Source organism: Anolis sagrei, chromosome 5 (assembly GCF_037176765.1).
Source record: "Anolis sagrei isolate rAnoSag1 chromosome 5, rAnoSag1.mat, whole genome shotgun sequence".
NCBI classification, from domain to species: domain Eukaryota; kingdom Metazoa; phylum Chordata; class Lepidosauria; order Squamata; family Dactyloidae; genus Anolis; species Anolis sagrei.
In genome coordinates this window covers 176931315-177003403 of record NC_090025.1, presented here as the reverse complement: position 1 = coordinate 177003403, position 72089 = coordinate 176931315, and the positions used below count along the sequence as shown (strand labels likewise).

Here is a 72089-nt window from a genome sequence, read left to right as displayed (position 1 = left end):
AGAAAGGAATATCCTTAAAGCCAGCAAAACTTTTTGGCCAGAATAGGGCTTTTATAATAGTGTCTGTATACACTCAATAATTTTGTTCCCCATGTTATAAACTGGCAGTTTACCATAATTTTGTGGTTGATGCTTTCTGCTTCTAATAAAGCAATCAGCATTTTGTAAAAACAAAACAACCATATATTATTTAACTGCTTTCCATTTCAGAACAGCAATATCCCAAGAATGAGCCTGGGAAACTGCTTCCACATGGACTCTTCTTTCCATGGCATCCCTGCACATTGGACAAAGTTAAGTTGGAGAAAAAACAAAAAAAAGGGCAACCATGGACACTGAGGTGAACTCATTGGGGAGAAGGGAGGATTTAAATATTACAAACTAGCCTGGGTACCCAGCAGTGCCTGGGTTATTTGAAAAGGGTGTTGTTTGTTTTGAGGTGTTAGGTCATATCATGTAGTTAATTAGTAACACTATTTATTAGAAAAAAATCCAGTTTTTGAAATTTTTTTATAAATGCTCACATTAGAAAATGCATAAGGATGTGGGCGAAATACAGTTCCCAGATTTGTGGGCCAATCCTCCCCAAACCAGACCTGTATGCACAGTTGGTCATGTTGGGGGTGTGTGCCAAGTTTGGTCCAGATTTGTCGTCGGTTGGGTTCAGTGCTCTCTGGATAAGGGTGAACTACATCTCGCATATGCCAGTGCAGGTCCATTATCGAAGGGGGTCACAGTTCTCTACCTTGATACAGGATGAACTACAACTTCCATCCTGTTGAGTCAGTCCCACAAGCCCCTCCAGTCTGTTCCGTTGCTGATCAACTCCTCTATGTTTGCTGTGTGCCATAGGAAAGAGCTAACAGAGAGAGTGGGTGGGGTCATGCAAATTCCACACAAGGAACCCTGGGATGCCTGCCTGTGGTGGGGAAAACACGTCAACTCTAGGATGAAATTCTCCTCGAAAGCATTCTTTGGGTGGTGGACCATAGTGTTTGGGGAGGACATTGGCAGAGTTTGAGCTACATACCCATGGCACTCACTATAACCTGCAATGTCAGTTGAGGGAGTGCCTTTGAAGGCTTCTCAGCACTTGAAACTATAACCTGTTTGTGGAGGTAGAAGGCTGACTGTGTAAGTGAACGTCTCTGCCACAAATACACATACATACACAGAGATAGATAAAACCAGAATAACCACTCATAAAGTATTTTTATTCTATGTTAATAATATTTTATACACTGTTTTAAAATTTGCTTCAGTACTAGTCCTCTGAAATTATAAATTCTCATTCTTCTGATGATATAGAGAAGCTGCAAATAAAGACAGTGGAAGTCCTGGGAGTCTGAACAGAGTTCCACTCACAGCCTTGAAAGAAATGCCAAGGACAACTGCTCTGAGCTCCAGGACTCATCACTTGAAACAATTCACAGTCTGCTTATGTAACAGCACTTTTTTGTTGGGGATTCTGGGACTATTGACAGTAAACAAAGGCACAGCTCTATTAAAATAGACTGGAATGGGCAAAGTGCCTCCCATGGGACATGTGGCCCCCAAGGCTACCCATTTTTAAATATCTCCAAATGCCCTCTAAGTGGCACAGAGTAATCTAAAGTTTTTTGGGGGGTGGCCTAAGCCATTTGAAAAGCAGAATGTAATTTCTAATTCAGATATATAAACCCAATTTTCCTAGTTCCAACAAACCTCACAACCTCTGAGCATGCTTGCCATAAATGCAGGCGAAACGTCAGGAGAGAATGCCTCTAGAACATAGCCATATAGCTCGAAAAACCTACAACAACCCAGTGATTCCCGCCATGAAAGCCTTCGACAATACAATTTCTAAGTCACTTTGTAAAAAGTATACTTCCCCTAAGCCTAAAATAGTCACCTAAAATAGTCAATGAAGGGACAAAACCATGACAAAAGTGCCCCCACCAACCTAAAAAGTAATTGATGGCATTTGAGACAAAAGTGGGGTTGTGGGTATTTTGGGGTGGTTTTATTTATTTATTTTGGATGGATGCATCTTTCTGGGTTCTCTTGTTGGTTGCAATATGGCCTTGTAGCCTTTTAATCTAATAGTCTGTTCACATACATTCCTATGAGAAACCCACCAGCAGGATATGAAGGCAGCTGCAGCTTCCATCTTGCTTTCTCCATCACCTGATATACAAAGCCTTCCAGAACAGAGGTGACAAATAGGCTTGTGCACGGATTCAGTTTGGTCAGTTCCCTTTGGGCAATCCCGCTTGTTTGATTGGCCATAACAGTAAGGGCTCAGTCACCATGTTTTTCCGTCCAGAATGTGCCACATAACAGCCAATCATGGCTCCTCCTCCTCTATTTGGCACCACGTGACACGCAGAGATGCTGCCATGTGCTGCTTGCATAGGGTTTTCCTGTGAGCCCTGCCTGTTGGGCCAAACAGAATAGAAGAAGCCGTGACGTGTCTTACAAAAGCTGTGTCAGTGAGTGCCTTCATTGCTCTCAGTTGGAGAGGTGCTTCAGTCTGATTGCCTTGTCGCATGCTCTCAGCTTGATTTTTTGACTTGGCTTGGCCTCTCTCTAGCATTGAATCTTTTTGATTTTCCTTTATTTTCTTGATTCTTTTTATTTAGTGGGACTGGGAGTTGAGAAAGTGCAGGACAGGTGTGTGGGGTGTGTGCGTGCATATTTGGGGAATTGCTCTGAACCAGTATGACTTAAATTAATATCCTACAAAAACATGTTTTTTCTCCAAACATGGCTAGATTTCCCACAATACATTTTGACACCCCCCCCCCCCCCAATGGATCATACAGAGGTGTTCTTTTTAATAAGGGGACAATGCTTGCTTGCTTGCTGCTGGCCTCTTCCAGTATGTTTCGTGAGAATAAGACATGCAAAAGCTTTGGAAGAAGTTGCTTGCTGTTTTTTTTTTTATTAGTAAAGGAGAAAGTGGGGCACTGGGCTGTGTGATGTGGAAGTACATCTTTGACATGTGGCAGGAAGGAATGGCCCCCTGCTGATGTTCCTGGAAAAGCTAACGGGTGGTACCAGTGGGGGGGGGGGGGATACATTTGGGGATTTTTAAAGGAAATTTTATTTCTAGAAAGAAAAGAAATTCCTTAAAATCAGGAGTGACTCAAACATTATGAAACTTGGTGGCCTATCAGTGGTTGATGTGTCTTCCAAGTGTGGTCATTTTCATTCCAATAGCCCCAAAAATGATGGAAATGGTGTCAGAATAGCGTTAGTAGCCTGCAAAAAGTGTCAGCCCCTTTTGCTCTCAGTGTGATAAAAACTCAAAAAATACACAAGTCTGTTGCTTTAAGTACTGTAGAAACAAAAATATAGTTCTATTCACTGTAGATCAAAAACACAAAGCAAAACAGGAGAAATGTTCTCAGCAATGCACAACAAACAATATCTCCAGAGAGTCTTCTTCTTTACACGATGATATGCAAACAGATAGCAAAATAATACAATCTCTCTACTTAGTTATCAATAGAATGTCCTTATCTTGAAATAAACAAGCAGTTTCCTTGGCACTCCAAATGGTTCAGCTTCAGGACGCTGCGTAACCACTCCAAACAACAGCCAAAGATTTCTTCAGCTCAAACGAGCCATCAAGTTAAGCCAAATGCAAAGCTCAAAAACTTGCAAACCTAGTGCCTTGTTATATGCTGAATTAGATAACACAACCAACTAACTTGTGGCAGCTGTAACAGAAAAAGTTCTGATCCTCCCCGTTTCTTAGATAAATCCTGTTGTAAACCTCTAGTAGCAACAAAGGGGAGCCTGGGGAGCCCCCCCCCCCCCAATTGCCACCAATTGACCAGATGCCGCATTTTTCAACTGTGGACCAAAAATGGCTATTTGGCTATCCGCCAGTTTTTGGGAGGCACATGAAACAGATCCGGGGGTCTCCCAAAATTCGGCCAACAGAAGCAGATTGAGGTTCAGTTGAAATGCATAAGCCTAGTGATAAACAATGTTCCCAACCATTAGCCATTGACCCATTAACCTCCACAAATTTTCCTAACCCTCTTGTAAAGCCATTCAAGTCGGTAGCAGTTCACCACATCTTGTGGCTGCGGATTTCAGTCTCAGTGTATGTGTAACCTGAGACACTGTTACAATGGATTAGATCGCACTTTTAGTATAACTGCTTAACAGCAACAGTATAACAGCCTAAATCTCATGGTTTATAGTATGCTGTTACTAAATTATCCCCAGAAAACAGGATTTCAGGGGCCTCAAGTCAGTTGCAAAGCACATGTTATGCATACAGAATGGCTGGAGTTCAGCTCCTGGCATACTCAAATAGGGCTAGGAAAAGCTCCAGAGAAACCCTGGAAAACCACAGGCCGTCAATGTGGAAACAATACTAAGGTACTTGGACCAACTGTCTGATTTAACAGAAGGCTGTTTTCTGTAATGCATATTGAATGGCTAAGGATGTGCCACTGTGTGTTTTAAGATGCCCAAGTTGCAAACGTGTGCTTTCATAATCATTCCAGGTTAATTTTTTGAAAAGCAACATCCTGTACTTTTAAAGCATTTAATATTTCACAATAACCAAATGAGAAGTCTGGTTCTGAGTGAGGAAAAGCGCACATACGTTTAAGAAATATATATAATCTGTAACATAGAAAGTTGTGTCTTTAAAAATACTTTCATTTTCTAGTGGTCAGAATTTGTTTCCCATTATCAAAGGTTGCAGGGATGTCATAGTTTCAAAATACCTGTGTTATGTCTTGTTTTGAGTTACTCAAGGCTCTCCAGAGAGTCTTGCTCATTAACAAGAGAATTATGGCACTTCATGTCATTTCTGATGGAAACTCAATTGGGTGCCAGGATATTACAACGTTCAGACCATTAGATATTTGGTTTAGTTAATTGGTTCAATCTGTGGTATAGTTAGTCTTAAATAAGCTTTACTTTCTATTAGGTAAAGGTTTCCCCTGACATTAAGTCTAATCGTGTCTGACATGGGAGGGGTGGTGCTCATCTCCATTTCTAAGCCAAATAGCTGGCATTGTCCGTAGACACCTCCTAAGTCATGTGGCTTGCATAACTGCACGGAGAGCCGTTTTCTTCCTGCAGAAGTGGTATCTATGATCTACTTTGCTTTTACGAACCTTTTACCTTTTGTTTTTAATAAACTATAAAGACTTATGGCTGTGTGTGGTTTGGTGTCTTCAGCAAGGTGAATCTACTCTGAGGTGCAACACTACTCACATTTGCATGTTTTCGAACTGGCGGGGTGATGCTCTTCTCAATTTCTAAGCCGAAGAGCTGATGTTGTTAATAGACGCCTCCAAGGTCATATGGCCAGCACGACTGCATGGAGTGCCGCAAAATTGGTACCTACTGATCTACTCACATTTGCATGTTTTCAAACTGCTAGGTTGGCAGAAGCTGCAGCTAACAGCAGGAGCTCACCGCACTCCCTGGATTCAAACTGCCAACCTTTTGGTTAGCAAGTTCAGTAGTTCAGCAGTTTACCCCACTGCACACCGGGGGTTCTCTCTCTCACTGTGTGTGTGTGTGTGTGTGTGTGTGTGTGTGTGTATATATATGAATGGCATAGGGGAGGTTTTGCACCGAAGCAAAAAAAACCCTCCCCTTCTGTCCCTGTGATAATTTCATTTGAAAAATTTGCCTTGTTGTGGATGTCAAAGCTTTGGTGAAGACACCTTATTTCCATGATAACTCTTTCAAGGGTGAAATTTTCCTTCTGAGGGGCAGATTTCTCTCCCTTCCTGTTGTTTTTCCCATTCTTAACTATGGGTCTTTTGTAAGTCAGATGTTTGTAACTCGGGAACTGCTTGTACTCAAATCAACTAGGATTAGAAAATATTCAAGGCAGAGCAGAGCTAATCAGGATTACAATCCAATACAAACAACAAAACAGCAGCTTTACTAAATGACACTTAGGCCATTGGCCCATATTAGCATCTAGATAGCTATCTCTTTACCTAGTGTGGTGGGTAGGTTGCAAACCATAAACAAAAGTCCAAAAGTTGCTCAGGAGGAAAAATGACTCAGATGTCTGTAAGAATATCCAAGAATGCTGGAAAGTACCTCTTATTTTCCAATTCATTTGGGGCATTACTGGCTCAAAAGAAGGTCGCCTATTCCCTGAGTTTGCTTTGGCTTGCTTTCCCTCTTAATTTGTTTCACTTGTCCTCAGATGCCTCATTACCTTGCTCAGTCTGATGGATTAGGCAGTCTCGCTGAGAGCATGCCATTCACTGCATGTTTCTTGATAGGGTGGTATCATCCATATGACTTAGTAAAACAGAAAGGAGAAAGTTGAGAATCAAGAGACCTGCTGGCATGAAAGCTGAGGACCTGGAGTATATTTGAATAAATGTCTCTTGAACAAAAGGAGCAAGATATCAAATGCAGATATATTGCAGAGTTCATGTACTTCATGTATCATGTATGTGTGTGCGTGCACATGCATGTGCCTTTTAGTTGCCTGTCTACTCAATTAATTTCACAGGGTTTGGCAAGAACTTGAGGACAGGCAGTCCTCAAGTTATGAACAAGATAGGTTCTGTAGGTTTGTTCTTAAGTTGAATTTGTATGTAAGTCAGAAGAGGTAGTACATCTTTAAGTGTAACTCCAGCCATAGTCTGGGTACCCGGTGGTGCCAGCCTGGATTATTTGAAAAAGGCATTGTTTGTTTTGGGGTGTTAGGTAATATCAAGGTCAATTCCCCCCAAACCTCTTGTTCAGTTGCTGATCAATTCCTGTTTGCTGTGTGCCATAGGAAAGGGTAGTAAAGGGTTATGGGAGAGGCAGTGGGCAGGGTCATGAGAATTCCACAGCAACTGAAAGAGTAAAGAACCCTGGGATGTCCATTCTGAAGGCAAAATAGGACATCTAAGATGAAATCATCCCCGAAGGAAAGCATTCCTTGGGTGGTGAGCAGTATGGTGTTTAGGGACATCCGTAGGGATACCAAGGTGCTTGTTTATAAAGCTATTGTCCTCCCAACCCTGCTCTATGCCTGTGAGACGTGGACTGTCTACAGACGTCACATGCAACTCCTGGAATGATTCCATCAGCACTGCCTCCGGAAAATCCTGCAAATCTCTTGGGAAGACAAGCGGACAAACGTCAGCCTGCTGGAAGAAGCAAAGACCACCAGCATTGAAGCGATGGTTCTCTGCCACCAACTCCGCTGGACCGGCCATGTTGTCCGGATGCCCGACCACCGTCTCCCAAAGCAGCTGCTCTACTCCGAACTCAAGAATGGAAAACGGAATGTTGGTGGGCAGGAAAAGAGATTTAAAGATGGGCTCAAAGCCAACCTTAAAACCTCTGGCATAGACACTGAGAACTGGGAAGCCCTGGCCCTTGACCGCTCCAGCTGGAGGTCAGCTGTGACCAGCAGTGCTGCAGAATTTGAGGAGGCACGAGTGGAGGGTGAAAAAGAGAAACGTGCCAAGAGGAAGGCGCGTCAAGCCAACCCCGACCGGGACCGCCTTCCACCTGGAAACAAATGCCCTCGCTGCGGAAGAAGATGCAGAGCAATAATAGGGCTCCACAGCCACATACGGACCCACAAGAATATTGGAAGACAATCATCCTCAGAAAGCGAGGGATCGCCTAAGTAAAAAGTACGTTTAGGGAGGACACTGGCAGGGTTTGGACTACATGTTCATGGCGCCTGCTGTAACCTACAATGTCCTTGGAGGGAGGGCGATGGGTGTCTACTGCATAATGGGAACTATAGCCTGTTTGTGGAGGCTGGAGTGAGTCTGTGTAAGTGGACACCTCCGTCACACACAAACATACACATTTTCACTTGTATTATGTGGAGATAGATAGATAGATAGATAGATAGATAGATAGATAGATGTGTATAGAATATAGAAGATATATATTTGGAAAGGACTGGGTGTTGTGTGTTGTTTGTTTTGCTGTCTGTGCTTCTGTTCAGAAGATTTCACCTCACTTTCTGTCCCTGTGCTAATTGGAGTTTGGAAAATGTGGTTTGTTTTGGAAACAAGGTTTTGTGATAAAGTTTTACTTGAGACACCTTTTCTCCATGCTATCGCTTTGAGGAGTGAATTTCCCTTTGTATGGGTAGATTTCTTTAACTTCCTGTTGTCTCACCCCCATTCTTAACCATGAATCATTTCTAGTCGGAGGTTTGTAACTCAGGAACTGCCTGTACACAGAATAAGTTCTACCAATTCCCTCCTCTGAAATATAACTAACAACACAAGGTGTAAAGGACCGGGCTGTGGCACAACTAGTTAGTAGCCAGCTGCATTAAATCACTCACAAGAGGTCATGAGTTCGAAGTCAACCCGGATCGGAGTGACCTTTGCAGCTCGAAAGATAGTTGCATCAGTCAAATAGGAAATTTAGGGACCGCTTTATGCAGGGAGGCTAATTAATTTATGACACTATAAAACCTTCCAGCAGTGTGTGTAAGAATTAGGAAGTACTCTATCAAGGACTCGGTGTTACAAGAGGACAGTGAAGCAGCAGCTCCCCCTGTGGCCAGAACCAAGCATATCCTCATGAAACCAGAAAAGCTGGAATGTTAAATTGCCTCTGTGTCTGTCTATATATGTTGTATGTCTAATTGGCATTGAAAGTTTGCCATGTATGTGCATTGTAATACACCCTGAGTCCCCTGTGGGGTGAGAAGGGTGGAATATAAATACTGTAATATATATATATACACACACACACACACTCACACATACATAAGCCCTCTTTGCCTATTGTGTGTTCCAACAATAACCACAATAGAAAGATTCTGGCCAATCCTAGTATACTGTTAAGTGTTTAACAACAGCAATAGCAGAGGATATACTCTTGGCATAGCAGTGGGAAATGGGGTTACCCTCAGTAGGAAATGCCACATCAGGAAGAGAGGATACATGAAACTGAGAGAGTGTTTTCTATTGTAATTTAATGGCTGGGGAAACACGTATCTCTGGCCCTAGAAATTCTCGCTAGCAGGGCTAATTGTTTCTTGATTGAAGGATCTGCCTTGCTGGCTGTCCAAGGAGTGAAGCATAAGCAGCTGTTGCCTTATGTGATGCAAAAATACAATGGTGTCAGGGAACATATGGCCCTCTAGAACTGCAACTCCCAACAGTCCCAGTGAGGGGCAATGATAAGGGGTCATGAAAGTTTTAACTCAACACCTGGAATGCTATAGAATTGGAATAGGCTTCATAGGCTATTGAGAAAAACAGCAGCAAAGAAACAAGTAAAATAACAGAAGTAAGAAATACTTATCAACATATCATTATTATTTTTTTGAATTCCCAGGCAGGAAAATGACAGAAGGAATGTCAGAGTGCCTAACCCTGAGGCAGTGGTGGTGCTTTGCCATCCGCAGAGAATGATATGCAGGTTATATCAAAATCCACAATTCTGACCCCAAACCTGCCTGTGACATAGCATATACATAAGGTTGACATATATGTGAGTATAAATAGTAATTGGTTCTGCTGTTTAATCATTTTGCAGTTTAGATGTTCCTTCTAATGTTTTATAAAAATCTCATTTCTTGTAACATAAACCCTTACCCCTGGGCCTGCACTTTGAGACAGGAAGGAACAAACCTGCACCCTCTTCCCTAGGACTGCCCTTGAGGTATTTAAAGAGGGCTATCATGTCACTTCCCAGTCATCTCTTCACCAGACTGAACCTGCCCAGTTCCCTCAAGCTTATCTCATATGTTTGGTTCTCTCTTGTCTTCATTGCCCTTCTCTGAACCTGCTACAGCTTGCCCATATCCTTCCTAAAATGAGGTGCAATACTCCAGGTGAGACTTAACTAGTGCAGAATATAGTGTGTCTGTTACTTCCTTTGTCTTGGAAGTAATGTAAAGTACAATATTATTTTGCAACTTTGCTGCAGCATCACATTGCTGGATCATATTCAGCCAAGTATTCCCTATCTGATACCTGTCCCAGCAATGCCAAGAGTATCCTTCTGGACAGCTAAACCAAGAAATCCCAGTTGGATGCTCCCTTCACCCACCAAGGGTCTTCCTAAGGGGCAAACCAAGAATGGGCAACTTGGAAGTCCCTGAGTAGACTCAGATGCCAAGTGGGCAGATCAAAAAACAACCTGGCAAAATGGCACTTCCTATAAGAATCTCCCACTTTGTTCGACTATGGAGCAGAACAGACAACTCCGCATCTGTATGCTTGTCCACTATGCCCTGCCTCATGTACAGAGGAAGAATTGTTGGAGGCTACAGACAATGCCGTTGCTGTTGCCCGTTTTTGGTTAAAAGATATTTAGCTGCTTGTGCTCCTTCTATCTTTATCAGTTTTATACCAATTTATGTAATGCTTTTGATACGGAATGAATAAGTAAATAAACCTGTCCATTTGGATTTTATGGCTTAAATCAGTGGTTCCCAACTTTTTTTTTACCAGCGACCACTTGACCAGGCACCACTCTCCAATATTAGTACCAAAGGGGTTACAAATCAGTTTTTAGTCAACTTTAGATTTGGCTTGGTTATTTGCGGGTGCTGATTAAGAAAATTGCATTGGATAGACCACATCAGCTCTAGTTTCTGATACAGAACATATGCCACCAAATAGTCGCCATCCGCTCATCCACAGAAAACCATACTTAATAATCTATAGCTGATGTGGTAGTAGTAATCTTTCATGGATAGTCAGTCTCCCCCTCCTGACATCTCCATTACCTCAGCACTATAGGAGAATTTGATGATACAAGTTGCTCGTTGTCACGTGGTTTCGAGGCAAAGGTATAATAATGGTGAGGCCGCGGACCATATTCTCATTTTTTGCGGACCACTGGTGATCCATGGACCACAGGTTGGGAACCACTGGCCTAAATGGAGAACTTCCCATCTGTCTTTGCTGAATATATTAATTTCTGTCCCACTGGCAAATTGAAGTGGCTAGAAAATATACTATACATAACTTATATCTGAATCTGCCACTGGAGATAATCTGGGCTGCAGGGCTCTGGACTTCAGCTCAACCACAGCTGGATTACTGAGTGGCACTCTGTGAACAACATGGAGACAATGCCACCAAAGAGCTGGGCTACATATAACTCCTTCTGTAGGAAGCTTTCCAAAGCAGCAACTTGGGCTTATTCAGTGATTAAGAAATATCAAATAACTGCTTTTTAAAAATCTCATAGCCAAAGCACATGTGCATGTCACAAATCTTCAGGAGTGTAGAAAAAGTGGTGTACAGCATTACATAAGGCTATCCGAGCATGAGTTTTCACCTCATTTAAGGCCCCTGAGACTGTAAGGATGGCTGCCTTTACACAAAATGGTGCAAAGTTTGAGTTTTCCTGATGAAGAATTTGCATAGCCTAACATGCACATACCACATTACATAACTCCAATGTGGCACTGAACAAACATTGCAACCTGAAAAATTCCATACCTTGGTGCATCTTGCCTTCCAGTGCCATCATGTTTTCTTTTCCCTTGTTTGCTGTTCTATCACGTAACACCTTACAGCAAAAAAGTATTTTGAGATTCTTCTGCTGTGATCATGTATTATAGAAAAATGCATATTGCTTTATATTGATTGGGTGGTTACACGAATGTATTGACTGTACTTCACTCTTACTTTTAACCGTTTTTCATCTTATTGTAAAGAGGTATCAATTTGTGCATGTATATTCACTTGTCTGTGGGATTTATTTGCAAGATCTGTCTAGTGCATATTTAAAAGGTATGCCTTTAAAGGGGGGGGGGGGTACATCTCCACCCTTAGAAAACCATCTTCCCATTTGTGAACTTCCAGAAATATCTGGTAAGCCATCACTGGAAAAGGAAGCCAAGATCCAATTGTGCATTTCCATATCCAATGGGACTTGCTATTCTCCCCCAGATGACTTACAATAATAGAGTAACAGCTTCTGACTCTCTATTCTTTTACCGACGACAACCGAAAAGCCTTTTCCTCACTTTTAATTAGGCTGCAAGAATTCTAGACAAGAAGCAGCTCATATGTAGAACTGCATTTATCCTTGTGCATTCGGGCCATGCAAGGATATGGCTCATAGGATGCAGTAATTGACTTCGCTCTCTGACCATCATTTTGCAAGTGGTCCTTCTGACATAGTATTATGGAACTGAGTCTGGATGGCAAACTTCTGTTTCTTCTTAAATCTTTGTTTTCTAAATCTCCAACTCTAAAATCTTTGCACTTGATGTCTATCCGTAACAGGATTACTGCCATCAGTGAAGTCCTATTCTGGTATCTCCAAACTAGGGATAATAAAATACAAAGAGAATAGTCTCAACCCTGTCCATCATGCTTCTGTTGTCCTGACTGACTAGAAATTGGGATTCACATCACGCATTTTAGAATAATGGGAAAAGCAGATCCTGCCACTCTTAAGTTCATTCAGTAGAGACCCATCTTTGGTAAATAAGCTCACTCGTGCTCGTCAACCCTATATGAACTTTATAGTTATCAGGACTGAAGAAGCCTTTGTATGCCCAAGTTCATCAATTTTGGTGAGCCCCCAGTCACACAATGAGTTAAACCCTTGTGAAGACCGACAGGTCGAAGGTTTAAATCTGGGGACAGCACAGATGAGCTCCCTCTGTCAGCTCCAGCTCCCCTATGCGGGGACATGAGAAAAGCCTCCCACAAGGATGCTAAAACATCAAAATATCCAGACATCCTCTGGGCAATGTCCTTGCAGATGGCCAATTATCTCACACCAGAGATAATTCTCAAGTCGCTCCTGACATGAAAAAAAAAATCAATGTTGGCAATACAGGGCACAGCCATAACATGGAGCTAGCTAATGAAATTCACTGGGGTATGGGCTCATCTTGCCTAGCTCTACCATAAGCATTTTCCTAATATATGCTTTTATTTTAAAAATACCATTTAATTTTTAACACTACTTGGAAGCATTCATAAAACAAAGCTCTCTTAACAAGTATGCCTCTTTTACAGTCTCATGTTGTGCTGCCTCATTGACAAGTAACAGACAAATTAGCAAGGAGTCAAATGATGTTTGGTATTCTGCACACTGCTATGGCTTTTTGACTTCTGAGCAGACCTTGAAATGTGATTTATTGGAGAAAGAAAGCAAAGGTCAGAGTTCCACACAGAAAAGGAAACTAACATATATAGGAGACCTCAAAGCAGAGACTTTTATTTGTTATGGAGATGTCTAGAATTTTATTTTGTGGTCTGGATCCAATGAACTGCCATACAAGTACAGCCACAGATTCAGAATGGAGACTAAAAGCGGCACCCAGAAGTAAAGAAAACAAAATCAAGGCAATCCAATACACTCTTGGAAGTGCAAGGCAAACAGAGGGCAACAATGTTAGAAGACATCCTGTTAAGCAAGCACACACAGGACAGATGGTCCTCAGGCTCATAAAGAGTGGTGTTTCCAATACAAACATGTTGTTTCCATAGAACAACTCCTACAGAAATGTCTATAACTGACATACATGTGAAAATACAGCATGAAAATAGGTCTAATATACAACTCACTTAGGGACTAATTGGAAAATCACAGAAGAACCTGGTGAATGATGAGCCACAAGACAATCTTAGAACCAATTATATGGATGATCCAATGAGCATTCACTTGCGTGAGGGCAGTGACCACTCAGAAACATCATTTCTGGAATACAGTAATCAAATGTCAGAATTCGCTCAAACTAGTATGACATCATACTTGCATCAAACACTCAAGAGGTGTATTGCTAAGCATTTGATGGAATAATCCCAATCTCAGCAGAGTGTCTGGATGGCACAGCAGTCTGTTTTGAATGCTGGATCCAGACTTAGGAAGACTCAAGTCTTAAAGCCCTGACACAGCCCAGGTTATGTACAGGTGGTCCTGAAAAAACACCTCTGAATCATTTTCTTCAGTTGGGGGGGGGGGGGGGTTAAAAGGGAGAGAGCAAGAGAGGGATACATATGCCATAACCTGAGTTTTTGTGAGAGAAGTCTTAAAATAAAAACAACCTTTAACAACTCTGAATTATAGAGCAGCAAATCTCATAGGTCTCTTTCACATTACCTACTGAAGAGGCCCTTTCTTCTGTGTAGACAAGTGAAACCAGAAGCCCAGGGCAAACAGGTGAAAATGAACTGAGTTAGAAGAGAATGAGCCACCACTTGAGTCACAACAGTGGCCTTGCCCAATCCGGGAGGGAGACTTGCCAGAGATGCAGAGCACACATGATAATGATAAGCAGAGGGGCTCTCAGGTGTTGCTAGGCTGTGCTAATGCCTCTTCTTTGGTTGCACAGGCTAGGGTTGATGGGATTTGCATTCCAACATTTCAAAGTCACACATTACCCAACTCTGATCGAGTTCTTTCTAAAACGTTGAACTGCATAGAACACACAGAGAACTCAGAGAACATTAAAGATTTTCCCCCAGATGCAAGGAAGGCAATCTAGTACGTAGAGTGTAATACAAAGCTTTTGCTACTTGGCATCTGTGGGGAGTAGTGCTCACTCTCACTCTCTCTGAATTAGAACACATCTCTTAGTAATCCTAGAAAACATTTCACAGTGGAGACTTTTTAAGAGAGTCCAGTGTAAAGTAATAATAAAAAAAATAAGAGGAGGCACATGAAAAACACACAAATGAGACTGTGCTCTAGTTCAACAGGAGTCAACGGTGGGTTTCTTTTCAGTTTTATGGTCACCCCTCTCACAATTGTTCCAAGATCTCTCCTGGTGCCAACGGTCAATCAGAAAAGGCTCCAGCATCCAGGAAACTCCTTCATAATTCCTGTGTGTGGAGTTGTCATAAAACTGAAAGTGGTTTTCTTCTCCTGCAACGTGAATCCAGAAGCCACCCCTACAGTACAGTTTCATGTGTAGTTGGACACAATTTTAAACTAATCTCCATGAAAGCAGATCAAGACTCATCCACAACTGAGGAGAAACAGTTCTCTCTTGCATTCTCCTTGTAGGAGGCTACTATTTCAAATGAAGGTTTGTGTTGTTACAGTAACTATGGTGATTCCTTCAACTTGAGTCAAAGGCAGAACAAATAAAAGATGAAGACTCTGCCACCTGGCATCTATTTTCTTTTGAGAGCAAGGGTTTGAAATTTATCAAGAGGTAACAATTAGGTTTGCCTACATGTTTACAGTTCTGGTAGATTAAACAACTCCATATTTAAGAACCCAGAATGCCTGCAATCATCATGACAGTGGCAGAATTTGGCACCGGTTGTTTAAAGACAGATGGAATACTCCTACGGGTTGCATGCCCATGACTTAGATATCTGTCACTCTATTCCTTAGTAATAAGGAAGGTTCATTCAGTGAATTGATGTTGAAAAACATTGTGTTTGAGGCGAAGGGAGACAACACGAAAACGCTACCCCATACTGTCATAAACATGATGGTCTCATTTATACATGCCAGTCACTACCTGTTGGGTGCAGTCATCAAACACCGAACAGACAAAAGTGAAGCAATCACTCCTACTTGGGCTTCCAAGGAAATCTGTCTCAAGACAGCCCTGTCATATCTCATCTCAACATCAAAAAAAACAATAAGATAAGATACCGGGGGATGCAAAATCGTGAGGCAACATGTGAGACCAGTGAGATCCTCAAGAATTCCTCAGTACAAATGCATATTAGGGGGCAGGCACTTCACTTAACAACTATCTATATAGGTAGCAGAATCTCAGCATGTATTACTCTCTAGACAGCATCCATTATCCAATTAAGCAAGTGAGAGGTCTTGTCCTAATCTTCCTTGCACACCATAAGCTAGGGTAAAGGAGAGAAGATTTCCTTCTGTTGTGGTAGTTTTAAAAACATAGGAAGAGTTGTGGAAGGAAACATTAAGACACACTCCCCTTTTTCTCATTGGTAGCCTAATGTAGTGCATTCTAGGAGCGGTACTACATGAGGTGAATCAGCTGGGTCTGTTAAACCATGACATGATTTGGATGTAGCAACAATGCTATAACATTTGTATCTATTGAAATAAATTTAATAAAAAAAACACTATGCAGTGATTTAGATGTAACAAAAGAAGTGATGTTCAAAATTACTGAAATCGCCGGTATTCATTAGTGGACAATCAATACATATTTTTGTTCCTCTCCGATTGAGCTATTGACAGAATACTGAAAGTCACTTCCAATTCTCTAGAAAAGGACTAGAAATTGTTGGTGCAGGATGCTAGTGGTTATACTTTTCACATAGTTCCAAGACAGTAGTATGAGAAAGCCAGCCAACCTCATGGCTCTGAGCAGCTTGTTTCCCCAATGCCTCATATTCTGTATGATTACTGCACTTATGTCCTTCTTCCTCCTGTCATGACTTGCCTACACTTGAACACTTATTCCAGCCTAGCACATCACCAGGATTGCTGCTGAGATAATCAATTCTAAAAGGAATTATTAAAGGAAGAAAAGTGAGAAGATAAAAGCAAAATGGGCTTAAATGCTAACAAATTTTCAAAGTATTTTTAAGAAAACGATACTGCTTCTAGCATTTCTGCCCCAACATCAACAGTTATTGACTCCCATTTTAAGAACTCTTATTTCCACACCCCCTCTCTCTCTTTTTTCCATCCACATACCAATTGCATAGTGATAGTTTCCAGAAAGGCAAAGGAAATGGATTATAAAAGACTAAAACATTTACACTACATGAAATGTCTTTGGGGCACAAAGGAGAGGATCAGCAAGGAACCAAAACAAATTTAAAAGGTGGTGGGAGCTCATCACTCCACATAAAAGCCTAAATAGAATATAAACGATAATTTGACAAGAGTCTAAGTTAGTGGTTCTCAACCTGTGAATCCCCAGATGTTTTGGCCTTCAACTCCCAGAAATCCTAACAGCTGGTAAATTGGCTGGGATTTCTGGGAGTTGTAGGCCAAAACACCTGAGGATCCACAGGTTGAGAACCACTGGTCTAAGTTAACTGAATTTTTTTGGAAGGAGCGCACCTCTTTTAAAAGGAACATCAGAACGTAATACATGAATGAGATTGAGTGGTGCTTGCCAATACATCCATTTCACAGGTACACCAATCAAAAAGTCAGGATTGATGGCAGTTCCTTGATGAAAGCACACCTTACTCTTTGCTTTAGTGTACTGGGAATCTTAGCCCAAGATCAAAGTACAACATATACCTGCAACCAAATAAATTATGAAGGCTGCACTCATGTTCCAAACATAGTTTTTTCCTTTCCAAATCCACTGAGGGAAGTGTCTGATCTCAACCCTCATGTAACTTCTGTATATTTTAAAGCAGGGGAGTCATATTTAAGGTACGTTTACATCCTTCAGCTTGGTGTATCTGTTTTGTATGAGCACAGAAACAAATAATATCTCAGAAGAAGCAGTCGTCAAGTGTGGCTAGAAACCAGAGCAGCTTGCACACCACACTCACAAAAGGAATACCAAATATTACTAAGTTAAGGAGAGGGTAATTAAAGAAAGAAGTAGAAGACATTTGAGTATGGGGAAGGTCACTTGATAATCAAGGACTCAGTCCAGCCCACATCATACAGACAGTGATCAGTAGTGCTAAACACCCCCAACCCCTCCCACGTTTTAAGCTAAGCAGCCTCACCATTTTGCACCAATCTATTCTGATTGATTATTCCACTCAATCAGAATAGATTGAGTGGAATGGAAGGCATTCAAGACAGACACCATCCAAAAGCTGGCACCTACTTACAAAGCCCACCATCTGATTACTGATACACAAATAAAATCCACAACAGCACTCTCCTCTTTAAAGGTGTGGAAACCCTCTTGATCTGAAGGGGCAAAACCGGCAGCTTCATTGCATAGTCAACAGACTTTTATCCTGAAAGATTTGCAATGTCTTTCGGTTTCATTGAAGCAGTGGCTTTCAGATGATTCTCATGAACTCTAAGGTATCTCAGATCATCCAGTATACTTGGAAGTTAATTTTTACAGCCTCCAAATAGGCAAATTCCCACCTACCCATGGCGGATGCCGATTCTGGAAGTGATAAGCCAGGAAAGTAACATTCCTAGATTCTTCAGTACACACATTTTCCAGAAAGAGCAATTTACCACCGCTGGATCTTACCTTAAGGCAGGCATGGGCAAACTTTGGCCCTCCAGCTGTTTTGGACTTCCAACTCCTACAATTCCTGAGGTCCAAACACCTAGAGGGCCAAAGTTTGCCCATGATGCCTGCCTCAAGCAGTGTAAGTTGCCAGGGTGGTTTGGACAAGTCCTGAGCTATACATGACAACAGAAAGACCCAGTTGCTGCGGGCCAAGAATGGGATGGGGCCAATGCAGGATAGAAGGGTGCTCCCACCACCCAGGGCAGAATGCATGAATTGAGTCCTCTTGAGGGGTGGAGGGTTGTTGTTTTGTTTTTTTAAGTGGAAGATCTGCCTTCTGCAAAAACATACTTTCTCTAACTCTAGTGAACATTACCTGAATGTATACAAATGCAGAAAAGTGGAAAGATTTGTGTAGCAATGATGGGATGTCCTCGACTGACAAAATGCAGCCAAAATTAAACTAGAGTAAGGTAACAGAAAAGCACGGAAAGCAAAATCTGAAGTGTGACTATAAATGTCCTTCCTTTTAAAAAAGGAAAAAAATACAATGCACTCCAAAATTCTTGTGTTCAGGCAATCCATATGCAACAGAAGGCACTGTTCTCCATGGGACCCCTTCGGTTTCAATGGCAAAGACCTGAGAGGTGCAACTCCATCCAATTCCACGCGTCTGCTGCTCTGCTTCCTTAGCAGAAGGAAAAGGGACAGAGACTTTCTTTTCAGTTCAACAACTTATAAAAATACCACAAGACTTTATACATTACAGTAGCTGGTTAGAAAGAGTGTCTGCGTAAGAGGGTGGGAAGAGGGTTAGCCGCTGCCTTTCCCAAAAGGGAATCTTCCAGAGCCCTCCCTTGTCCGTTCACGAGTCACAAATGATGCTGTCGTTTTAATAAAATGCAATAATGAAATATTCTGCAGTCTCTTTAAAGCATTTCCCCTTCAGTTGGTTCCCGGAGCACTGCCAAAGTTAAATCCTGAGACCATTTCTTTATTATTGAACGTGAAGCCCATTTGCTCTTCTATCCTCTTTCTTTCTGGAATTAAGAGAAATTAGAAGTATATTAAGACAGATAGCATGCATGCCTTTTTAGGACCAGTGACCCTTATCTTAAAAGAAGCAGCAGGACCAATTGGAATTTCTAGAGAATTGCTAGTCCACCGATTCATCCATTTATGAATCAATGGAATTTACATAAGTATCTGCTTACCACTCGGTTGGAAGTAGCAATTGGATTTTGACCATATGAAAGTTAAAATGAGATTAATGCAATGTATGCAAATCCCTCACTGTCCAATCATTTTAACTTGAGGCACCACAGAAGGAATCCAGCACATCCTGTATAGATTACTGCAACGCACTCCATGTGGGGTTGCCCTTGAAGACTGTTTGGGAGCTTCAACTGGTCCAATGGGCAGCAGCCAGGTTGCTCACCAGAGCAGCATACAGAGAGAGGACATTTCTTCTGTTGTGCCAGCTCCACTGGCTGCCAGTCTGCTACTGAGCACAATTCAAGGTGCTGGCTTTAGCCTATAATGCCCTAAACAGTTCCAGCCCAGCTTATGAATCACCTCGGAGATTAAGATTGTCTGGAAAGGCCCTGCTCTCGATGCCACCTTCCTCACAAGCGCAACTGGTGGGGACGAGGGACAGGGCCTTCTTGGTGGTGGCCTCTCTGCTATGGAACTCCTTCCTCAGCTACATCAGATCAGCCCCTTCCCTCCTAGTTTTCAGAAGGAAAGTAAAAGCTTGGCTTTGGGATCAGGCTTTCGGAGAATAGTGCCGTGCAATAACAGTGCAATAACAGATTTGGAATATGTGCAATGACTACAGAACGTCTTTGTATTATGATTATGTATGGCGCGATTTATATTAACTGTAATGTTTTGAATGTTTTAAATGCTTAATATGTATTAATTTTAATTTAATTTTAATGTTAATGTTACTGGAAATGTGTATGTTTTAAGGCATTGAATTGCGTATATGTAAGTTGCCTTGAGTCCCCTTTGGGATAGAGAAAGGAAGAGTAAATAATAACAAAATAAATAAATAATAAATAACTTTTTATCTACTTTTTTTTCTTTTTCGTGTCAGGAGTGACTTGAGAAACTGCAAGTCGCTTCTGGTGTGAGAGAATTGGCCATTACCCAGGGGACGCCCGGATGTTTTGATGTTTTATCATCCTGTGGAAGGCTTCTCTCATGTCTCCACATGGGGAGCTGAGAGAGAGCTCATCCGCACTCTCCCCAAATTCGAACCTCTGACCTGTCGGTCTTCAGTCATTGTGCCACAGTTATATATACGGCCTGGATTATGCTCGTGGATTACGTGTTTAACTCTTAATGTATTGTTTTAAAATGTTTTAATCTTTTAAATGTATTTTAAAATTCTATTTTAATATTTATTTAAGTGTACATTGTGTTTTTGGGCATCAAATTGTTGCCTGTATGTAAAGTCACATTGAGTTTCCTCCGGGGTGAGAAAGGTGGGGTAGAAATGTCATAAATAAATATAATGCAGAAGATCCATTGCTATGCTATAGATCCAAGAAAAAATAACTTAGACAGTGGTGATAAGTTAGTCACAAATATGACCATTATTATTTGTTAAATGTATATCCTGCTTTTCCTTCCATGGGTTCAAGACTTATCTCTTGCCCACTTTATGCTCACAACAATCCTCTGAAGTAGGTCAGGGTAAGAAAGAGTAACTGATCCAAGGTCACCCACAGAATTTCATGGATCAGTGGGAAATGCATGCCGGATCTCTTAAGACCCAGTTCCTCATTCTAATGACAAACTCATTTTTTTAAAAATTTCATCGCATCATGAATATCTATTATACATGTATAGAACTTTAATATGTATAGAATATATTGTCTCCCCTCTGCTGATGCTCCTTTGCCCTTTTTGATTGAAATGGTGCCAGCAAACTGGTGATGGAGGAGAGGAATACAAGTGCCTGGATTCCTTTTATGTTGAGCTTCTTCATTCTGTATATGTTCTTGTTGTCTGCAGTGTGGAATTACACACTTATTGCCTGCAATGGCTTATACATCACATTTTTCTTAGACTACACCTATCACTACCATTTGACATTTTCAGAGGAAAGGGAGAAATAAACAAAGAGTAAAAAGAAGCATTTAAAACCGGTTCTCCCCTTCCTCTCCCTGACTTATTCTAAAGCTCGGCCTCTCCTCTTTAAAGGTGTGGAAATCCTTATGAAATACTTCCCTTCTGCTCCACCCTAGAGAGGTTCCAATATACAGAAGCTACTTTCAACAGACAAAAGCAAAGAAAATTAAAATCTTCGCCACCTGCTCCTCTCTTTGTGCACTCAGAACAAAAGCATCTCTCCTTTAAAATGTTCTCTTTTGTGTTATTTTAAACCCGGAACAGCTTGAATTACATGACACGGTTACAATGACGAAGGATGCCTATTTACACAATTACTGTCTCTCTACAAATATCTCGACAACAAGCATTAACGGCTTCAGAGAACAGGCAAACCTGCAGAACTCCGCCGGTGTTCAGCTAATGCACAGATTTCCTGCAGCTGGGTCTTCTGATCATTGCTGAGTGGAGTGGTCAGCAAATGGTACCAGGCGGCATCTCGGCTCTGTACTTCTATCAACAGAGAATTAATATATCTTCTTTTAAGACAGTTTTAGAAAGCAGAAACAGATAAAGCTACAAACTGCATCCCATTTATAAAACAGTTCTTTCAGCAAACAGAAGTTGTCTACTCTTAAATCAGCTTTGTTCAACTTTTTCTCAAGATATAACTCCCATAAGCCCTAGACAGCAGTGAAAGCCTGTAGAAAAAGCAATACAAAATACTTTGGAGCAACGGTTCTCAACCTTCCTAATGCCATGACCCCTTAATACAGTTCCTCATGTTGTGGTGACCCCTCAACCATAACATTAGTTTTGTTGCTACTTCATAATTGTAATTTTGCTACTGTTATGAATAGTCATGTAAATATCTGATCTACAGGATGTATTTTCATTCAATGGACCAAATTTAGCATAAATACCCTATAAGCTCAAATTTGAATACTGGTGGGTTTGGGGGAGGGATTGATTTTGTCATTTGGGAGTTGTATTTGATGGAATTTATAGTTAACTTACCATCAAAAGAGCATTCTGAACTCCACCAACGATGGAATTGAACCAAACTTGGCACACAGAACTCCCATGACCGACAGTCATGGGAGTTGACCTGGAAGGGTTTGGTGGGCATTGACCTTGAGTTTGGTGGGCATTGACCTCCAAGGTCACGTGGCCAACATGACTGCATGGAATGCCATTTACCTTCTCACCAGAGCAGTACCTATTAATTTACTCACATTTGCATGTTTTCAAACTGCTAGGTTAGCAGAAGCTGGGACTAAAAGCGGGAGCTCACCCCACTCACTGGATTCGAACCGCCAACCTTTTGGTCAACAAGTTCAGCATCTTAGCGGTGTAACTCGCTGCACCACCAGGGACAGAGACGGAATCCGAGACAGCTGACCTACAAACCCTCAGCAAGAATCCTTATTATAGTGGCCTCTGAAAAAAACGATGATTCATCAAATGAAGGCTGAGGCAAGAAAAGCGTCTGAGGTTTAGGTTTTATTTCTTTTAAGAATGCTTAGAAAAGTTAAAATTTTTGGACTATGTTAACAGGGATTATGAGAACTGTGATCCACAGTAGTATCTGTGTCTTGGAACAAACTTCCATTTTAGTAGATCATAGATATATAAAGGTTGCTTACCTGTAACCGTATTTCTTCGAGTGTCCATCCGTGATATATAGATGGTCAAAACAGCTCACTGAATGTAGATTTTATTTTTTAAGGTAACAATGAACCCTGCACCTCCATTCTTGGAGACAAAAGTAGCCATTTATTTTCGATGCATGTTAAATGTTCATACCTATTAGTGCCTGTGTAAAGAATTGATATTCATCCACAGCATCTTCCAAGTCAATGGGGGTGCTGAAGCCTTCTAAAGCAGTTTCTTCCAAAGCATCATCATCCCAGTCATCGTCGTCGTCATCATCATCTTCATCCCCTGCATCACCTCCGCCGCCCGCATGGTTCTCCTGCATTTCCTGGGTTACTTCATTTGCCTCTTCTTCATCACTTGGAATCTCTTCTGTAAATAAGTTCATCCTTTAATAAACCACTAAAGCGCTTCAACATATGTGGAATATAAAAAAGGCAAACACATTTATTTGCTCCTCTAAAAAAAAAAAATCCCACTAATCAAACAAGCAATTTGAGTTCTGCACTTAAACTAATGGAATTTCTAGTGAGCATCAAAGTTAATGAGTAGTCCTTAAATTATAATGTTGGTGGACGCAGCCAGGGCACAAAAAGGAAAATATATATTTTTAGCTGAGGTTATTGGATGGGGTTCTTTCCAAGTTACTTAGCTTCGGAAATTAGCACCAGGAAGCTCTTTTGAAAATAATTACATAAAGAAGCCAGTTTCCATGGACACAAAGCTGACTCATGGGCACAGAGTGTTTGCTCTGCCATCTAAGCAGACCCTTTGGTATGTCCCATGAACAAACAGTTATAATTCATCACTGGAGATAAGGTAAAGCGCTACCCGCTAGGAAAAAGTAGGACAGTCATCGTACTGGGCATCGTAATGGATTCCTGGAAACAGAGAGGAAATCCAGATGGCCGCTGTACTTCACTGGTTGTGGGATTGTGTTCTTTACTTTGAATGGTACAAACAGTGGTGTCTTGGTGTATTTCTCATGCTATTTTCTCCCCTGCTCCCATATTTCTTTTGGGATTCAAGCTTTGGTTCTTTGGGTTGCTTAGCTTTCTTTTCCTTTATGTTATTCTGTGCTTGACTCCAAAGGAACTAAACACACACCAGACAGGTGCCATCACAGGTTTGATTTTATTTTTTGGCAGAGTGGCTTATCTTGCCATGTCAGCTTGCGTGCCTTGCCATATAATCCTATTTTCTCTGTATTTCATATCCTGCCACTTTTCTCCCAGGGCCTCTCTGGGAAGATTACTTGTTAATGTTATTTGTGGTCTGCATGTTAATATTTATTTTTCACAGGGATGGCTACTAGGCTTATGCAATCCAGGTAAAATGCAATCCATTTCAGTGTCTTAGATTTCAGTCGGGATCCTGATCCATTTTTCAGGAGCCTCCCGAATTTGGGAGGAGTCTTTGATCCAGGAAACTGAAAGATTTGTTTTCTTTCCAGCCCATTATGGGGGGGGGGGGGGGAGTTCCCAGGCTATTCTTCCTGTCATTTTAGGCATCATTTGTCCTTATATCCTTCATTAAGACCTGAATTAAAAGCATCAGAGTTAAGATACCACTCTTTCTGCAATCCTTTCCCTTCTGTCTGTAGAGGAGACCGTGTTTAATGCTTCATTAAAGCTGCTTCTACTTTAGAGGAGACAGTTGCACTCTCCCTGTAGCACAAATTTTAAGGAGGCTTTCCCACTCTACAGGGAAGGGAGAACGATTGACCTGGAGCTATCCTACCCTGGGCTTCCTTTAAAAAGCCCTCTCTTTTTTCTTGATTTGCAGGCCCTAGAGTAGTGCTCCCCCCCCCCCCCCACGCCTTTCTGCTTCATGTTTAATGCTTAGTAGTTAAAACTGTTTCTATTCTTGGGAGACAGGCGCGTGCACACTCTCTCCCTACAGGAGGCAGTTTTCCAAGGCATTTTAAGGAGGCTTCCCCTCTTCCCAGGGAAAGAAGAGCGATCGACCTGGAGCTATCCTACCCTGGGCTTCCTTTAAAAAGCCCTCTCTTTTCTCTTGATTTGCAGGCCCTGAAGTAGTGCCTCCCCCCCCCCCCCCCATGTTTTTCCTTCTAGCAGCTGCCTCCCTCCCACATTCCACTTGTAACTGAAGGAAGCCGGTTTTCTACAGCCACTGTTCTGTGGCGGCCGGAAGAAACATGGAGGCTGAGCCCTTGCTGTTACGGCCATCCAAACAAGCTGGATTAGCTGAATGGAACTGGCCAAATCAAATCTGTGCACAAGCCTTATGGCTACCATTACTACATAGTGGCTGTCCTATTTTAGATTTTATATTCTCATCTCATTCCATGTCTGCCATTTTTCCCCCACTGGCAAGCAAAATGAATACAGGGCTGATATCCCGAATGGCACACAAGGAGGAGAAACAATGGGGTCTGTGGATAAGAAAGTGTCATCCTTCAGCAAATTTGGGCAACTCTAAGATTGTCAGATGTTTCTTCACTTAAACACCATCAGCAATATGAAACATCTTGAACTGTGATGAAGACAAAATGATGTTCTGGATACAAGAAAACTGAGAGTTAAAAATGAGACTGAAAATATGACACCAGTCCAGATTTCTCCAGCAATCCTGCAAACGATGAAGGAGATGAGGCAATGTGCCTATGAATACATCCCTCAAGAGATTTCGATACAAGCCCAGTTACTACTTGCTAGCCGAAAGATATGACATGCTGAGAATAATAGCTGAGAAAATAATCATTGCTGTAGCAACCATTTCCTCCTTTCCAGCTCCAAAATAATTTCAATCAGAATGTACAAAGGAATTTTTTTGGTACCATTATCTTCTGTGTCGTTCTTTTCAGCTTTAGCACGCTCTTCGTGTTCTGTATGCTGCCGGGTGGCACACACTTGTTTTAGGCCCAAGACCAAGAGGAGAACGGATGGAACAATTTGTGCAGCCACTGCGTCGACAGCAGGAGGTCGGTTTGGCAGCCCCATCAAGATGCTCAGTCCTATGATGCACATCTTCCTGTCATGAAGGCTGAAAACACACACACAGTTAGCAAAACATATCTATGGGTAAGACTTTCGCATGTAAGCTGGTTTGCTGTTTTACAGAAACAAGCTGGTTGAGCACTGGCTCTAACTATTATGCTTAACACAAATTATCTTGTGTTATTTTTATATTTAAGTTAAGATGATCAAAATAACAAACATCTTTTAAAGTGTTTTATTATTTTCAGCTTCCTTGAATACCTATTGCATGGAAAGGTGAGGTATAACAAACACATTTTACAAATAAGTCTTACAAAACCCAAAGGAAGCTCTAAGGGACAGTTGCATATAGATTTTCAAGTTCTTCAAGATCCTTCTGTATTTTTTTTCTTCTTTCTTTTTATGTTTCGAGAGACTAACTGCTTTGAAAAGCGTAAAACATGTGTTGTCAAAGGCTTTCATGGCCGGAATCACTGATTGCTGTGAGTTTTCCAGGCTGTATGGCCATATTCCAGAAGCATTCCCTCCTGACGTTCTTTTCCAGGCAGGAAGCAGCCAAGCCTTGAAGCTGCAAGGCTATTAAATGCTAATCAAGGTGATCAATTGCAACCTTCACTCTTGCCTCAAACAGACAAGAGTTCTTTCTCTTACCTTGGACATTCCACAGATATATAAACCCCACTTGTCTTATTTCCAACAGACCTCACAACCTCTGAGGATGCCTGCCATAAATACGGGTGAAATGTCAGAAGAGCATGCTCCTGGAACACGCTACAGCCTGGAAAACTCACAGCAACCAAGTAAAAACATGGTTCATTGTCTTTGCATTCTGAGTCAGGGTTGATAGGCACCTGCCCTGATGATACACAAGAAAATGTCTCTCCTTTAGATTGCTGCCTATCTGTAGCAGGTCACTGCAATCCAGTTGAACACCATCACCTTAGCTTGCAGACATCGTTGTAGGCATCGTTTCTGACAGTAAGTGAACAACAGAAGACAGTTCAGCAGGCCATATGCAAGTTCTCATTTGAAAATGTTTTATGTACCATAATTAACTTTAAACAGGCCAGGCTTTTCCACTGATTCAGAATGCAAAGATGATAAACCATGCTTTTACCCTGTTCTCAAAGCAGTGTATTGGTCTCTCAAAACATAAAACGGAAGAAAGAAAAGGTGGCAGAACCTTTGATTTTTATGAGGGTTTTTTATATAAATCTAGGTTGCTTTTAAAAAAGCATAACTTGCAAGCAGTCTGTTGCTAAACAAATATATGCAGCTACTAATGAGGTGGATGCCGGCCCTTTGGCGAATTATAATGACATGGGGCCAGCTACATATCTGAGCGCAAAATTAATATGAACTAGGTTAAAAAAAGGAATACTACATTCTATAATTAAAATTAGCAGAAAGAGAGAAACAAACAAGGAACTGGAGTGGGAGATGGGAGAAAAGAAAAGAAAAGAAAAGAGGAGCTAGACCTTTTGTGGCTTTGATCAAGGAAGCAGTAGAGGTGCATGCTTCTAAAAAAACCCAGGAAATTCTGCAAGAATTCTCAGACAAAAATGCATGAATCCAACGGAGGAAGGAACAATAGTGACATTTCATCTTTGTTTACATTTATACGACTAGAAGTTTCCAAATGGCTGCGCCTGCGCAGAAGATAACCCATATGTGCACTTTCACATACACCACGAAGAAGAAGGGTATATCCAAATGGGTTTTAGCAAGAGGGAGATCACAAAACAACAACGGATAGAGTGGGCAAGAACCTTGTGAGGCTTAAAAAAAAGTGTGGCACAGATTGGATATGTCCTCAGTGTCTTCTGGAATTTTAGGAAAGTTATAGTCTAGAACAGTGGTTCTCAACCTTCCTAATGCCGTGACCTCTTAATACAGTTCCTCATGTTGTGGTGACCCCTAACAATAAAATTATTTTCATTGATACTTCATAAATGTAATTTTGCTACTGTTATTAATCATAATGCAAATATCCAGTATGGAGGATGTATTTTCATTCACTGGACCAAATTTGGTGCCAATACCCGATACGCCCAAATTTGAATACTGATGAGGTTGGGGAGGATTGATTTTGTCATTTGGGAGTTGTAGTTGCAGGAGTTTATAGTTACCCTACCATCAAAAAGCATTCTGAACTCCACCAACAATGGAATTGAACTAAACTTGGCACACAGAACTCCCATGACCGCCAGTCATGGGAGTTGACCTGGAAGTGTTTGGTGTGCATTGACCTTGAGTTTTGGAGTTGTAGTTGACCTACATCCAGAGATCACTGTGGACTCAAACAATGATGGATCTGGACCAAACTTGGTATGAATACTCAATATGGCCAAATGTGAACACTGGTGGAGTTTTGGGCAAATAGAGCTTGACATTTGGGAGTTGTAATTTCTGGGATTTATAGTTCACCTATAATCAAAGAGCATTCTGAACCCCAACGATAGAACTGGGCCAAACTTCCAACAGAGAACTCCCATGACCAACAGAAAAGACTGTTTTCTGAGATCTTTGGCTGCCCCTCTGACATCCCCCCCCCCCCCCGGGGTCATGACTCCCAGGTTGAGAAACGCTGGTCTAGAATAAATGAGAAATTATCCCCAAAATGAATTGAGGGAAATGATGATCAGAAGGAATAGTCTTTAGCATTCACCATGGAAGAGAATACAAATTCCCACTCATGAATTATAGAGAGATTTACACCATAACCTGATTTCTTTCTCCCAACTAGGCTGATTTTGTTTGCTTTGGAGACTGAAATTTTTGCCTTTTCCCTGCAAAGAATGTGCCCCACCATAGAACTAGAGTAACCTCATTAGGATGGCTGCCACTACAAAACCACTCCCTGACAGTTTCCACCTTCATTAAAAGGGTGCCCTGCAAGGCAACCCACATAAGAGATAACCTTCAGACCATAGGCTTTCTTCAACAACTAACTGCTGAGATAGTTTAGTAATTAGGCAAAAGTAATGAGGCACGCTATGAGTAAAAGATCTGTACTTTGACCTACCACAAACCCACTAGCTCCTTAAATGTCATAAATAGAGGACAGTTGTCATTTATTCTAGAAGTGTGCACAACTCAAATAATTGCACATGTGAGTAAAACTAGTGTGGTCATTACTGACACCATGAATCAAGCTCATGTATGGGTCACCTGAGTTTATCATCATTAATAATAACCACATGGTGCTATTTGTTTATTTTCTTATTTACTGCATTTTTACCCTGCTCTATTGCAACCCCGAAGGGGACTCAGATGCTAGAAGGATCTTCCTTCAGAAACCTTATGAAGTACTCCTTCTTGATCGTCAAATGACACATGAGAAAAAAGGGCCATGAGATGCACTTTTGGCCAGCTTGTGCTTCTGCACACAACTGCTAGTAGCTCACAGGTCAAATCAGAACATGGAACATTACTGTATATACTTGAGTATAAGCAGACCCGAATTTAAGTTGAGGCACCTAATTTTACCACAAAAAACTAGGAAAACATATTGACTCGAGTATAAGCTGGGGGTGGGAAATGCAGAAGCTACTGGTAAATTTTAAAATAATAGATACCAATAAAATTACATTAATTGAGGCCCCAGTAGGTTAAATGTTTTTGAATATTTACATAAAAGTGTAATTTAAGATAAGACTGCCCAACTCTGATTAAACCATTATTCTAACCTTCTTCAATTTAAATAATAAAGACAGTTAAATAACAAATATAATAAAATAATAATAGAGTAAAATAATGTAAATGAAAGAATAATAATAAATAGAGTAAAATAATAAATGTAATAACAATAATAACGGAGTAAAATAAATGTAATAATAATAATAATAATAATAAATAAAATAATACATATAATAAAATAATCTTAATAATAGAGTAAAATAATGGAAATGTAATAATAATAAATAATAAATAATAAATAATAAAATAATAATAAAAATGTAATCAAAATAATAATAAAAGAGTAAAAAAATAATAATTTTGATTCAAGTATAAGCTGAGAGTACCTCTTAAAAGGATGGTCTATTGCTTTTGTTCTAATTTCAAAACCACCCCAGCTTTCTTCTTTTTAAAAACAGAAATGTATATCTCTGATAAGATTTTAAATGCAGCTGCAAGGGGGGGGGGGGGGGGGTCTTAATAATTTGTCCTTTTGTGCCCCATATCTTCAGGCTAATTGGAAATGATGCAAAATGCCACTTAAAGGGAGGGAAGTACATCACGTTAATTCCAACCAGAATTCTCTTATTAAGATTTAGCACAATAAGTCAAAAGGCCTTTTTAAATTCTTAAGATCATACTACAGTTAGTACACCTTGAAAAGCTGGATATTACCCCTAACCACAGAATGTAATAAAGGTAATAAAGTCATTTTACAACACACCAGAGCGGTAAACGTCACATTAAAACTACATTTATGAGATGCTATAACATTTTGCAGATATGTAACGTCAAATCCAAGACAAGAGCAAATATTACAATATGTCAAAGCAACCACAGCAATTAATGGTCTCTGTTTCCAATTAAAGGCTTCTTGCTAGAGAGCAACTTTGAAGGACTCCTGCCTATTGCTATTATGGGAATCCTCTACATAAAACAATTTCTGATGGACTATGTATACATTTTATTTTTATTTATTTATTTAATTTATACCCCACCTTTCTTCCAATATGGGAAACACAAAGAACCACTGAAAGATGGCCATCCAGCCTCAGTTTAAAAGCCTCTTAGGAAGGAGCTTCTGCCACACTTTGAGGCAGAGAGTTCCACTGCTGAACAGCTCTTATTGTCAGGAAGTTCTTCCTAATGGTTAGGTGGAATGTTCTTTCCTGCAATTTGAACCCATTGCTCTGAGTCCTAGTCTCCAGGGCAGCAGAAAACATGCCTGCTCCCTCTTCCTTATGACATCCTTTCACATATTTATTCATGACAGTCATGTCACCTCTCAACCTTCTCTTCTGCAGGCTAAACATCCCCAACTCTTTAAGACACTCTTCATGGGGCATGGTCTCCAGACCTTTGATAATTTTAGTTACCCTCATTCGGACACCTTACAGGTGTCAATATTTCTCTTAAATTGTGGTGCCCAGAACTGGACATGGTATTTCAGGTGAGGTGTAACCAAAGCAGGATACAAAGGAACAATAACTTCCCTCGATCTAGCCAATATATTCCTTTTGATGCAGCCCAAAACCCCATTGGATTTTTTAGCTGTTCCATCACACTGTTGACCCATGTTCAACTTGTTGTCCACAAAGACTCCAAGATCTTTAACAGGGACTGTTGTCGAGCCATTTGTGCCTTCAGTATCTCGCTGAATACTGACATCCATCATTAATGCCTGTCTCTTTGAACATTCCTATCCATGGGATCACACTAAGTGTTTGCCTAAATTTCCTGAATTTCCTAAAATCTAGAATGCATGTCTGACTTCTCTTAGTTTCCAATTTTCTCTGTATCACAAACCACAGGAGTACATGGTCACTCCCACCTAGGGATGCAATATATAGGCATCAGTGGAGACACCTCTTCCCTATGATAAACTCCTTCAAGGGTGAATTTCCCTTCCAAGAGGTAGATTTTTCACACTTAGTGTTGTCTCATCCCAGTCTGGGGAGAGCAGGTTGAGCTCCCTCTGTCAGCTCCAGCTCCCCAGGCAGGGACATGAGAGTAGCCTCCCACAAAGATGGTAAAAACATCAAAACATTTGGGCGTCCTTTGGGCAACATCCCTACAGATGGCTAATTATCTCACACCAAAAGCGACTTGCAGTTTCTCAAGTCGCTCCAGACACCAACCCCCACCCCACCCCCCCGTAAAACCCTGTTCTTAACTATGAGTTGTTTGTAAGTTAGAGGTTTGTAACTCGGGGACTGCCTGTATTATTAATGCATCTTAATATTGAATTTAAATATGCCCATATATACTTAAGAGTATAAGCTGACCCAAATATAAGCCAAGGCACCTAATTTTACCACAAAAAAACCCTGAGAAAACATATTGACTCAAGTATAAGCCAAGGGTGGGAAATGTGCCAGCTACTGGTAAATTTCAAAATAAAAATAGATACCAATAAATGTACATTAATTGAATCATTATATTTACATAAAACTGTAATTTAAGACAAGGCTTCAAATCTGATTAAAGCATTCTTCTAACCTTCTTCAATGTAAATGTGCTTATGTATCCTTCCAATAATAATAGAGTGAAATAATAAATGTAATAATAACAATAATAATAATAATAGAGTAAAATAATAAATGCAATAATAATAATAATAATAATAATAGAGTAAAATAATAAATGTAATAATAAATAGAGTAAAGTAATGTAAATGTAATAATAATAATAAAAAATAGAGTAAAATAATAAATGAAGCAGTAGTAATAAATAGAGTAAAATAGTAAATAACCTTGGCTCAAGTATAAGCCGGGGGGGGGGGGGACGGACGGACTTTAAGCCCTAAAAAGGGTTGAAAAACTTGGCTTATATTTGAATATGTATAGTAAGTTGCTTTGGGAACTAGTCTCTGAAAACTGCAATTAAATATTTAATATTTTCACAGGAATCTCTCAAGGTTAAAAAAGAAAAAGGAGAATAAAGCATATTGACACTTACCCAAGAAAACAATCTGTATCATTCATCCACTGATTTATAAACTGTGCAGTGATTGGTTCTGGGTTGTGAGGAAATCGGATATTCTCTAACGTGTGCAAAAGGAGCGCGGGATTATAATAAAGAGCAGCAATGGCAACCTGCAGACACATGGTGCGGAGCTCGCTGGTTTTGACGCCTCGTGTTAAGCGTTCTAGAACAGCTTCGACAAAGAGAGGGATACACTGGGGATCGACAAAGGAGATGTTCAGAGAGGAAGGGAAAAGGAAAAGGACAAAAGAAACACGTTTAGATACTTTTCAAAGCATTAATTCCCCAACCTGTTGGAATCAAATATAATTGTCTTTCATTAAATGCTTTCATGTTACCTGCAATTCTGTGTGTGTGTGTTGTGTGCCTTCAAGTTATGTCCACCCAAAGAGAAAAGTATTACGAGGCTTTCTTGACAAGATGTGTTCATGGGGGTTGGCTTCTTTGAGGATGACTATGTCTAATATTTTTTGGTGGGTTTCTATGGCTAAGCTGGGACACAAATCCTGATCTCCAGAGTTATTATTCAACACTCAGACAATTACACCATGCTTGAAGGGAAATTATAGTATTATTGCAGAAGAACCTAGCTTCACAGGGCTTGGAAACCTGGCACTCTGGTTTTTCTCTTTCCCTCTGGTCTTTTCTCCTTTACTTCCTTAGCCCTCTTTTTTGCTAGTTTTTCTTGTTCATTTAGCTCCCAGCCCCTAACTCAGCAGCAGGCTTGTTTATTTCTCTCTGCCTTTTAACTGTCTGAAGAGTTTGGGGACCCTGCTGAGCATCACCTACGGCTGCTTAGAGGTTTTCTGGAGATACACATTTGCAAGGCTTGTTTGCATCTTCCTCATTGCTAATAAATAAAAGTAGTACTGCAGGGCACAGTCAGATTTCACGTAAATAAAATTAATTAGCCTATTTAATTAAAGAAAAACAATCCTTAGGGTCCTTACAGGTTTCAAAGTTAGCCAATAAAATGAAAACAGTCAGGCATACATTCTGTAGGTCTTGTCAGAACTTGACCACAGAATTGCACTAGAGAGGATTTACTAATGTCCAAAGACGTATTCTCTCCAGGAACCTCTAGAGAAAATATTTTAAGTAGCAGTTGACGATACAATCAAATTGGGGGACCCAGAGATTCCTATAGAGAATATATTCATCACATCCATGAATATACATATCTATAAAAGTTTAATCCACAAGTGTGGAGGGCTAACTATGTTAAAACATAAGCAAAGCACCGCTTGTGCCATCTGGTGGTTGTAACATCTAGTAACATTCCGATATTATTAGAACAGACTTATAGAATCATAGTGTTGGAAGAGACTTCTTGACAGGCCAACCACCCTCTGTCAAGAAGAAGGAAATCGCATTCAAAGCACTCAAAGCATTCAAGGATATGTTGGGTTGCTCTTAATTACTGTTAACTGGCTTGGATTTCACAAATAGGTGTGGTGGACCTGCTCCTTGTGCCATCCTGTCAACAGGTTGTTACCAATCCTGCAATGCCAGAAATACAGCTTAATGGTGTAACATTAGAAAATGTTGACCATATCTGCTACCTTGGCAGCCACCTCTCCACAAAATTCAACATTCACACTGAAATACAATGCCGCCTAAGCTCGGTGAGTGCAACATTTTTCTAAATGAAGCAGAGAGTGTTTGAGGACCGGAACATCCATAGGGATACTAAGGTGCTTGTTTATAAAGCTATTGTACTCCCAACCCTGCTATACGCCTGCGAGATGTGGACTGTCTACAGACGTCACATGCAACTCCTGGAACTCCATCAGCACTGCCTCCGGAAAATCCTGCAAATCTCTTGACAAGCGGACAAGTAGACAAGCGGACAAATGTCAGCGTGCTGGAAGAAGCAAAGATCACCAGCACTGAAGCGATTATCCTTTGCCATCAACTCGCTGGACTGGCCACATTGTCCAAATGCCCAATCACCATCTCCCAAAACAGTAATTCTACTCCCAACTAAAGAACGGAAAACAGAATGTTGGTGGACAGAAAAAGAGATTTAAAGAAAGGCTTAAAGCCAACCTAAAAAAACCTGTGGCATAGACACCGAGAACTGGAAAGCCCTGGCTCTTGAGTGCGCTAACTGGAGGTGAGCTGTGACCAGCAGTGTTGCAGAATTTGCAAAGGCACGAATGGAGGGCAAAAGGGAGAAATGTGCCAAGAGGAAGGTGTGAGAAGCAAACCCTGATCGGAACCACCTTCCACCTGGAAACCAATGTCCTCACTGTAGAAGAACGTATGGATCAAGAATAGGGCTCCATAGTCACCACAAAGACACTGCACTTGGAAGGCCATCATACTCAAGACAGCAAAGGAGGGCTTAAGCAAGTAAGTACCATCACAACCCATTCTAACAGGAATCAAATCAGGAGAGGAAGCTTCCCCACTCCCTGACTCAAGTCCATGGTAGAAGCAGCAACATAAGAAAGTGGCAAAGACATCAGATGGCAGGCATGTCTAAACAATCCCAGAATAGGATTAGATAAAAAAAACCTTGACAGTTACTGCATCTGGAAATCCCTCCCAAAGAAGGCATGCATATCCTGCACCCTTGTTAATGGGTTTTCACCATACAACAAAGTCCTTCCGGTATAGAAAAGTGTTTTAGTTTTAGGAAAGTTATTTTAATTTGGAAACAGTTTTTACAAGATGGCTTTATTTCTGCCCTGGTGTTCTATGCCTTATTGGCTTTTCTGGGTTTGTATTATTGTTGTTGTTGTTGTTGTTAGATACATAACAATATTAGTCCACAGCAAACAAAATCACTATACTGGCTTTTGTATTTGATCACATGTCGGACATTTCTCAAGTGTGTAATGTATCGGCAAATAATGCATGCAGATCTAAGTAGAGTGGCCTTTTGCAGCTGATAGATGGTAATTTTGTTGCTGCCGATTGTTTTTAAGTCCAGGCCAAGGTCTTTAGGCACTTTATCATCATCATCATCCTCATCATCATCGCAGGAGGATCATTGTATTGTAATATTGCTCTAACTACTGTTAACTGGTTTGGATTCTGCATGAATAATGTTTTGCAAAAGGGGAAGTGGGGTAAGTCATGACACAAGAGGGGCCTTCTTGGATCAGTCGATCCATTTAAAACAAGCTTTATGTCCATTTTCCCCAGGAAATTATCTTCTAAGTCTCAGACAAATCCCAGCTGGATTTAAAGTATTAAATGATTCTATGTGTCTGTGTCACAATGGAAATAAAAATGCTATCCTCTTAATATATACCACAACCCATATAAATCCTATATTCAGATATGTCATTTTTCAACCAATATCACAACTGTATCTTATAAGAAAAGCAAAGGTGTTGTGCAGCACATTACCTGATCAATGCCTCTCCCTTTGCATTGCAGAATAATGACCTCCAAGAGCTTGGCTGCATGACACTCGGCATCCTCGCCTGCGTCACCAGTTAATACCTAGCAACAAAAGCCATGACAAATTTAGAGAGTAGCTGACAAGGCAAAGACAATACTTCCTTGGAGAAATTAAAAAACATGGACACAAAAGACACTGATGCAGGCAAGGCGGCAGAGTGTATATGTAGAAACTACTTTGTGTAATTCATGTAACATTTGACAAGACACGCTTCATTAGAGAGGGCCCTTCCATGTGAATGATCTGCTATATGAGAAGACAATAAGATACGCATTTCGACTGCACTGAAAACAAAAAGTAGTTAGACCTCTGGTTTTTAAAGCCTGTTTTTGAACCTCACACTGCTGAATAGTTTCTAGCCAGTCTCCAACATGCAATTTTTAGGCAAAGTGTTGGATTCTCAGCTCCAGTAGTTTTCAGACCAGACAGATTGTCCCGATCCATTCTGAATCTTCAGGCATGGTTAGGAGATAACAAGGCCTGGCTCTTTACTTGCTCTGAGCTGATGCTCTATTCTAGATTTTAATTAGAACTTTAAAGGAGCAATCCAAGATGCTAAGTATCATTAAAGTAGAGTTCCTACCCTGCATGGCTAAAGGTGACACTAAACAGAACAGATTCACTGGTCCAGTCGCATTATCGTCACCAGGCAACACTGCTGCTAGGGCTGGAATTTATATATGACTTATACCTATGCAATCTGAAAGATCCTATATTTCCATACAAGCCTGCCTGAGTCTTATGACACAGACATGCTTGATGAGGACAGCCTTCTTGGTGACTGCTGTTAGGTCATGGAATTCCCCCGAATGTAGTTCCCCCCCCCCCTCTATATTCATTCTACCAGAAGGGAAAGAAGTTCTTATTAAAGCAGCACAAAACCTTTTAACTGGTGTTGGCAAAAGGATCTTTTAAAGGTATGTATAGTATTTTTATCTAAACTATGCTTTAACCCAGGGGTCCTCAAACTTTTTAAAAAGAGGGCCAGGTCACAGTCCCTCAAACTGTTGGAGGCCTGGATTATAATTTGAAGAAAAAAAATGAATGAATTCCTATGCACACTGCACATCTTATTTGGAGTTTGAAAAGCACTTAAAAACAATATAATGATTAAAATGAAGAGCAATTTTAACAAATATTTCAATGGGAAGTGTGGGCCTGCTTTTGGCTGATGAGATAGGATTGTTGTTGTTGTTGTGTGCTTTCAAGTCGTTTCAGACTTAGGCCGAGGGTCAGGTAAATGACCTTGGAGGGCTGTATCCGGCCCCCGGGCCACAGTTTGAGGAGCCCTGCTTTAACCATTTAAAATATTTTAGTTGAACTGTTAGCTAAATGCATTAAACTCTTCTATCACATATTGTTCTTGCATTTTTCCCAGTTCTATTATAAGTCATGTTGTGTGTCGTATTAAGAGAAATGTAATAATTCTCTTCCTCCTCCTTCCGCTTTTCCATCGTTATCACCATCACTTCTACAATCTAGATGGATATGGCTCTTGACTATACCTTCAGTGCACAAAACATCAAATATTCTCAGCATGTGTCCTTCAGTGACAAATAGTATATTTCCATTTCTGGAACTTTTTTTCTCTTATTATAAACAGAAATTAAAAACTTAAAACTGAACACAACTCGCTGTGGCCTTCCATTTTTATACATTTTAGTTCACGTTTTTGATCTCATTTTGGGTACGAAGTTTGAAAAAATTGAGCAGATGTAAAACTGACCTTTTTACACATACTGTAAATTATCTCCAGGTTTTTGGGATTTGACAGTAAAGTATCAGTATCAACAGTGACATAGTTGTGTAAGAGAGGCATCATATCTAGAAAGAGAAAAGCAAAATACTTATTTTTGAGAGCAATTTAAGACTGAATTCTGTTGTTCTCTTTTTAAACTACCCACTTCTCCATCATAAAACTTCTTAAATTCACAAAGAAACAGAGATTTTTCTATAGTGTATGCTGTAAAATATTTATATCTTGGTTTTCTTTTAAGATCTACAGGGAATTTCTAAAGAAGCTATCACATTTTTATCCTCCCAACAACCTTGTACGCAGAGCCTGGAAACTAACTTCCTGGAACTACAATCTCCGAAATCCCAAAGGCAACAGAGGCCTTGCGAGCTGAGCAATTCTAGAACTTCTGGTCTCCCCCCACCTTTAAAAAAGTAACTTTTCCAAGCTTGCTGGATAGTTTAAGTTTGGAGAGAGTGATTTTTCAATTGCTTGCCAGTAATGGGAGCGAGTATAACATAGTCATTTGACACTGGGTTCAAATCACTGTTCAAATCAATTGCGGAAACCCGTGGAATGGTTTTGGACAATTCACACACTTCTTCAAAGGAAGAAAATGGCAAAACTCTTCTGAAAATTTTCCCCAATAAAACCTTAAGATAGGGTTGTTGAAAGCTAAAGGCACATGACAACAGCAAAAATTGCTTGTAATCCTGGTAGCAACCTGAACCATAGCCTTCCTCAATCTAAAGCAGGCATGGGCAAACCTCAGCCCTCCAAATGTTTTGGACTTCAATTCCCACAATTCCTAACAGCCTACTGGGTATTAGGAATTGTGGGAGTTTAAGTTCAAAACACCCGGAGGGCCGAAGTTTGCCCATGCCTGATCTAAACCCTTTGCCCAATAATTGGTAAATGAATGCAACAGCAAGATGAAGTAGCTGTTTTAGCTAACATTTTTACAATCTATTCAATATTTAATTTTGTTCTGTTTGTTTTTTCATGTCAGGAGCAACTTGAGAAACTGCAAGTTGCTTCTGGCTTGAGAGAATTGGCCATCTGCAAGGACATATCCCGGGGACACCCGGATGTTTTGATGTTTTACTATGCTTGTGGGAGGCTTCTCTCATGTTCCTGCATGGCGAGCTGGAGCTGACCAGGGGAGCTCAACCCACTGTCCATAGATTTGAACCACTGACCTGCTGGTCAGCAATCCTGCTGACACAAGGATTTAACCATTGCACTGAACTGCTTTTATCCATATCACCCATTAATGATGGAAATTCTACATCAGTGTGTCGCAGTGTAAATAAGCACCAATGAAGGTATGTTCCACTTCCCTTATGCAACCTCTACACTGGATAGCAATGTAGTTCAATAAATGCATATAGGAATTGAATGCACATAGCCATCAACATATTTCACAATGCATATGTGCATACTACTCTTTTTATTGCACAACTGCATGCATTAATTGTGTGTCAAAGTCTGCTTCTGTCATCTTAGCCTTGGAAATGTCCACTAAAAGCACCCTCCTGTGCTCTGAACATCGCACTACAAACAACATCATTATGATTTTGACTATGACTATTAAATGAAGTATGCCAATGTGTAGAGAGATGGTAGAAGTATGGGGATAATTTCCGAATACAGATGAATGACTGAATAATGTTTGGGAGTAGGACATAAACAGATGTTTATCTCTCCCCGTGACTACCAAAATGAGAGGGAAATCTACAAAGTAAGGGAAATTATGCAAAATTATCTCAGTATTTATGGTTTACCTAGACTCATAAAATGGAAGAACACACAGGCTTACACAGGGAATAGCCAACCCTGAACACAGAATCGTGAGAGAGAAAAACCTTCAAGGTTGCTTTCACTCACCTGAGACAAATTGACAATTGCCACACTCTATCATAGCTTTCCAAACTACTGCAAGCCAACATTATCCTTCAATCAGGCTACTTCCACAACTCCGCTGCTTCAGTCTCATGGGTTATTATAACATTTATCAATTTGCTTTCAGAGTATACTACAGAACTCATTACCTACAAAGTACTCGAAGCAATCCTGCTGAAACACTTCATATAAGACACCCAAAAGCTGCCACATTTGTGGTGAAATAAGGTGGCATGTCAAGCTGTATGCGAGAGAGAGGATTTCTTCATAGAATTCTGAAGGGAAGCAAGAAACACAGAGAAAAATGAGATTTGGAAAGGTGGCTTTACAAATTTCACACACACTACAGGGGTATTTTCTAGACACATTTGTGCAGCAATTTTAACTCAAAGCTATCTTTTGCTATGGTATTTTGATAGCAGGGTTACCAAGTTATGTGGCGAGACACGAGGGTAAGCTAATCAACTGCACTGAACAGATTTGATTCAGAGCTTAAATAAAAACACTCATTAAGTGGATGCATAGAAAAATTAAAGTGGTGGGACAAAGCAACTTTATTTAACATTCCTCCTGCTACTCTGCTGACTTGTCTTGACTGAGAAAGCACTCTGAACAAATCCTCAAGAGGTTTAAAGAGAGTGCAATGATTATTTAGAGCAGATAGGAAACCAGTCAATGGACCTAAGCTCCCCAGCAACAGTCAGCAAAAACAAAAGGGAAGAATGGGAGACAGGACTACATACTTTCAGTCACTCACTGAAATTTCCAACATTACTAAGCTATCCAAATCTTAGTGGCCATGATAACTGGGTGAATTCCGGGATCAATAACTTTTCTAAGTTCCGGTCGACTATCTTGGGTATATATGGAAGACTAAAGCAGGCAGGCTCTTCCAAGGGTGGCATGTACACTGATGGTGCTACAATGGATAATTATAGGTAAAGGTTTCCCCTGACATTAAGTCTAGCCGTGTCTGACTCTGGGGGTTTGTGCTCATCTCCATTTCTAAGTCGAAAAGCCAGCGTTGTCCTTAGACACCTCCAAGGTCATATGGCCAGCATGTCTCCATGGAGCACCGTTACCTTCCCGCAGAAGTGGTACCTATTGATCTACTCACATTTGCATGTTTCCGAACTGCTCGGTTGGCAGAAGCTGGGCATAACAGCGGGAGCTCACCCTGCTCCCGATTCGAACCACCGGCCTTTTGATCAGCAAGTTCAGCAGCTCAGCGGTTTAACCCTAGTGGCAGCCCTATTATCCATATAAGGTCACTATCAGGGAGCCCTATATGGATAATTATAATGATGGATTATTTGTTCAATGTTCTCTCTCAAAGAAAAGGCCTCATGAACAAAGGATGCATCTACATTTTAGAATTAATGCAGTCTACCACTACTTTAACTGCCATGGTTCAATACTATGGGATCCTGGAATGTACAGTTTGGTAAGGCACAGCACTCTTTGGTGTGATGCAAGAAGTACTGCTTGAATACCAAGCAAAAAGTGGGTGCTAGAAATAATACCATACGAAAGCTGACTGGCAGAACCTGGGGATCACAACCAGACACAGTGAAGACATCTACCCTTGTGCTTTGCTATTCTGCTGCTGAGTATGCATGCCCAATGTGCAAGACATCTCACCACATTAAAACAGTAGATGTAGCTCTTAATGAGACATGCCCTACACTGCTGGAGAAATTATACTGTTTAGCCAGTATTGCACCACCTGACATAGGTTGGGAAGTAGCAACCTGTAATGAAAGGACTAAGGCATTGACATCTCCAGTCCATCTTCTGTTCGAATATCAGCCAGCACACCAATGCTTTAAATAAAAAATAGCTTACACCTACAGAGATACTCGCAGGAACAAGTGAGAGTCCAAAAGTGGCAGGTGAACTGTAATATATTCCACATCAGGTTTAAAAGTAACTTGGATCTCTCCCATACAAATAAAATCTATCAATATTTCCAAGCAAACAATCTACAAATATATTTTAAAAGACTTGCTTTGAAAAAAAGTACCTATTACGTGCTTTTGCAAGACAAGACCAATTATTTGTAAGCAAATGCTCTCCAACTGTTGAGTTATCTGGAAGAGGAAAGAAAGATCACTTGTATCAAATTTTTATACTGAAATCACTAATGTTCTCTGTTTAAATCAACCATTTATCTCGCAAGCTTTACTTTATTTTACTTAATTCGCTGAAAATCTGCATGCAAAGATCCCGGAGGCAGACTAGATCCACACAAGATCTCCTATTGCCTTGCATCTAAGGTGATAAAGAAGACTCACCTCCTTGTGGTCTTGCACAACAGTCAGGATCGTGTCAATTGTATGCAGGATCCCCATGGCCATAACAGTTTTATCCTCCATTTCTTCATACTCTTCACTTTGAAGAACTTTGCCAAAGATTTCTGCCTAAAGAAATCAAATTATATATAGGGTGAATTGAAGAAAGAATCCTGGCAAAATAGAGGCTCTCCTTCTTTCTTATATGACAGAAAATAGATTCCAGAACTCTTGCAAAACAGATCAGGTGTAGTGATCTGAATTGGGAATTGGCCATTTCAAAACTGAAACTAACAGAACTTGGAAGCATCTGCCCAAGCAACTGCACCTCAACACTACTACCCTGCAAAGTAGCATTCCCATGTCCGACACATCCCTCAACAAACAGTTCAACTCTTACCAAATGTTGTGTCATTTCAACAGCAATTGTTGCTACTTCCTGGCTATATTCACAAATCAGCTTCTGGATTACATTAGTGAGATCATCGTTCTCAGTCTCTCGGACAACAAGCAGTAGCTCCTGCATAACAGCCCTGATGTAGGGCTTAATGTATTCTTTTGCTAGAGAAATAGAGGAAATAGAGAGGTATTAAAAAAGAGGTGACACCTGGGATCTCTTGACAATGGTTATAGTCCCTTGTTAGTATTTTATGATCTATATGCAGGCATGCACAGTCTGCCTTCTCTTTCTGAAGGCTAGTGAGGTCCTCACTACCTCTGAGGATGCTTGCCATAGATGCAGGCAAAACGTCAGGAGAGAATGCCTCTAGACCATGGCCATATAGCCCAAAAAAACCTACAACAACCCAGTGATTCCGGCCATGAAAGCCTTCGACAATAAATCAAGGTTGAATATATGTGAGCATATAATTAAACCACTAACGGCCAGTACATGTCACCTTTATCCCAATACGACACCCAAGGAAGCTTATAGTACAAGAAGAACACTATGAGGTCAGAGAGCAGAGAGTCAAGACCAAGATGCACTTATAGTAAGTCAATCTGGAAGGTATATAGGCATGTAGAAAGAGGAGGGCTGTGTTTATGCTTTTAAAAAACCCATAGGTACAGAAAAGGAATAATATTTTTATAAGATCAATCAGACACTTAAAGGAAGACTCATATCCACCAAAAGTATGTGATCTTCAAAACCATTCCTCTATAGGTTGAACTTACACTCTCTAATGACTGTGCTTCTTTCAAGCTCAGCAGATATACCAAATCATACACCATGTTCAGTCTAACTTACTCTAACATAATCACATTTATTTTCTCAAAGTCCTTAAAACCCAAATACACAGACAAAAGTCAATGGGAACAAACTGTGCCTAAAGGCAGATGTTCTAATGATAGGTCAGAGAAATGGGCAAAATAAATCATAGGGTGGCGGTGAGGGGAGTTAAACTGGAAGCAAATGACTCTGGCCTGGAATGAGTCCTAATGGCATTTAAAATGAGAAAAGACAGGGAAATACATGTGTCAAAGGAAATTGTCAGATGCAAAAAGGAAGAGCAGTTATGAACAATATAATAGGTTTAGAAAAAGGACACTAGAATTACAGGGAGAGGACAAGAAAAGGAGGAGGAAGAAAATCATACATATACTTAAAAGCAAAAAGGAAATAGCCTGCTTTGAAGATGGTAGAGAAAATGATTTCAAAGCAGAGCACAAAAAAAGGTGAGGAAAGCCAAAGAAACAGAACTCAAACCTTGCTCTTGGTGGCTTATTAAAGACTGAAGTGCAATGGCTGCCTCTACTTTCACAGGCATTTCTTTGTCATCAATCAGGCATTTCTTTGTCAGCTCCACAGCATTCCGCAGGTTGAGTTCATTGTGAAATTTCAAAGAGCTGAATGAATGAAGAGTCCAACAGGACTGAGGGATAAGAAAAAAAAAACAAGCAAATGAAACAGTGCCAAAGTTTGATTATTATTTTCAGAAACTTGTTGCGGGTGCTAGCAGTCTCAGCTTAGTTTTAGAACTACCTAAGTGACTTACACAGTTCAATTAAACACATCTACACAAATGAACATTTGTAATACAAAAATACTTCTATGAGTGAAAATGGACCCATGAGCATGTGCAAGGTATAATCATTCATATGGCAAATGCTGTGGTACATGTTCCCTTGATTTTCAGGATGGATTCTGAGAGTCAGGATGAGGGACTATAATAGGAAAAAGCAGTTAAAAGGCCCCCATGTCTCCTTTGAAACAATAAACAGGACAATTACTACCACAAGGAAAGTAATTGGATATTAACTCAAAGCTTTCTAAAATTAGCTGAAAAAACTATAGTGGAGGGCATCCTTCCTTGTTGATATTAACACATCACCACTGAATAATGTATATAGTTTGGTTACTTACTCTTGCTCTCAGATATCCCAGATTTGACATAAACAATGGGAAGACATGATTCTGCAGCATCAGCTCCATTTGATCCTTGAATACACTCTTCTGATGGAATTAGCAGAAGCCATAAAAATAATTAATCACTATTTTGATACACAGTACAATGTCTCTGGAGTAAATCATCAATACAAATTAAATTAGCCATCTAGCTTAAAGTTCACTCTTTAAAGATATTCTAGTAGACAACAGATATAGAATATTTCATTGCTTAGGTTCAAAGTGACACATTACTGTTCTTGATGGGGTTGCCCTCCATCTAACAAATTAGGCTTGTAGTTTGGGGTTGCTCCCAAAACGGCAGGTTGCCAAAGTGGTCAAGAGTACCTTTGTCCAGCTTTGGCTAGAGCACCAGCTGCTTCTTTCTTGGGAAAGACAGTTTTGGCCAAAGTCGTTCATGCCTCAGATGTCTCTTAATTAGACTACTGCAATGTGTTCCACATGGGCTGCCCTTGAAAAATGTTAGGAAGCTGTAGCTAGTGCAAAATCCAGCAGCCAGACTGATGTCGGATGTGCACTTTAAAAACAATATAACTCTGGTTCTGCAATTTGTAGAATCTACACTGGCTTTCAATTTGCTTCCAAGCTCATGTTGAGGTGCTGGTGTTGACCTAAAAAAGTCCTAAAAGATGTGGGCCCATGATATCTGAAAAACTGCCTTCTCTTCAGAGGAGGCCCTGTAGTATCTCCCAACCTCTTGTGAAATTAGGGATTGGTGGGTACCTGCGACAGGGCTTTCACTGCAGCAGTGCCTCAACTATGGAACTCCTCACTCAAGGAAGTTGCATGGCCCTATCTCTTTTAAGCTTTCAGCAGGCAGACAAAACAGTGCTGTTCCGTATGGCATTCAGTGTTTGCAATTGTTCTTTAAAATGTTTAAAAACTGGTTCCTAGGGTTGTTTTAGATTGCTTTTAAGAGTTTTGAAGGGGTATTTAATGTATTATTAAATTATTTTATATTTATTTTTTAATTCATTTTTATTTGTTCATTGCCTCAGGAGCATTTGTGGACTGGAAGGCAATACAGAAATACACAAAATACAAAATAATGAATAAGAGCACTGTAAAGCTATTTTTGGAACTACAGTTCTAGAACCATGGAAGTCTACTTGAAGTGATGGAGGGAGATTGTGGGAGTTGTGGTGCAAAAAGTAACTTTATCGTAGAGCGAGGCTTCTTCCACACAGCTGAATAAAATTCCACATTATCTGCTTTGAACTGGAATATATGGCAGTTGGATTCAGATAACCCAGTTCAAAGCAGATATTGTGGGATTTTCTCCCTTGATATTCTAGATTATATGACTGTGTGGAAGGGCACCAAGCCTGCACAACCTAGTGTTGGGATCTCTAGCTCCCAGAAACCCTAGCCAGCTTGCCTAATGGTCAGGAATTCTGGGAACTGTCATGAAAACACTTGGAGGGCCACACGTTTTGCAGGCCTGTCTTAGACAAAAGAAACCTTTCCTGGAAACTTGTATAGAGATGAGAGAGCAAAACCTGTCCTCTACTGCTGTTGCAAAGTTTCCCTGAAATTTTCTCCTTTATTGAGACTTGGCCTGACAGCTTCATATTTAAGATGCATCAGAGTATTCTTGTAACCGCATATCAGAGATCTCTTTTCACTTTTGAAGACCAAAAACACACTTGTGAAATGCACCTGCTGAAATAGAGGGTAAATAAATGGAACTGAATGTTTAAATAAGATTCTAGTAGCTCTTTAACCACCTCTGATAGCATACAAATCAAAGATATGCATGCATATGGAGCAGAGGAACCACGAAATAACTTAAATTAGAATTAAAGAAGTACTGAACACACACCATCTGGACGTATACTTGTTTTTCAGAAATACACATATGCATTCTGGTTCCTACATCTAAACATGCAATCCAATAGCTAGCTTATGTGTAGTTAGTCATTTACCTTCAGCAAAATATCTGCTAGAGATCCTATCACATGTAATGCTCCATCTTTCTTCCTAGGATCAACATTGGGTTCAGTGAGGATCTGATAGCAAAATGCCATCATTTTTGGTAACACCTTAAAATGGGGGGGGGGGGGGGATAAAAAAATGAAGAAAATTACAACACTACTTTCTTTTCAGAAATAACTATAAGATATGTAGTTAGATAGTTAGATAGATATCTCTGCTTATGACTGTGACTCTCAATTTTGAAAGGGAAAACACATTTTTAAACTTGGGGAAGATTTTGCTACATTACAAAGGAAGGCTGAGAAAATACAAGAACAAGTAGATTTGTGTACTTATTTATGGGAAAGTTGACCTATCTCTGGGGTTTTTTTTTTGTTTTTTTTGGAGTGCTGAAACACATATTTCCTCTCACAAATAAAAAATACCAATTCTGTAGAAAGCAAAGTGATGATAAGAAAGAGAAACCAGGGGAAAACATTCATCCAAACCACATATCCACCTTTCGAAAAATAAAACAATCCAGGCACATTGTATCACCTTCTGAAACCGCAAACAGCTCTCTCTCATATATTTCTCAGACTCCTTCCACACAGCTGAATAAAATCCCACATTTTTTGCTTTGAACTGGAATACATGGAAATGTGGATTCAGACAGCCCAGTTCAAAGCAGATATTGTGGGATTTTATCTGCTCGATATTCTGGGTCATATGGCTGTGTGGAAGTGCTCTCAAAGACACCACACAGACAGAGATAGAGAGAATGAGGTGAATACAGATTCTGTCAAAAACCTCTGGTTGATCAAACCTGCAAATACCATAATGTTTTGACAATTTATAATAGGTACCTCTTTTCGCTTTTTTGCTGCAGTGTACAGAAGAAGCTGAGCTGCTGTTGATGGGGATGCATAATCCTCAAACACATCTTATGAAATTTCCAAAAAACAGAAAAGAAAATGTAAGTGAAAACTTTGAAGAAATCACTATGAAGTAGAGAAAACAAAGTACTATCTAGAGAAGGCATTGACAAACTTCATCCCTCCAGGTGTTTTGGACTTCAACTCCCACAATTCCAGGCCTCAGGCCCCTTCCAAGCTTTTGCTGACCAAGCTTTTGATTAGTAAAGTTACACAGTACAATAAATAAATATGGAATATGTGCAATCGACATTTGGAATGGCCCCGGTCGATGAGTTTGGATCATGTGATTTTAATGTTTATTTAGGTGGTTTTAATTTTCATGTCCTTGTATCTAAATGTTGTTTTATCTTACGTTTAATTGTCTTACCAATTTTAATGCATAGTTATATGTTTTGTTTAGATTTATGATTTGGTTTTATATGTTTGTGAGGGATTGAATTTTGCCATTATTTGTTGTAGACTGATTTGAGTCTCCCCTGGGGTGAGAAAAGCGGTATATAAATACAGTAAATAAATAAATAGTAATAATAAAATAAAATAATAAATGTAATAATAATAGAGTAAAATAATAAATGTAATATAATAATAATAATAATAATAATAATAATAATAGAGTAAAATAATAAATAACCTTGACTTGAGTATAAACCAAGGGGGGCTTTTTCAGCCCAAAAAAAGGGCTGAAAAACCTGGCTTATACTGGAGTATATTTGGTACATCCTACCCCAAGAGATTTTGCAATCCTTATGAAAAGAATCAGGAGGTGCCTATGGCCATACGATAATCCAACAAAACTTCACTGCCACCATCTTTCTTAACTGAAATCTAGTTATTTAACAGTAATGTTAGTATTGTTGAATGTTGTGTAAGTGGTGCTCTTGGCTAATTACCCCCATTACCTGTGGAAAATTTACTGTAATTTTAAATACTTTTCCCTTTCTCATCAAATAACTGTTTTATTGCTGACTTTTTAACCAAGTGTTTATAAAAATGAGTTTGCTACTCAACAAATATCACTAATGAGAGAAAACAGCTTGCAGCTACCATCCTAATGCATTTTTGTCCTCCCAGTTCCATCTCCCTTTTTGAAAGTTTGCTTTCTTTTAAAACACTCTCAGCTCATAGCTCATGAGGGATGGTTCACAGTTCAGGAAGCAGAAGCCATGGAAAGGAGAAGACTGGATAGCAAAACAGTGTTTGCCTTGCAATTGGGAGTGTTCATTTTCTTTATTTTAGTACCTTTACCATGTTATTAAAATAGAAACAAATACATAACTGTTGTTTAAAAGAAGAGCTAAATGAATACCAAATTTCATGCGGATATACTCATAGGGGTCCTCTTGCCAAAGCTCTTCATCTTCATCTCTATAACACATCAGGGAGAAGATCACATCTTCACACAATGCCTTTACAAAGAGGGAAAAAATGATGGCTCAGAGCGGGATAATTGCGTAACTCCACTGTTAAATACCTATCCCAAAAAGTTATCACAATAAAGCATCACAGTAAACAATACAGCATGCTACTCACTATAGTTACTTAATGTAGCAACTGACTGAGGTCTTCTCTATCACCTTCTCATATCTCCTGATTTGAAGTCCCCTCTGTCCACTATTATGGATCTGTGTCACTTTCTAATGGGATGAGATATAATCCAAGGCTCTTTTTTCTTATTTCTCCGACATTCAGGAGGAGGTATGCACTCCTTTATGTTTTCTAAATGCATATAGGAGTGTGTTTTGGAAAGTTAAAGCTAAAATCCCTTGCCTTGCTGTGATCAAAATGAAGTGCTATGAGCCATACATGATTACCACAGGAAGCTGTAATGCCACATCTCTTCCTCCCTCTCCAAGTAACATTAAGCAAAGTACAATGCATCAGGCAATTTCATAATGTTGCAAGTAGTCCTGCTTCTGTTCCATGTCACTGACTGCCACGTGCAGCAGCACAGAAAGTTGCAAATCAATGCCATAGCACACATTTTGCATAACTTCTTATGAGAAGAGATGTATATAGAGATAAAAGCTCTTTAAATGGCCAAAACTGCCACTGCCTTCTGGTAAACCCATTCTAAACCTTCCAGAAAGTGTGACTCAGAAATATGCATACATAAAACAACCATGCTATTCATTAATCTTTTTTTTCAAGTGACTTTATATTCATACATTAATATTTGATCAACACTGTAATGTTTTATGATAAGTTATAACTGAAAACCTTCAGCAGTTGCTCAAGGGCATAAATCATTATTATTACTGTGCTCACCTGCATATGTGGTTTCATCTGCTTCCAGGTTATACAGTGATGGACTCCTTGGTTCAAATAATTTAATGTTTGTTGAAGGACACGAGGAGCAACATATTCTTTCCTCCTGTATTGGTCCAAGATTTTTAGAAGAACCTAAGAGGAAAAGAAATAGATTTAACAACATTTCCTCATAATCTGTGCTATGAGTAATTTTCAATAACTTTAAAGCATAGGCTCTTTTTATTGCAATTATCCAGTAAGAGAAAGGTTATCAGAAACGGTTTGGGCCCCGCCTATCTCCGCGATTGCATCTCCTTCTATGAACCGGTGTGAACTCTAAGATCTTCCGGGGAGGCTCTCCTTTCACTCCCATTACCATCACGAGTAAAGTTGGTGGGGATGAGAGAGAGGGCCTTCTCGGTGGTGGCCCCCGCCTCTGGAACGCCCTTCCAAGGGAAATAAGACAGGCCCCATCCCTCTTCTCCTTTCGTAAGAGCTTGAAGAACTGGTGGTTTCAACAAGCCTTTGAGAATGACCAGTTCTAGTTGACAGATGTAAACATATGTGAACATTTCTCTTATCACTGTCATAGTTCTTGTCACAGTTTGCTTTTTAGTTCTCATTAGCAGGTTTTAATTACAGGCCAGCAAGCAGGTAGTTAGTCATTGCAGGCCTTAATCTTTTAGAATGGTGTTTTTAGCCAAATTATTAGGCCCCATCCATACAACTTTCATACAATTCATTCAAATTATATATCATATTTCAAACCTGCACATTATATTTCTTGTGACATCTGGGTATTTTAATCAATTTTACAATTTTTTTCAATAACAAGAGTAAAAAAAGGCACATTTATCACATCCCTCAGTTGCCTTTTAGTAATAGCTAAGGAACATGTGATGAAATAAAAGAAAGACTTTACAAACATGAGGACAGCTAGAGGCAAGAGAAGTTAAAAGAACAAACCTGAAAGGAGTTTCTGCCCAAACAGTACAAACCACCTTTCATTATCATAGAACTGCCTTGCAAACAGTTGGGGAAAAAATAGCCATCCACACTATTGCTCTTCCTTCCCTCCCCAAGTAAGGGAATGAATGCCTTAAACTTGGTTGTACATGGGACCAGTTCAAATGCAGCTGGAGTGCTGCCATGCTATTTTACACAACAAATAACAAATCTTTACCTGTTGGATTCCCACGGCATAGGTTTTCAAGAAGAACTCAGAAAATGCAAAGTATTCTTTTGTTACATTTCCAGGACTGCCGTATCTTTAAGAAGCCAAAATATAAATACATAAATATTTGAGTTTCACATATACAAAAATACTACAGGAGAGTTTGTGCCAAAAAGAGATGTGTACTATTGAACCTTTCATGTGACCTGATATTTCTCTTCACTCACAGTGTTTTAGGACATACTATTCTGTTTGAGAAAAAGGAGATATTGAGCCTTTCAAAATTGCCCCACTCTGTGGAAGCAATCTCACAGATAACATAGAAATTTTAGCAGGTTTTTCTGAAAACTTGGACACAAGGTCAGAAAATCATATATTTCTTGACAACAAACTTCAAAATCACAAGCTGGGAAACTGCATCCACAAATTGGGTACTGATAGGAGCTTGATAAGTGTTACAGCTTAAAAAATAAGCAAGTGTCTTTAACTTAAATCTAATTTCCATCAAGAGCTCATCAAATAGTTTTAGGTAAGTTTCTGTTCTCTCAGCTTCAGTCCCTAAGATGAGCGGAATAAAGCTGCTCTACCAGGCTGTGGTGCAACTAGCTGATATCTAGCTGCATTAAATCACTACTGACCAAGTGGTCATGAGTTCGAAGTCAGCCCGGGTCAGAGTGAGCTTCTGGCCATTAGTCTAGGTTGACCTTTGCAGCCCGAAAGACAGCTGCATCTGTCAAGTAGGAAATTTAGGTACCGCTTTATGTGGGGAGGCTAATTTAACTAATTTATGATGCCATAAAACCATCCAGTGGCATGCAGAAGAATGAGTAAATACTCCATCAAAGGATGCAGTGTCACAAATGGAGGGTGAAGCGGCAGCTCCCCCTGTGGCTGGAATCATGTCAGAATTGAGCATACCCTCATGAAGCCGGAATAGTTGGAATGTTAAATTGCTTCTGTGTCTGCCTATATATGTTTTATGTCTAATTAGCGCTGAATGTTTGCCATGTATATGTGCATTGTAATCTGCCCTGAGTCCGCGGTGAGTGCGGGGTGAGAAGGGCGGAATATAAATACCGTAAATAAATAAATAAATCTATCATACTGTTTTGCTGTAATGGTTATAAAGTGCAAAATACATCATAGTATCTTTGGGGATTTAATGACGTCTTCATCAGATAAAGATGGTAAAAATTATACAGAGGAAGAAAAGAGTTAATTACTGGGCCATGAAGGTAAGACAATGTATAGGATAATAGAGGGAAGAATAAGTCTTGTCATCATTAAAGCAATGGAAAACATTAATACTTAAATGTTAAATGACAAAAACAAAATGTCGAAATTCTATGTTCCGTTACCAACATGTTACCTTTCAAAAAGACGAGCAACAATCCGCAAAGCCCACTTCTTACATTTCCACCACACCAGTTCCGGCCTATCATCTTCATCAATTTGCAGAGTCTCCTAATCAAATGAAATAGCTCCGTCAGGTATACATAAATAGACATTTAACTAACAAAGTAAAGTGAAGATTAATATGTATCATTGGAACACAAGTTTATAACAAATCTCCTAATGCTGCTGAGCTGACAACAGGTCATTTATCACAAATCTTGGCTTCAGAAACAGACAATCTGGTCTCCTCCAGATGTTTGCACATAGAGTTCCTATTAAAAGGTAAAGATTTCCCCTGACATTAAGTCTAATTGTGTCCAGCTTTGGGGGGGGGGGGATGGTGGTACTCATCTCCACTTCTAAGCCGTTGTCCATAGACACCTCCAAGGTTATGACTGAATGGAGTGTCATTACCTTCCTGCAGAAGCAGTACCTACTGATCTATTCACATTTGCATGTTTTTGAACTGCTAGGTTGGCAGAAGCTGGGCCTAACAGCGGGAGCTCACCCCGCTCCCCGGATTCAAACCGCCAACCTTTCAGTCAGCAAGTTCAGCAGCTCAGCAGTTTAATCTGCTGCACCACCAGGGAGTCCAGAGTTCCTACTAGCCTAAAGCAAAACAGCCAGTGGACTGGGATTAGAGGAATCATCATTCAAAACCTCTCTTAGCTCCAATCCAAAGCAGTTTGTATTTAAACAAAAGAGGTGTATGTATTTTTTTTAAACAATAAAATAATGTCTCATATATCTAACATAAAAGCTACAGTTTAGCAATGATAACAAAAATGTTATATGTGGTCAGAATTACAAAAGGCTACATCTACAATATCTATGTGATGTGAACTAATCCTGTACCCATAGGTTTCTAAAGGCTTCAGTTGCAGTTGGAGAGCAGTGTTACAGGCATAAATGTTGATACTGAGGATACTTTGGGCATCAAAACAGTAGCCATATTCAAAGACAGGATTCTTGGCTATCCTATCAGTCAAACTTAACATTTCTTCCTATGCTGCTAGTCTTGACTTCTCTACTTTTAAATATCGACTTTGAGAAACTTTGGCAGATACAGGCTTAGAGCTTATATATATCCTTTGACTACGCAATAGATGCACTGGACATGTTCATACAAAGGGGCAACCTTGTGACCAGAAGAGTACACCTTAAACAAAGGGTTTAAGGCCACCAGACTTATTTTCTGAAAATAAATAACTTTGGAATCATGCCTTATCAAATGGGACTTACTCCTAGGTAAGCCCCATAACTAAAGGTGGAGGCTTCCCCTGACATTAAGTCTATTCGTGTCCGACTCTGGAGGGTGGTGCTCATCTCCATTTCTAAGCTGAAGAGCCAGCGTTGTCCATACACACTTCCAAGGTCATGTGGCCAGCATTACTGCATGGAGCACCATTACCTTCCTGCAGAAGAGCTACCTATTAATCTACTCACATTTGCATGTTTTCAAACTGCTAGGTTGGCAGAAGCTGGGCCTAACAGCGGGAGCTCACCCCACTCCCCAGATTTGATCCACCAACCTTTTGATCAGCAAATTCAGCAGTTCAGCTGTTTAACCTGCTGTGCCACCAGGGGATGCTTAAGCCCCACAAGCAGTCTAATGTAACCCAATATGACCAAATAGGTTCTAAACTTCCCAACAGGAAGTTTTTGATAGCCTTACTATGCCTGTAACACATAGCTTGATGTATTTAACTGAAACTGGAAAAATGTAAGCAGAGTCACAGAGACCACAAAGGTTTCTGGTTAGGTTCTCATATTTATCTATTGTCTTGCATTTCATGAAATTATTAAATCTGTGCTGAGCTGGTGGAACACAGCTACTAGAGACACAAATGTTTAACTGAAAATAGAGGAAGTTAGATCCATACACTCATGCTAAATATCCACTTTTCCATCTGCCTACCAGCTGTTTTCCAGTAATGTAAAGCGTTTTCCAGGAAAGTAAAACATACATACAGGAGGCACACTTCTGTCAATGACAGATCGGAAAATCTCCATCCACTGAGTCATGGTTTGGTTATTCATCAGCTGAAGTGGCAGTGAATACTGAAATAAAAGAGAGAAGGGAGAAAAAAGTAACATAAGTTTGAGATCAAAAACACAAAAAAATGATGTAGTACATCTCTAGAATTTTCTATAGTGATATTCTTTGCTTTTATGGTTGATGGAGGTGCCACTTTACAGAATCATAGTGTTAGAAAAGACTACAAGGGCTGTCCAATACAACCACCTGCAACGTAAGAATACAAAAAGATACTTCCAACAGACGTCCATCCAGTCTGTATTTAAAACCCTCCAAAGGAGACTCCACTACACTCTGAGATTTCTACTGTCAAACAGTTCTTCAGGAAAATCTTCCTAATATTGAGGTGGAATCTTTTTTTCCTGAAGTTTGAAGCCTTTCCATGTCCTAGTCTCCAGAACAGCAGAAAACATCTTCATTTTGACATCCTTTCAAATATTCAAACATACCCACGTCATTTTTAACTCTTTTTTCCCTCCAGGCTAAGCATGCCCAGCTCAGTAAGCCACTCCTCACAGGGCATGGCTTCCAGACCTTTACTAATAAGAAGTATAGTGCAGGCAGGCAATGTAATAATAATAATAATAATAATAATAATAATACTTTATTTATACCCCGCCACCATCTCCCAGAGGGACTTGGGACAGCTCACAAAGCACTCAAAGGTGAAATACGCAAAGTACAAAGACAATAATACAAAAGCAATAACAATCAACATAAATGGGTTGTTGTAGCTATATGGCCATGTTCTGGAGGCAATTTTTCTCCTATAGCCCAGAAAAACTTACAACAACCCATGGATTCCGGCCATGAAAGCCTTCGACAATACAATCAACATAAACATCACAACCCCCCCCCCCCCCAACTTGGTTACGATCTGTAAAGTGCAACAATAACTGCAGGTATAAAATAACTGCAATCAATACAGTCTCATAAAGTGCATGGTGAAATAGTTTCTAGGTCCTCAAATATATTCATTAAGGGATTCTAAACATGGTCAAAGACTTGTCGAAATAGTCATGTCTTCTGTTTTATACAGAAGGCATGGAGAGTTGGGCTAGCCACTCTCCAAGCCATCGGACATAGTAGCACTCATGTGGTTTCTTTGGTACACTAAAAACCTACATGACAGCCAACTAGTCATATATGGCTAACAGCAACCGCCTCTGTTTTGCACTTCCCATAATTTAAAATTTTGAGCATTTGTTTCTTAGTTAGACTACTGGAATACACAGAATCCCACCAGTAGTCCGTAAGAACTAAAATATGATCCGCGTCCTCACCGTTACTACACCATTGCAACGAGAGTGATTGGTCTCACAAAACCCTCTTATAGTGCCAAGATTTATTAAATATAGATTTCTGTGGGTGGGCAGATGGAGACTACTAGATGGCATACGTTCTGTATCAGAAACTAGAGATGATGTGATCTAGTCAATGCAATTTTCTGAATCAGCACCCCAAATAACCAAATTGAATCTAAAGTTGACAAAAAAAACCTGATTCATAACCCTTTTGGTACTAATGTTGGAGAGTGGTCCCTGATTGAAGTGATCCCTGGTCAAAAAAAGTTTGAGAACCATTTTGTACAAGGGCCTGTTTCACCCCCTTAATCCTGCTATGGACATATGGACAACACTGGGGCTCACAGCTGAACCATGCCAGCAAACCCCTTTCTATTATTTTTAAAGCTCATTTCACATTAAAGTAAGACATGCATTCGAGCCACACTCCATTTTGATGCAATAATGTGGCTCCTTCAACTACTGCCACACTGTTGAATTAAGTGATAAACCACAACGAAGATTTTAGTATGATTGCAATTTTGCTCAAAATATATCAATACATCTTTGCTTACCAAAGTAAAGCTTCAGTATAAATCACGGGAACCAAACCTTAAAATATCAACATCTGAACACTGCCTATAAAGAGAGGTCACCCTAGAAACCTCATAGACAGCATGTCATTTTCATGAAGATAACCTCTCAAACTCCCCAGGGGGTGGAAGTACTCTGCAAGAAGTTTCTTCAACTGTCTCTAGGAAACTCATCACTGAGCCCTAAGACAAACTGACATGGCATGTCAGTTCTAATCTGCAAACACTTCACTAAAAATTATAATCTGCCTGCAGCAAGACTCCGATGTGGTTTCTCAATATGTGCATCCTGTCCCTTGCTGTCTGACAAGTCCGAGTTCCTTAGGAATACTCTTCCCTTGCTCACACTAAAACAGGGCCGAAAGGGGACTGATCCAAGCCCAGGGAGTGACATATTTTAAATAAAGGGGAAGGAAGACTCTTGCTTTGATAATATGCTGATAACTTTTTACTGATGAGCAGCTAAGAAAACCCCGCATTCTTTTGGAAAACTTTTCCTTGACAAATAAAAATGAGTATTAAGCTCTCACTTTAAACCAAGGTATTTCAGCAAAATGTGTGCCAAGAGTGGTTTTTTGAGCTACCACTCAAATTTATTTTTCAATTCCCTATTCAGTTGTACCAAAATCCAAATTAACAACACATGGATAATGTACTCATGAATGGCAACACATAAAGAAATCAGTTCTTGAAACACTTCTAATAAAAAGTGCTACCATCCCATTAGCAGTGAAGTGGGCACACACAATGGATAAAAGTCTCATAATTGGATATTCCCGACATTGCAACACATGTCCACATCACCCTGATACCGGAAGTGACACTGAGTTGGCTACTTTGAGGTGGCGTGGCAGCTCCACCTTACTACAAAACTGTGGCTCTTGGAAATGTGTTTTGACACCTATCTTAGAAGTTTTCTATATCTGAGGGCTTAAACATTTTAATGCACAATGGAGGGCCTTCTTATAGCAACACCAGAGTCACTCCAAGTGGCCACCTACAGGTCAAAGGACATTTAATAGAATGTCAAGTTTGCAAACTTTGTGTGTGTGTTTTAAAATACAATGCAACTGTTTGGTTCACTCCTGACATAATAAATAAATAAACTTGAAAGGAGGTGATCTTGACAACAAGACACTCTGAAGCATTCATATGTAGTTCATACTCTAAAGCAGGCAAGGGCAAACTTCGGCCCTCCAGGTTTTTTGGACTCCAACTCTCACAACTCCAAACATTAAGCTGGTATGAATTGTGGGAGTTGAAATCCAAAACACCTGGAGGGCCGAGGTTTGCCCTTGCCTGCTCTAAATATATCAAGGATGTTTTTATCTGGAATTCAACACACTTCTGAACATATCTGATGCTTAGGCTCATACCTGAACAAGTGCATAGAAATTTTTTAGGATTTGTTTCTGAAGGAGCACAGAGTAGTGGGAGTTGTCAGGAAGGAGCTGGATCATCTGCTGTTGAATCCGAGGCAAAAATATCTGCATTGCAGCAATGAGGGGTTCACGCTCCTCAGCCTTCTTGTACCTGCAGACACAGTCAGACCCAGGAATGGTCAGGTGACATTGTTTTGCTCATCCACCAGAAATCTCAGGAGCCCCTGGTGGTGCAATGGGTTAAACCCTTGTGCCAGCAAGATTGCTGACTGAAAGGTCAGTGGTTCAAATACAGGGAGTGGGGTGAACTCCCATCTGTCAGCTCCAGCTTATGAGGAGACATGAGAGAAGCCTCCTACAGGAGGGTAAAACATCTGGGCATCCCCTGGGCAATATCCTTGCAGAGGGCCAATTCTCTCGCACCAGAAGCAACTTGCAGTTCCTCAACTCACTCTTGACACAACGCGCCCCCCCCCCCCAAGTAATTCTATATTTTGAAGAAGGAATCCTTCAATTTCTTCTAGGTCTGTAGGATAGAGTGCAACCACCGTATTCAAAATGGATGAGTGAAATGTTTAGCATTTTTTTGTACTGCAGATGTTATTTATTTTCTCACTAAGTTAGAAGGAACTGGGGGGGGAGGTTACTATTAACTCCTGTAGAAAGGAAGGAATTGCTCTTCCCTAGGAGCAAAGACAGGTAGAAATGGTAAAATGTGTGCTTTGGTTTATGCACTCCTCAACTCTGCCTGTCCTATGTAGTGTAAAAGGATAGCACCCCAGCTGCTTTCCCCTGAACAAATGGATAGGCTGCTCTCACTCTCTCTCCCACCACCTCTGAAAAGTTATTCTTACAAGGAACCCTACAAGGGTACAGGAATGAGTTAAAGCTCCCCAGACTGTCATTTCTATCAGCTTCTCAGAAAAGAACCCTCCTTAATGACAAACCACTTACTCATAGGTTTTCACAAGCTGGTAAAGACACAGCAGGCTTCCTAGCCAGCTCCCGCTATTTGGAGACTGCAAGTAATAGCCTATTTTGTCCACCACTGCTGTCCAGTGTCCTGGGAAGTCATGTTTTATGATAGCACGGAGACACATTGTCAGCTGGGCCCTGAGAGAATGGAGAAGAAAGAAAGGGGAAAAAAGGAAGAAGATTATATTGCTCATATGAGAAAAGAGAGGAAAGATTCCAGGGAAAAGGTCAAGAGATAGATGAAGGTTGTCTCCGATAAATTGGCCCCCATGGTTTTCTGCCATCAGTTCCCCTATGGAAATTATACTCCTATGCTAATATATTTTAGTGATTTACTGCAATTTGGCCAATGCATATTTGTACTGCAAGGAAGACAACCTGGAATAAGTTGCATCCTGACAAACAAAATATCACCCCTTTTGGACATATCGACAGTATTACAAATGGAGATTAGCACCACCACAGAGTCTAGACTTAATGTCAAGGGGAAACCTATACCTTTATTTTTAATAATTGTAATGTACTGTTTGCAAATCAAGTAATAATTTTGACCCTTTGGGGAGTACTAGAGAGCCACATGAAACCTGTGGCCACATTTTGCCCATTCATAATTATGCAATAGATAAATAAGGTTTATATTTATTTGCCTTTATTTTAAATAAATCCCAAACTCAAAGTAGGAAACTTTTGGTCTTCCATATTTTTATACCTCTCACCTGCCCCACCCAGCTTGGCCAAAAGGAAGGGAAATTATGGGAAGTGTAGGCCAACCATCAGAAAGGCCAATCAATCTCCAAAGTAATCTGGCAGCATCATTCAGTGGATGTGAAATATTGTATCATTTTTAACCAACCAGTAGCTCAGTGGTTCTCAACCTGTGGGTCCCCAGGAGTTTTGGTCTTCAACTCCCAGAAATCCTAACAGTTGGTAAACTGGCTGAGATTTCTGGGAGTTGTAGGCCAAAACATGTTTGAGGACCACTGCAATAGCTGAACGTGATCCATCTTTCATCTCTATTCAAATCAAATATCTGCATAATGTCCATAAAATGCCCAAGGAGGCCAAATCATATTATCCGTTTCCAGATCCTGTATGAGATCACATTATGCTCTCATTATTGTTTTCATCTGGACCACTTAGTGGGCAGAATTAGGAATGTTCATTCTCTTGCTTCTCTAAACATTGTCACTAACAAGATATTTCAATAGTTTTTCAATTTCCTTATCATCTGGGAAACAAAAGGATACAGACATTCACACTGAACATCATAAACATCACTTACCATTACCCTTAATAAAGCACCATTTCGTTTTTGGGGAAAAATTAATACAAAATTTTGAAGAGTAAACATAAACAACACAAAGTATATGAGCTGTATAATTTATTCCAAACATAATTATTCATTTCAATGCTAGATGTATTAGGTATAAAAACAAAGAGTTTTTTTTGGCAGATGTTCTTGAACCCTGACAAACCTCACTAAGTCTGGAGAGCGAATGATTCCTTCCACAATGTTATCTCGAATCTGCTGTCGATCATTTTCATGAATGTTGAATGGAAATATCACTTCACCAGGTGGTGGCTCCCGATCTGGCCAGTACTGTGTCACCATGTTCTTCAGGTAAATAGCCGCTGAATTGAAAGAAGACGAAATACGCATTATAACCTGAGAAAGTACCACAAGGAGGGTTGGTTAAAAACCCTACTTCAAAGAAAGTGTGGGAAACTATTAGTGATATAGATGTTTTGTATGATTACTTCCACAGTCCCTCACTAGTTAGCATGTTGGGGGGGGGGGGCACTAGGAAGGACACAGATTTATAACCTTTGTTTGAAACAAAGAACCAGAGCAATCTGTTATGGAAGTCCTAGTTTGTTTGTTTGTTTTTTATTGTGTCAGAAACTACTTGAGAAACTGCAAGTCACTTCTGGTGTGAGAGAACTGGCTGTCTGCAAGGGATGCCCAGATGTATTACTGTCCTGTGGGAGGCTTCTCTCATGTCCCTGCATGAGAAACTGGAGCTGACAGGCGGGAGCTCACCCCGTCTCACGGATTCAAATCACCGACCTTCAGGTCAGCAGTTTAGTCGGCGCAAGGGTTTAACCCACTGAGCCACTGCTGCTCCCATGGAAGTCCTAGTGGGAAATAGTAAACATGGATTTGTAGCTGAGCAAAGGCCCCTTTCAGTCACACAGAGGTCTGTTACACTGAAGTAGCTTCATAGCTGCTTGGGAGCCCATTCTTTGTAGATGAAGCTGGTGGCATGAGTTTTTCCACTTGACTGACACATCTCCCTTCTGGTGGCATAACAAACAAGTGGAAAAGATATCTTCATTTGGTTATCTTTTGCAGTCATATGGAATTACACCATAAGGAAGCAACTGCCTTCCATCTGTCAGTGCTGCAAAAGAAAAACGGGCCCCTTGGGAAGTGCAATCTCATACATATGAAGAGGCCTGGAGCCACAAGGCATAATCCTTTCAGTGTTTGGTGTGCACTTTCTACAGCCAAGAGTAAGGAAATGACAATCTAATAATTCCACGTACACACAATCTGTTCTTTCTCCATTTGTATTACTGATTCTATTTACTAAATAGATCTATATACTAACAAACATAAATAGATTGCAACAGTATAGCACAGGAAACCTGACATAGAATACAAAAATAGGGTGGGGAGGGCAATAAAAATAATCAAATAACAAATGAAAGCAACATTGCCAGATTACTTTCCAGGGAAAGCTCAAATGAACAAAAAAAAAAAAAAAAAAAGAATGTTCATAGCTTTAAGGCAGACATTCAGGCCATGCAACACGATGAAGAGGACCTCGCTTGAAGACCGCAGTAACAACATAAGGGGATAACCAGGACTGCTTCATCAGTATTTGCACTCTGTAAGATAGAACTGGCTATAAACTGAATGGAGTGAAGTTTTGCAGTTTACACTTTATGCCAGCTGCTTGACAATTTAGATGCAGATCTTCATAGAGAAACATGAATGATTGCTAAGGAAGGGATGCATTTTTGTCCATAGTCCTGCAATGCATCCCCATACTGGGACTGTAAGCAGTTTATGACAGCACAGGATAAGAGGCCATGCACCAGCTCTCTAATGTCAATGGAAGAACGTGTTGATGACTGGACCACTAAAAGAAACACGTTAGGAGAAGCAGCTACTTTACATCTTTAATATTAGTCTGTGACCTATCCACATTCAATCCCACAGATACACTTCCTCATCTTGTTATAATGCTGGATGCCATGTTATTGTACTGGAAGTATAGTCCAACTCAAGATGGGAATAGTACAGCTCAAACATAGCTGTTCATTTTCTACCATGTAATTATGTGACATTTACTAGTAAAGATGCTGCTATGGCCACTAGCTTAACTAGATTTTTAAAACACTTAAATAAGATATATCTATCAATGGCTGTTAGCAATAATAACAAAAAATGGGACGCCTGTATTCAGAAGCTTGCCATTTGATTCGACCAAAGATGGCTTTCTCCAAAATGCTTGTGAGCTGCCCTTGGATTCATAAAACTGATAAATTGCTTTGTTCAATAAAATCGGGTCTTCCTAGCTAAGATCAGCAAGACATTAAAGGAGAATATAGTACTTTAGTTTGATTATGTATGATAAAGCAATTCCTAGAGTAAATTTAGCTCACCTGCCTGCCGGACTGGGAATTCCACTTGATCAGAAACAATGATCTGGAGCAGACTAGGAGCAAAGTTGATGATCTTGTAGGACTGAAATGTATACAAAAAATTAATCAGCAAAGTATGACATATTGCTAAATGTTGAAGATTTAAGGAAGAGTTCCAAGTTTGGTAAGCACTTGCAATGTGAAACACTTTTACAGAATAAGAGTGGACCATATGCTTAACACTCTCTCACTGAACACAGACCAGATTATATTCAATGGCACAGCTGTGTCAATCTGGATAAGAATACAAGAGTAGTGCCCTTGAGACTAAGAGGACCCAAGGGAACTTCCAGGCTTTAGCAAAAGCTTTTGTAGGTTCGGTCTGCTTAATCAGTGTTGCAATGAAAGCATTACTCTCTTCCAGAGTCCAAGGCTGAGTTTGATAAACAGTGAAAGGGAGAGGTTGTTTTGTTTTCAACATATGCCCACTTCTAATCTCTGCAGAACTTCAGAGTGGAAGGTATTTTAAAAGTTTCCCCTCCAAATGAAGTACACACACACACACACACACGTTTTCATTGTAGACACAGTATTTTAAAATATTAGACTTGTTTATTCATTTACTCGCATCTGACTCTTTGTGACCTCATGGACCAGACCACGCCAGAGCTCCCTGTCAGCCGTGGCCACCTCAGCTCCTTCATGGTCAAGTCAGTCACTTCAAGGATAACACCCAACCATCTTGCCTTTGGTCGGCCCCTCTTCCTTTTTCCTTCCTTTTTCCCCAGCATCGTTATCTTCTCGAAACTTTCCTGTCTTCTCATTATGTAGCCAAAGTACTTCATCTTTGCCTCTAATATCCTTCTCTCCAGTGAGGAGTCAGGCTTTACTTTCTGGAGTATGGACTGGTTTGACCTTCTTGTGGTCCAAGGCATTCTCAGAATTTTCCTCCAACAGTACAGTTCAAAAGTGTCTATCTTCCTTCACTCAGCCTTCCTTATGGTCCAGCTCTCCCATCCATAGGTTACTACGGGGAATACCATTGCTTTAACTATGTGGATCTTTGTTGTCAGTGTGATGTCTCTACTCTTAACTATTTTATCAAGATTGGCCATTGCTCTCCTCCCAAGAAGTAAACATTTTCTTATTTCCTGGCTGCAAACTGCATCTACAGTAATTTTTGTGCCTAGAAATACAATGTCTGTCACTGCCTTTGTGGCTCTGGGCATTTGGATAATGTGGAGTATCTCTGGTTTGGCAGCTGCAAGAACAGACTTGTGTGGACATTTTTACAATCTTTTGGGGGATCAAAAAATACCCCAGATAAAAAGTACTCAGTGGAAGGTGAATCTTTTTTAAATGCCTGGATAAAAATTCAAACATTGTCCGAGTTCCAAGAGCTTCCACAATGCAAACTAGAAGTCCTGTGTGCCAAGGATCTTTCCTTCCCATGTTAATGGAAAATTCAAACTTTTGGGGTGTTATAGTAAATTGTTCATCCAGTTTTGAACCAATCCAAATGTAATCCAACATGGCAGAAGGGCAACTATGTACTGTATGGCCATCTCTTAGTCTCATTCACCATATCTAACCAACTTTCATACCAACTTTTTCTAACCAACTTTCATTAACTTAAATACATTTTCCATAGAAACCAGATGGCTTTGAATGGATACAGTTGACAAAATTGCCTTCACAATTCCTCCTGGTTCAAATAGAACTCTTTTTCTATCCAAATATTTGTGATATGTCTTAAGCTGCCTTGGCTAATGAATTTATTCATCCTCCTATAGTACCAGACACTGAACAGTACCAAAATGTGCATGAACAAAAAGGAAATCTAAGACCAGTCCTGGTTAATCAGCACCAGCCATTCCTGGACAGCACCCCACAGCATCTATTGCTGTTTTCCTCTGGATATACACTGTCCCAATTTCTTAACACATACTCTGCAGTTACACAGGCTGCTAAATTGAAATGAAAATGAATACTATGGGGATTTTATCAAAAGGCTAAGAAAATGTTTATGAACCATTTCCTAGCAAAATGATAAAACAAAAGCAATTGAATACTCAGAAGGGTGCATTTCAATCCATATTTGACCCTAGAGAAATGCACGATGCAATCAAGATATCAATTATTAAGTATCACTGGATTCAAACAGGAAGCTCCCAAGGCTAGGCAGCTGTTGTCAGCATCACCAGGACCAATGTCAAAAGGAACTGTAAGCTGTAGTCCTACAAATTGGATGATATCAGATGTGTTTTATCAACCCACTGTCTGTTATAAAATCATCCGATCACCTACACTTTTTCAGTCAATATAATTTGTTTCCTAACTGAAGAATGCTCTCAGTCAAGACTAGACAAAGGCGCAGTCCAAGTGAATAATGACCACCCTGCTGTAGGAACGTGAACAACCATCGGTTCTCCTCAGTTTCTTCCTCATAAAAAACTATCTTCAATAAATAGTATCCCTCTCCCCACAAAAAAAGTGAATAACCAAAAAATAAGACCCACTATAAAAATGTTTTGGAATCCTTTTTAAATCAGTATTGCATTTGCGATTCCGACATACCATCTGTTTTTAAATATATTGTAGCACACACAAACACACTTAACCCTTTCAGTCTGATATTTTCAAGGGTTATTATTTAGCCCACCAAAAATAATATTTTGTAACATAGTTGATGTTAAGTAACCTACCTAACTACATATGATTTAATATTATCTTTAGAAGGACAGTGTGATGTATTGTTGACCCAGAAAAACAACTCGAAAATAAAGTTTTTGATCAGCACAATATCTGTGGATTTTTTTTGTCTTTATTTCATTGTCAGAATCAGAGCCAGAGTTTTATAGAGGTACCAAGAAATAGTTTTTAAGGCATGTGTGGGTGCAATACAGGATACAGATATACTGCTGTTTGTACATGCTTTGAAAATTGATTTGTATCATATACTGCCCTGAATCCATATTTTTCCTATTTAGAAAGTCTCAAACAAAGCTTTTGCCAAATGAGCTACAAATTAACTTCCTGCTGAGTCCTTAAATCGTTTATTTAGAACATATAAAACCAAATGCTGGCAGCATAGGACTTCTTGGATCACTGGGAGCATCTTGGTTTCCAGCCAAAGTTCACAAACTTTTCATTCCCTGTCATTTATCATAACTCAGCTGTTTCATGCTATTTTAAACAATTAATTTACCACAGAATCACATTGTTGACTCATGGCTGAACTATGATTTTTGTACATCTGGACTTTATACCCCAACCTATTGACGAGCTTCTGTGTGGGGAGGGTGGCGAAATGCTAACAGGGAATAGGGAAAAGGCAGAGTTGCTCAACACCTTCTTTGCCCCAAAAGGAAATTAGTGTTCAACCAGAGCAATATGGAGTGGACAAGGTAACAGGGGAAATGCAACCCAAAATAAGTAAAGTAGTAGTCCAGGAAAACCTGGCTACTCTAAATGAATTCAAGTCTCTAGGGCCAGATGAACTGTACCCAAGAGTATTAAAGGAAGTAGCAGAAGTCATTTCAGAACCATTGGCTATACTTTCTGTGAATTCTTGAAGAACAGGAGCAGTCCCAGCAGACTGGAGGAGGGAAATGTTGTCCCTATCTTCAAGAAGGGAAAAAAGAAGACCCAAACAATTTCCATACAGTCAGCCTGACACAATACCAGGAAAGATTCTGGAGCAAGTCATTAAGGAGGCAGTCTGCAATCACTTAGAACGATATGCCATGATCACTAAAAGTCAACATGGATTTCTCAAAGTAATGTCAGACTTATCTCTTCTTTTGATAGAGTTACAAGCTTGGTAGATGCAGGGAATGCTGTGGATGTAGCATATCTTGATTTCAGCAAGGGCTTCGACAAAGTCCCACATGACTTTCTTGTAAGCAAACTAGTGAAATGTGGGCTAGGCAATGCTACTATTTGGTGGATCTGTAATGGATTGAGCGACCGAATCCAAAGGGTGATCAGCAATGGTTCCCTTTCATCCTGGAAAGAAGTGACTAGTGGAGTGCAGCAGGGTTCCGTCCTGGGCCCAGTACTGTTCAACATCTTTATTAATAACTTGGATGAAGTCATTAATAAAGGGCACGCTTATCAAATTTGCAGATGAAATCAAATTAAGAGGGATAGCTAATACTCCAGAAGACAGGATCGAAATTCAAAAGGACGTCAACAGATTAGAGAGCTGGGCCAAAACTAACAAAATGAATTTCAACATGAACAAATGTAAAATACTACACTTAAGCATAAAAAAATGAAATGCAAGAATACAGAATGGGTGGTGCCTGGTTCAACAACAGTTCCTGTGAAAAACATCTTGGAGTCTTTGTGGACAACAAATTCAACATGAGCCATCAGTGTGATGTGCAGCAACTAAAAAAGCCAATAGGATTTTGGGCTACATCAAAAGAAGTATAGTGTCTACATCGAGGGAAGTCATAGTGCCTTTGTATTCTGCTTTGGCTAGACCTCACCTGGAATACTGTGTCCAGTTCTGGGCACCACAGTTCAAAAGAGATATTGACAATCTGGAAGGTATCCAGAGACATGATAGCCATGTGAAAGGGTGTCATAAGGAAGAGGGAGCAGGTTTGTTTTCTGCTGCCCTTGAAACTAGGACTAGGAGCAATGGGTTCAAACTACAGGAAAGGAGATTCCACCTGAGCATTAGGAAGAACTTCCTGACCATACAAGCTATTCAACAGTGGAACTCTCTGCCTCGGAATGTGGTGGAAGCTCTTTCTTTGGAAACCTTTAAACAGAGGTTGGGTGGCCATCTTTCAGGGATACCTTGATTGTGCTTTTCCTGCATGGCAAGGGGTTAGACTAGATGACCCATATGGTCTCTTCCAACTCTATTATTCTATGATTCTGTGACAGCCAGTCATGCTGCTGCTTAGTAGGCTTATCATGGGGCTGTGATCTAATATAATGTAATTCAATGTGCTATGTATATCATAATTCCATTAAATGAGAAAGCTCCTATTAACTGTTTACTCGTTTATAGAAATGGGGTACCTAAAAAAGGGAAACATTTAAAAATCCTAGGTGTGGAAATTTCAGTATGCAAAGGGATTTTGAGCATCTGTTTCCCCAGATGTTGCCTGTCAACAAAGGTCTTTGAGAGGGCAATGTTGCTTTCCAAAGGAGGTTGTAATTCATTGATGATATGTCTGATGATACATCTGATCAACTGCACCCACTCGGATGTATCATCAATGAATTACGGCCTATTTTGGACAACAACACTACCTTCTCGAAAGCTCTTGGTTCTTCCTAATGTTCAGGTGGAATCTCCTTTCCTGTACTTTGAAACCATTTTTCCTCATCCTAGTCTCCAGGGCAGCAGAAAACAAGCTTGCTCTCTCCTCCCTATGACTTCTCCTCACATATTTATACATGGCCATCATGTTTCCTCTCATCTTTTCTTCTGCAGGCTAAAGATGCCCAGCTCTTTAAGCTGCTCCTCATGGGGCTTGTTCTCCAGACCCCTGATCATTTTAGTCTCCCTTCTCTGGACACATTCCAACTTGTCAACATTCCCCTTCAATTGCGGTGCCCAGAACTGGACACAGTATGATTCCGGGTGTGGTCTGACCAAGGCAGAATAGAGGGGTAGCATGACCTCCCTGGATCGAGACACTAGACTACTATTTATGCAGTCCAAAATCCCTTGATTCATGTCTGGGTTATTGATATTACACAAGTGAAACTTCCCTTATCCAGGAATTCAAAATCCTCAGTTCGGGCTTCGCCTATGTCTGTGATCACATCTCCCCCTATAAACCGCCGTGGACTCTTAGATCTTCTGGGGAGGCCCTTCTCTCGCTCCTGCCACTATCTCAAGTGCAGCTAGTGGGAACAACATTTTGAACACCCTCCCCAGAGATAATGATTAGCCTCAGGCACTACCTTGACCATCAGTTAAGGCCGTGTTCTGCTTTTTACCCACTTCCCTGGCCTTCTCGTATCTATGCTTCAGGACTTGGAAATAAATAGCTCCAGGTCCCGCCCTGACTATCATGCAGGATCATGCTTGCATTTTATCCACTTCCCTGGCCCTAGTTAACTTTTGTTATATTAGCCCAGCCCTCTCATAATTATCGAGACCCACTCTCAAATCTTGGCCTTAGGTAACTGAACTTGCAAGATGGAATTAGCACTGAATTGGTTTTTAATGTATGTCTGCTTTATAGTATTACGTCTTTGTTTATAATTGATTACTTGTATGTTTTTATGTCTGTAACTGCAGTGTCTGATTACTTGTATATTTTTATGTCTACAATTGCAATGTTTGACTTATGTTGGAAACCGTCCTGAGTCTCCCTGAGGAGACAGAGTGGTATACAAATAGATTATTATTATTATTATTATTATTATTATTATTATTATTATTATGCCTCCAAAATCTGAGAATGATGCCTGAGAACTTTGCTTTGTGATGCTCCAGAGTACACAACACATGGTTTCATAAATAAAATTGTTTATAATATTGGGCACAACATTACTTTTGGACTAGGCATAACATAAATGTTGGGTTTAGACTTGGGTCCCATCTCTAACCTATCTCATTATGAACCTATATCAGGCATGGGCCAACTTGGGCCCTCCAGCAGTTTTGGACCTCAACTCCCACCATTCCCCTTCCTTTTTCCCCTCAGCTAGACATAACATAAACGTTGGGTTTTGACATCTCCAACCTATCTCATTATGGACCTATATCAGACATGGGCCAACTTGGGCCCTCCAGGTGTTTTGGACTCCAACTCCCACCATTCCTAACAGCCTCAGGCCCTTTCCTTTTCCCCCTCAGCCGCTTAAGCGAAAGGAAGGGGCCTGAGGCTGTTAGGAATGGTGGGAGTTGGAGTCCAAAACACCTGGAGGGCCCAAATTGGCCCATGTTTGATGTAGACCTTTTGGGCCTTCACCTGCCATCATCTCTGGCCACCATTGCTTCCCTTCCTCTTCTGGGGCTTTTGAGTGGGAAGAATGGGCAATATTCTCTCCAGAGGAGGAATAAAGAAGGCCCCACTTGCCAGAAAAGGGTTGAGCAAAGGCAGGAGGAGGCAGCCATGAAAGGGAAGGAGAAAAGCCAAGCCACCTTCTCCAGGAAGGAACAAAGCCCCTCAAACAGGGAGGGAGGGAGGGGATGGAAGAGCCGCCGATCCCGGAAGTGCCCCCCTCCCTCCGCCAACCGAAGGGGGAGGCCGGCCCTGAGGAAGGACTCTCACCTGGTTGAGTTCATTCTCGGCCGCCAGCCTCAGCTTCGGATCAATAGTGCCTTTGAGGGCCTGGATGATCCTGTTGGGATCCATGGCCTTGCCTTGGCGAGGAGGAGGAGGTGAGCGGAAGGGGGAGGGTTGCGCTTTAGGGGGAACAGCCGCGGCTCAGGCTCTCTCGCCCGCTTGCCTCTCCCCAGAAGCCATTCACCGGTTTACGACAGTCGGGGTTGTCGCGAAACTGCTGCTTTACGTCCTCTCTGGACTTCTCTTCCTCTCGCGGGGCTGGAATGCGGGGCGCCATGTTGTTGTACGGAACATATACGATTTCCGTCTGCTGACGAAGCTGGCCTACATCGCCTCCTTGGAACTGGAGGCGGCCATGATTGATTACGGAAAAGAGTCCTCTTGCTTCCAGACTTCAATTGTTGATTACTGCAACTAATGATAATAGTGGGCTTTGCGAATGAGTGGGATGGATTAGAAAAACTGGAGGAGATTATTTTAAATTCACATTATTTCCTGTGCTATGCTAATAAATTGTGGCAAGTTCTTAGTGGGATGGGCATCCCAAGCCACCTTGTCTCTCTCCTGAGGAATCTGTACAAGGACCAAGTAGCAACAGTAAGAACTGACCACGGAACAACAGACTGGTTCAAGATTGGGAAAGGCGTACGGCAAGGCTGCATCCTTTTTAACTTTTTAACCCAACCTTTTTAACTTGTATGCAGAAGACATCATGCGATGTGCGGGGCTGGATGAATGCAAAGCTGGGGTGAAAATTGCTGGAAGAAACATTAACAACCTCAGATATGCAGATGACACCACTCTGATGGCCGAAAGCGAGGAGGAGCTGAGGAGCCTTCTAATCAAGGTGAAAGACGAAAGCGCAAAAGCTGGGTTGCAGCTAAACGTCAAAAAAACCAAGATTATGGCAACAAGAATGATTGACAACTGGGAAATAGAGGGAGAAACCGTGGAGGCCGTGACAGACTTTGTATTTCTAGGTGCAAAGATTACTGCAGATGCAGACTGTGGCCAGGAAATCAGAAGACGCTTACTTCTTGGGAGGAGAGCAATGTCCAGTCTCGATAAAATAGTAAAGAGTAGAGACATCAGACTGGCAACAAAGATCCGCCTAGTCAAAGCCATGGTATTCCCTGTAGTAACCTACGGATGTGAGAGCTGGACCTTAGGGAAGGCGGAGCGAAGGAAGATCGATGCTTTTGAGCTGTGGTGCTGGAGGAAAGTGCTGAGAGTGCCTTGGACTGCGAGAAGATCCAACCAGTCCATCCTCCAGGAAATAAAGCCCGACTGCTCACTGGAGGGAAAGATACTAGAGACAAAGTTGAAGTACTTTGGCCACATCACGAGGAGACAGGAAAGCCTAGAGAAGACAATTATGCTGGGGAAAGTGGAAGGCAAAAGGAAGAGGGGCCGACCAAGGGCAAGATGGATGGATGGCATCCTTGAAGTGACTGGACTGACCTTGAAGGAGCTGGGGGTGGTGACGGCCGACAGGGAGCTCTGGCGTGGGCTGGTCCATGAGGTCACGAAGAGTCGGAGACGACTGAACGAATGAACAACAACAACAATCATATCTCCTCTCAGCCTTCTCTTCTTCAGGCTAAACATGCCCAGCTCCTTAAGCCACTCCTCATAGGGCTTGTTCTCCAGACCCTTGATCATTTTAGTTGCCCTCCTCTGGACACATTCCAGCTTGTCAACATCTCTCTTCAATTGTGGTGCCCTGAATTGGACACAGTATTCCAGGTGTGGTCTATCCAAAGCGGAATAGAGGGGTAGCATCACTTCCTTAGATCTAGACACTATGCTCCTATTGATGCAGGCCAAAATCCCATTGGCTTTTTTTGCCACCACATCACATTGTTGGCTCATGTTTAACTTGTTGTCCACGAGGACTCCAAGATCTTTTTCACACGTACTGCTCTCGAGCCAGGCATCGTCCCCCATTCTGTATCTTTGCATTTTGTTTTTCCTGGAGGAGAGTATTTAAAGGACAGAACCACCTTGTCTCCTGTGCTATGCTAATAATATAATGTAATGCAATGTAATATATTGTATATAGGTATAATATTTATAGTATGACAACGTAATGCAATATAATACTAAAAATAATAATACTAAAATATAATACTAAAAATAATTATAATTATACATTTATATTACATGTAATATTACTAATAATATTACAATATAATGGTATAGTACGATATCTGTATAAATAAAAATGTAATGTGTGTTTGTGGGATTAACAGAACTCAAAAACCACTGGACGAATTGACACCAAATTTGGACACAAGACACCTACCAAGCCAATGTATGTCCTTCACTCAAAAAAATTGATTTTGTCATTTGGGAGTTGTAGTTGCTGGGATTTGTAGTTCACCTACAATCAAAGAGCATTCTGAACCCCACCAACGATAGATTGGGGCCAAACTTGGCACATAGTTCTCCCATGACCAACAGAAAATACTGGAAGGGTTTGGAGGGGAGTGTCCTTTGGTTTTGGAGTTGTAGTTCACCTACATCCAGAGATCCCTGTGGACTCAAACAATGATGGATCTGGACCAAACTCTACACGAATACTCAATATGCCCTAATGTGAACACTGGTGGATTTGGGGGAAAATAGAATCTTGACATTTGGGAGTTGTAGTTGCTGGGATTTATAGTTCACCTACAATCACAGAGCATTCTGAACCCAGCCAATGATAGAATTGGGACAAACCTCCCACACAGAACCCCATGTAGGCCACAGCAACACGTGGTAGGGGACGGCTAGTAATATAATGTAATGTAATGTAATATATTGTATATAGATATAGTATTTATAATATTACAATGTAATGCAATATAATACTATTAACAATATAATTATATATTTATATTACATGTAATATTACTAATAATATTACAATATAATGGTATTGTACAATATAATAATATATAATACTGATATTGTACTATATAATATATTGTATCTATATATATCTTGTAAGCCGCTCTGAATCCCCTTTGGGGTAAGAAGGGTGGCATATAAATG

The 72089-nt window shown here is 40.4% G+C and overlaps 1 protein-coding gene across 3 annotated transcripts; it reads right to left on the bottom strand.

Annotated features, from left to right (window-relative positions):
• Window positions 1-13125: 13125 nt before the first annotated feature.
• IPO8 (importin 8) lies at window positions 13126-69269 on the bottom strand. Of its 3 annotated transcripts, none has more exons than XM_060776764.2 (25): window positions 69036-69269; window positions 61804-61885; window positions 59607-59763; window positions 58111-58269; window positions 57151-57307; window positions 53832-53921; window positions 51835-51929; window positions 50475-50559; window positions 49310-49444; window positions 48351-48450; window positions 46973-47049; window positions 46118-46234; window positions 44151-44240; window positions 43494-43659; window positions 42186-42346; window positions 41789-41914; window positions 41518-41584; window positions 39644-39769; window positions 37584-37681; window positions 35803-35898; window positions 32416-32636; window positions 25620-25825; window positions 22970-23191; window positions 21560-21676; window positions 13126-19086 (listed from the first exon to the last, which is right to left on the bottom strand). In XM_060776764.2, exons 1-25 carry the CDS (start codon window positions 69117-69119, stop codon window positions 18992-18994), a joined length of 3129 nt encoding a protein of 1042 aa, XP_060632747.2. In that variant the 5' UTR covers window positions 69120-69269; the 3' UTR covers window positions 13126-18991. The 3 variants fall into 3 exon arrangements, with proteins under 3 accessions (XP_060632747.2, XP_060632748.2, XP_060632749.2); XM_060776765.2 differs by having other exon boundaries at window positions 44151-44237; XM_060776766.2 differs by having other exon boundaries at window positions 18991-19082.
• Between the last annotated feature and the right edge of the window lie 2820 nt (window positions 69270-72089).

Excerpts from the sequence above, each read along its gene's own strand:
- IPO8 (XM_060776764.2), bottom strand. The coding sequence starts at position 69,119 with ATGGATCCCAACAGGATCATCCAGGCCCTCAAAGGCACTATTGATCCG. Across the intron at positions 43,660-44,150 it reads TGGGATATCTGAGAGCAAGA|TCCTGTTGGACTCTTCATTC; the intron begins GTAAGTAACCAA and ends CTTATCCCTCAG. Across the intron at positions 19,087-21,559 it reads ACACCGGCGGAGTTCTGCAG|AAAGAAAGAGGATAGAAGAG; the intron begins GTTTGCCTGTTC and ends TCTTAATTCCAG.